The following is a 72,089-nucleotide window of genomic DNA, read 5'->3' as shown; positions in this document are numbered from 1 at the left end:
ACTTCTATAAATTACATTAATAATGCATTTGAAATGATTATGCAATACGCCTAAGCGCAATGATAATTGCCTCTTATCTAACCCTTAAACATAGCCAAATTAATTAACCGTTTGTCCTTTGAAATGTTGTCAACATAAAACACATATCAAATTTTGCTTTTTCTTATTGATTTATTGCAATAAGTTATACGAGGGATTTTTATTTAAGATTTTTTTTTATTTAACATTCACTTAATGTTTAAATTCTACACATCTATATCACAGTCGTGAAAGTTTTATATTGCTTCAATGTTCGGGCAATTACTGATTGTCGCAATGGTCATTACATTTAGTTATTGTTTGATGCTTGAAATTTAGATCATCATCTCCAAAGAGAGCATTGAACAGAACAACTTGCAGTGATGTTTACTTTCTATCTGCCCGATTTGCAATATGTATAGCTTGGTGCTTTTCCGTTGGAATTTGTGGATACTTATCATAAATACAAACACCATATTCCTTCATTTCAAACAAATTATGCATAGCTCGTATATATTAGTTAAAGTGTTGTTTTGTTTAGTACAACTGTTACCGGATATGGGTTTTATCCATTTCGGTACTTTAGTTTCTACGTATATTTTTTTTAGTTTTTTTACGAATAGACAAATGAAAGTTGATCGGGTATTTCATATTTAATTGTAAAAATATTAATACAAAATTGTTGATTATAATTGTATTCCTTTTCACCAGTCATCATTGTTTTATTTCTAAATATCAAATTGAAGCTACAAATATGTTTGTATGGCAACATTTGATCAATAAGGGGATTTAAGGGAGGTATACATAATAATAATAATACAAAAAAACCTACCTTTAATTTCCATTATTTCTTTAAAATCTCCGGTCTAATTAAATACAAAGCATCAAACTCTCCAAACACATAAACTTGAAAAATACACACGGCTTATTGATTCAAGCAATTTTATATTAATAACACTACTTAACATAACATCAGTCTATTACATTGCATTTAAATGTACATATCCTCTACAGGTTAATATAACACAATCTTTTGTTACACTACTACATTAAATTTAGACAAAGTTCTTCTGTAATGTATCTTTCTTGTTCTGTTGAAAGTTGGCAATATAGACATTATCAGGTATTTGTGCATACCTAACTAAGTTACATTTTACATGCAATATGCCGCTCATAACTAACGAAACGTATTATTTCTTTTTTTAAACATAAAATGTGTAATGACCAAGTTTCTATATGACGGCAAACTGCAATGTGTTACAGTAATTTGTTCATGCTTAAACATCCTGACAACGAATGTTTAGATTAACAGCAAATAGTGTATATAAAGAGAGATATCCCACGGGATTAGGCTAAAGTGAGCTATTGTTGAATGCAAGGAACATGTGCCTGGAAATGAAGCAGAATGCAGCTAATTATTTTGTTTAGGATTTAAAATATTTCAATTATATATTTAGGCCGTCAATAGGTATCATTCATAGAAACCGTTCCTGTCTTAAAGCATAAACATAACTCCAAAATGTATGAACGCATTTTTACTCAACAATATTTGTTTTGTAATCTTAATCTTGTAATTAATGCAGAGGTAGGATAATATTGTTCAAAAGGAAAGATATACCATGTTAAACATCATCGACTTCATGCGTGTTTATTTGGCTGGTGATCTCCCTGATTTATTTTCATATATTTGCAAAAATCGTGTTTTTGTTAACATATGAATATTATTCACGTCTTTTTTAATTTAGCAATTAAGCCCTTGATTACTCAAAACAAATATAAAAGTCCTAAATGGTGAAATGGGGAATCATTTATAGATAGATACAAATTGCCTTGCATAAGAGGAAATGCTATATTGAAAAGAGTTAAATTGCATGCAATGTCGTCCAAACGTGAATTGTACTTTTAATGAAAAAAAAACCTGCTAACCCTCCGGAGCACCTGATATCACCCCAAATGTTTGGTGGGGTTCGTGTTGCTTAGTCTTTATTTTTCTATGTTGTGTTTTCGTACTATTTTTTGCCTGTTGGTCTTTTTCTTTTTTAGCCATGACGTTTTCAGTTTATTTTCGACTTGTGAGTTTGAATGTCCCACTGGTATCGTTTGCCTCTCTTTTTCGTTGTAAACCGATTTTTTTTTTTAATTTCCCCAGAAACAAGCAATGAAGAGCTGGTGTATCTTAAATTGGCAAAAAGGTTAAAAAGTGCTTTAGTGAATTTTAATTATAACAAATTATGATTTTTGCTCACTTGTCCGAAAAGTACTCTTTCATTTAACATGTTTAAGTTCTGTTCTGAAAAATGTGCAAGGAAATAAAAATAAAAATGAAACAGAATGTTACAGAATTGACCGGAACAAAACAATTAGAAAAAAAAAGAACAGTTATAGTAAAAGTTTAATGGGCTGCAAGTATCAGATTTTACAAAATGATTTTTACTTTTCAACTGATTTTTATACTTTGTGACTATGTCGTACTGTGTTCACCATTGTCCCATGCTAGGGGGAGGGTTTGGCTCAAGCAAACATGTTTAACCCCGCCACATTCTATGTGTGCCTGTCCAGTCCCAATCCAGGCGTTTGTAATTCTTTTGTTGCTGTGTATCATATTTGTTTTTGTTTGTTGCTGTGTATTATATTTGTTTTTGTTTGTTTCTGTGTATCATATTGGTTTTTCGTTTATTGTTTTATACACAAGTCAGGTTGTTAGTTTTCTCGTTTGCACTGTTGCATTGTTTAACAATTGTCATTTCGGGGCATTTAATAGCCTACTATGCGTATGGGTTTTGCTTATTGTTAAATGCCGTACGACCTATAGTTATAAAATTCTATCTCATTGGTTTTTCGAAGACAGATGTCTCATTAGCAATCATACCACATCTTATTTATGTTGTGATCTGTATATCTACTGTTTGTACCTTATTTTTTGAAGTGTTCGTAAACTTTTCTTTAGAATATGCTGTGTCATAGCCAGATTGTCACCTTATTACTAGCAAGGAAAACCATTTGAGGCTGAGACGTCGAGGCTTCAGAGCGGCTCAAAGACGATGATGCGGATTAGGAGTGAAAGGTTCAAGGGCAAAACAGTTTTAAGCATTTAGAGTTGCAAAAAATTGAATTCTAAAAAAGTTTTGCTTGATTAATTGTTGTTTGCTCAATGTCCAGTGACAGATATTTCATGCATATTTTTGAAGAATTACAGTAATCCAACAGATACATGTAGGCTCTGCAGATTGAGTTGTTATTATAATGGTTCTCTTATGCAGAGAGAGTGACTGTCTCTCTTTACAAGGCATCAGAATGATTGTTCTATTTAGACCTGACGTGGCTGCGTATTTATACATCCCTGATGCAGTTAAACTGACAAACCAATGGGTTTTACTGCACGTCAGATTGTAGAAATCCATCCGAGTATGATTATATTTCTAGACCCCAAGTAAGCTCTTGGGGTTTATTGGGGTTTATTAAAAACAAGAACATATCAGCAAAAAAATCCAAAAAGAAGGTTCTGCAAAATGAATCGTCAAGAATAAAAAAAGGGGGGGGGGTTGAAATGCCTATTGGAAAAGAGGTTAAGATGGATAGTCGGGACAAAAAGATCCACGTATAAATAATGTACTAACTCATCAGAGAGATTTTCTCCCTAAACGAGGCATGGAGTTGAACGTCCCCCCCATATAATTTGCGATAAATTATTTTGTAAATAATACAGGGTTACTCCTACGTTTTAAATTAAACTTTTTTACTTGAAACAAATGAAAATTTGTTGATTTAAAAAATATTTTGTCATGTTTGTATTTTGTTTCATTCTGACATGTATGTCCGTTTATATTTTTTTCCGCACTTTACAAAGGTACCAGCGGTGTTTGGTGGTAAACAAAACTGATTCAGCTTGTGGAAGTCTTAACCGATTTTGACCAGTCCAAATAATTATGACTTAGCAGTTTGAGCTTTAGGTTATAGAGCAAAATTTAGGATCAAGCTGACCATCTACTCACTAAACGACGTATTTATGAACAGTTGAATAATTAATACAATAAGATCTATAATAAAGTTCATCAATATTTATGTTTTTAAGTCATTGGATACGCACGTCTTTCTTGTAGTGGAATTAAAAGGATATTTATTTGTGTCTTTAAGTGAGATTTCGGGAGAGAAAAAAAAAACTAGTATTTATGCATATATGTTAATGAATTATGTGTGTTTTTCGTTTTATAAATCTTGGATGTATAGTCGTCTCAGAAAAATGAAATGGTACAACTAGAATAAATTTCCAGGTATGTGACACTCTAGTCTAGGTTACATAACTAATAAAGGTTAGCTCGATTATAAGTTATATCTGAAACAAAATATGATTCTATATTTCAAACCATTCTACATGTTCTATTAATTCAAATAAAATTAATTCATAAAACAGTGTTTCATGCATAACCAAACATTTTTCTTTCCCTTTGCTCATAACAAAGAACAAAAATGTTATGCTTTTTAGATGAGTCTTAAATAGCAATACAAGCAAACAAAAATACTTTTCATTCTTCCCTATTATAAGAAAGGAAGCAAAAAGTTTAGAAAAAAACCCGCGTGATTAAAAACATTTCTGGATTCCGTTTTGTAATTCTTTTACAAATGAAAGGTGTAGGTATGAATTAGATATTATTCTTTTCGAACTCTCTGTATGTTTACATCGAGCTCACCGTATAATTAGCAAAAAATTCTTTTTAAAATAATTGATTAAACCAGTTTGTGTTGTTTAATTTTGATAATTTATCCCGTAAATGTTTCGTAAACTTTTCTATGTAGTCTTTTGTGAACGTGTCTTGTCTCGTCTTTTGTTTGTTGTCATGACGTCGTCAGGTTTTCCTCGACTAGTGGAAAAACATCGTATTAGTTTCAACAGATACTTCATTGTACTTGGTTTATTCAGCAGCAAACTTGGCCACAATCATCATGGGGATATCTAGTTTAAAAAATGGGTCCAAGGACCCCCCTGCCAACCAAGATGGCCGACATGGCTAAACATAGAACGTAGGGGTAAAATGCAAGTTGTGTCTATATTTGGAAAACCGTTATGTATAGAGAAAATCTGATAGAAGCAAAATGTTCAGAATGTTGAGCTCTACCAATTGACTATAAAACTGTCAGACCACTTCTTATAGGAGTTATTGCCCTTAAATGACAAATTTTTATTTTTGCCTATTATCTTGAAAGCTATAATAGATAGGGAGAAACTTTAAATTGCAAAAATTATCAGCAGGACAATTTCTACAAAAAGGTATCATGGTCGAAATCATTAGCCGACTCCTTATTAGAGTTATTGCCTTTTTGTGACGATTTTTATCATTTTTTTTGTGTTTTTGCCTTATATCTTAAAAATTATAATAGATAGATAGAAACTTGAATAATCCAAAATGATTAGCAAGACAAGATCTGCAATTAAGAGATATTGAGGAAATCTTCCGACGACTCCTTATTGGAGTTATTGCCCTTTAATGCAGATTTTTACAATTTTATTTGCGTTTTGCCTTACATGATAAAAATTATAATAGATACATAGACACTTTAAATCATAAAAATGATCAGCAAGGCAAGATCTACTAACAAGTCAAATTTTACCATTAAAGGTAATAGACTGTCCTTAAATTAGGATTTCGTTTACCCTCTTTTGTGTTTTGAGCAAAGACGAAAGGAGATAGAGAAAAAACTAGACAGATTAAATGATCAGCAATACAGGATCAACAAAACAGAGATTTTTGTCATGAATTCTATTATCGTCTACAATGGTGGATAGTGTCCTTTGTGGAATATGCAAATATACCAAGGTGAGCGACACATGCTCCTTAGAGCTCTAGTTTGTATATATATATACATTAGTATACGTCTCTGGTAATTGTAAATGAGTTGGTGATGGTTTTTGAACAACCTTTATTTTTATAACGTGTTCCTTTTCAAATTATCATTTACTGAACAGATATAATATTGTTTTCATCTTTTACTTTCCTCTGCATATAACAAATTAGAGACAGAGGCTATATTTCGCTCCTCTGTATCAGGTATTCCTGCATTGTTACAAAACAAAAAGATCTAGGTTGTACATTGTAATGCTTCCTACATCAATCAGTATAAATTCCTTTGTTCTGAGTTTATAAATCATAATACATATTGTTAAAAGGGTAATTAACCCAGGTGCTTAATCATAGGGTTAGTATTGGGCAAGGGGCATCTTGGGTGACGGTACAACGAACCAATGACTCTAAATGATTCCAATACTTTTATTACATGTTCTACGTACACACGCCTGCTCTTGTGCAGTCTGTTAAATTTTCCGATGTGCCTTTTTTCCTTTGCATCTGCCCATATAGGATACAAAGCTTTTGCGTGACAATGAAATTTCATCATACATTTCAAATATGTATAGCTAGGAGCCTTTCCGTGGCTTTTGTAAAACACACGCCGATACATCATTTCAAACAAAATAAGCATTACTCTTACATATACTAATGTGTTTTTGTTTTTTTTAGAATATATATGTTATAGGAATTGGGTTTCCCATTTCAGTGCTTTCGTTGTTATCTTTATATACAGCTAAATGAGCAATAGAACGACGAAATTTTATAAGGTATAAGTATTTATTATTAAAAAAATAAAAACAAAATTATTAATCATTAATGTTTTCCATGGATTTACAAAGTTGCTTTTATTGGAAAATTTGATCAGTAAATCAAATGAGAAATAAATAAGAACAATAGAAACAAAGGTTTTCCTTTCACTTCCATTATTTCTGTACAATCTCTGGTCTCAAAAACGGTGAAGAAATGTCCTTTGAAATAAATATACAAAATACACACAGAGTTTTGATTAAAAAAAAAAACTTAATAAAAATGTACTTATAATAAGTTCAGTCTACTGCGTCGTATATAAATCAAATTACCTGTACATGTAAATATATATATAATGTTCGTGTTTCGAAATGCTTTTTACTCGACGTCGACACAATAGACTTTAAATAAGGGAACTGTTTCAAAACATCAAATATATGACCTGTATATTAATTCAATATTGTTTTTTTATAAAAGAGAATGTGCCCTTCGGAAACATTATTATAGACAATTTTATTAGTCCGCATGGAACGAAAATTTAATATTATGAACTCCATGAGAAATAAATGGTATAGGTTCTTTAACATCTCAGAGAGCTCAGTGTCGAATCTAGTAGCAGAAAGATGCGAAAGATTTTTGTAACGATTCAATGCCAAAAAATACTATATTTTCCAACCAAAAGTGATGTACGCCCTCAAAATGCATCCATAAAAGGAGGAGAATATGTTCGGTGTATATCATATCAACTTTTGTTCAAATGATCAGGCAGCAGAGCTTACCTTAAAGTTTGCATACAGACAGTCTATTTGAAGACGTGTGTAATAAGGATGATTGCCGTTATAATCAATATTACTGATTTCTAATCATTTTAATTAAACAGTACAAAAAAAAAAAAAAACAAAAAAAAAAAAAAAAAAAAAAAACGAGTGTGTGTATATGGGTAGAATAAAAAGGTTTACAAACATTTATATCTTTAATAGCTTAAGTGTTTTAAAGTTTTAGAAACTTTAAAATTTATTTTAAACCTTTCCAATTGTGAGATTGGTTCATTGATCGATATGTGTATAACGTCACTTTTAGTACTAATGTTCTATTTCGTGGCGATCAGTTTTTATTGGTGCCGGAAGCCGCAGTACCCGGAATGAACCACCGACCTTCGGTATGAAAACTTACAATCCTAATCAATTGGAGTCGAGCGCAAAGAACCAATGTCATCATCCACGGTTTGTGACACATCATATGTGTCTGCTATACAACTTATGTTTCAAATATCAAAAAAACATATGTCAAACGAGACAGTGTGTTGCGGACATGAAAATGTAAAAAAAAAGTATGTTGACCTTGATGTCAAAGGTCAAGGTCATTTGACAGTCATGATTTTATGCGATACATGGTTATATTGTAATACACCTTTATACCAAATATCATAAGCCAGTGTCAAAAGATAAAAAAAAGTGTTCATGTTTAAATACACAGATTATCGAGAAAAATACGTGAACACTACACATATTTATTCTGTTGCCATGGTAAGGGTATAACCCAAGCATAAAAATCATCAAAGTAGTAGCACATATCTAAATCTTTACAGATTCATTTAATACATTAAAACAATAAAAAATGCCAGGTGTTTATGTTGATCTTTTTAAAAAGCATCCCAAAAATGCTAACAATGATTCTTTTAGACCAAACTGAGTCTAAAATTAAAGAGGAAGAATTCAATAATCCTTTTTTAAATGAAAATCTTAAAGTTTTAAAAATATATTACAACTCATTTGTATAATTTCTTTCACTGAGCAAGACCTGGTGAGTGATATTTTACTTATACTTTATTATTAAGAAAAAACAATGCAACGTAACCACTTCAGAATAATAATTTTCTCAGCAACATCAATTCGAAATAGAATATCTATCACATTTAAGATGTAGACATTGCAATTTAGACGAATTAGAACATCTAAAAGGTAAAAAAAAAGTATTTTTTGCGAATTTCCATTAAATGATATGATAGATACATCCCGATTTCAAAATATATCAGTTTGGGTAGTTCTTTACGGCAAAATTTAGAAATAACAAAAATAATTCTGTTTTATGAGTGGTATAGATCTAAGAATATGGCAAAATCAATTGATTTTGGGCAGGTCATCACAGCTAAAAATATATATCACTGTCTCAAAATAAATTCCTTTGACGTGTTACAGTTTCGTATATACTCGACGCTTGGGTTGACAATGTAGACTTTAAATGTAGTTAAAGTATCAAAAAACAAAAAGATTTAAAGATTTACATTACATGGGGTATGTTGTTCTACATCTCGTTAAACTAATTAATTAAATCTTGTGTAAATACTGACCCTTCGGAAACATTATTACTGAAAAATATTCCATTACATATATTCCGTAATATCAATTCCATGCACAATATTTCTTCAATTTGGAACACTGAAATTCTTTGCCCAACCTTATCAATCAAATCAATATATATACTTGCTATTTTTCAGGCATGCGGATGGATACGCAGGCGAACGGGATAGGTACACTTTGTGTGTAATAGACATCCCGTCAGGTTTTCACAAATAGATTTTAGACTTTGAAAATGCATGTATTTAAATAAAACATGTAAATACATAAAACACATCTTTTTTTTATTCGTTTCGGATATTAATTGTAGACATTTGTTAGGTTGAAACTTCGTGATCTTTGGCAAATATGTACATATGACCAATATGATACCCGATGACCCAGCGAGCCCCTATTAAACTTTGCAAATGATCTAAATTATACAAATCTGTTTTAAACCTACTCGGGAATGTATCTTCATTGTTTGTTTCCATTCACAACATCTGTTATAGTAAACAAGAAAACATGATCATGATGATAATATGTGAATTTGATCTCTGCTATCAACCATATTTTCATTGAATTTGAATTTGTACTTTTTCATATAAACTTTCAAGTATTGAGGAAGGTACAAACATTACATTTCATACATGTTGGTATGCAAATTCATCCCTAGAGTAATGGTCCTTTTATAGATATCCTCGATTATCAGTAGAGACGTGACTGCAGTTAGAACCTGGAAGATTTACTGTTTCACTTACTCAATATTACAATAATGCAATAAGAGACTGCAGTAGTCTTTCTTTTTTAATAATCTGAATTGTGTTCAAAACAGTCATTTTAAATGTATTAACATGTTTAAGCCGAAGCGTTTACACGGTCATATTTGAATGAATTTAAAGTTTTTTTAACGTATTCAAATGATAATTGTTTGTTTCACAACTTGTTTGCTGAAAGTCATGATAAACCGTGTGGTTGAATTTTATGAAGATTTGTAGAGAACTTTGTAGACATCAAACGAGGGAAAAAAATTTCCAGCAGCATATAAAATATTTTTTTGCTGCTACTGTAATAAAAACTGTGGAACTTCGTTGAAAATGCTTTTATTGCAAATATATACAAACAAGCAAAACATGTTTTATATTTTAAACCTGATATTTGTGGTATTTCATGAAATTGACAACATTTCAAAGTACTGATATATTTGTTCATACATTGTACCTTAATTTGGCATCATAATGTTCATTCTAAAACTCAATTGTCTCAAGACTGCAGATTTTGTTCTTAAGTCTGATGATATACACGTTTGTTATCCTCTTTAAATGTTACCCATTGCCAACGTTTTTTTTCTTTCTGTGAAATAATAGTTATTTGCAAAGATATTTTTGATAAATAATTCACGTTTCTCTACCAGTGAAATTTTACGTGTCTAAAAACAACTTTTAACACTCAATTTAATTAAAAAAGAGCAACCATGTGTATGTGACTAATTGTAGTCATTCGGCTGGCTATTTTATGATGTTGAACAAAAAATTAATAAGATTTAAATATATTAACAGTAGAATTAGCCACGTAAATTTTCTTTTTCATCAATATGACCAAGCATGTACTTCTTCGTTCAAGACATTTGTTTATAAAAAAGCTATCATAGAAAGTCGTCTTAAATACCTAAGAAAGTATGAATACGGATATAATTTCACAGTCTCAGTGAAAGCTTTTTTGGCTGATACATTGTCTCCCATTAACTGTAAAGCAGTACCCAAACAGTAGTACGATATTGATTTAAGACCTGTATCGCCAATAAAATAGTCTTCGGCAATTGTCAAATGGAGATCTCGGCAGGAATTTCGACATTTTCGCACGTTGTTCAGATGGTAATAACATAGGAAAGACAAAAAATGTTCGAAAACTACAGGCGGTATTATAACACAGTCTATGTCAATAAGCAGTTCTATAGGAATAAATGTACCAGTTTTAAAATTGACAGGATCTGCCAGTACAAATTTAAGGGAACGCACCACTCCTTGTTTTCTAACTGCATGCCATTTGAGTAGACGACGGACAGAGCTGCTCCGCGGAATAGTTTGTCAGGTGTACACTTCGAGAGTGCATACAAAATAATTATGAGAGAATTCCTGTATTGTTTTGCTTTGTAAAAAAAAGAAGCAATCTTCAACCACTCCGATACCGTATCATGGTTTATGCTCATTAGTAGATAACTCATACAAGTGTTGTATTGTTTATATCGATTCTTATTACTTAGTGCACTGGTCAGGGGGATGGACTCACATGTATTGTAGCACACCAATGACACGAAATATGCATGAAGATATTTCAATTTCTTGGAATTATAAGCCATAATGTAATATACAGCTTTACTGAAGTAGTTCTGTTTACCCTGCACAGAATCAACACCTACAAATATGTTTGACCTTAACAGTTTATTTATGTCTTTAAAATACATGTAACTGTCATTATTTTGAATGTTGCATGACAAAACCGAAACATGTGATATTTGTCTTGAAAAGAAAATGCATTGCCATCCATAGCCAAATAAAACACGGAGTGTATCAATTAAATTATCCCAATCATGTCCTTCAATCTGATTTTCAAACAAATTATTTCCTGGAATGAAATATTGCGGACAAACTTGATACTGCACACAATAAATCAGCCGACGGAAACATCTCATAAAACAAGGTATCAAATTGTCAGGTGTCCATACAGAAAGTTGTAATTCTTCTGATATCCAGAACATTATTGTCTTCAGGTAATAAGAACACAATAAATCTTTACATCTACTATCAGTATTTATTAAATCTTTTAAAAGAATTTTCATGAGCGCATAACACAGTAACTGCGTATGACTAAATGTATAAAGTAGAAGTTTTTCTCCAACTGAGAATGACATTCTCCATTCTAGTTCCTCGTGTGGTGACCCTTTAAAACCAATTGGTACAAAAAGCACACCATGATTAATGATCATCTGCTTTGTATTTTGAGTTGGCCATGAATTAGTTGACCTCATAGTCCATTGTGACGCAGACGTGACCCAATATTTACTATGAAGGCAATGAGCATTGTCAAAAGCACCTTCTATGTCGGATACACAAGGTCCATGTACAACGGGCATAGTCTCGTCTAAAAACCTGTTCTTGAATAAGGTATTTGACAAATAATTGTCCCCTCTGAATTGTTCACAAATTTTACGCACGAAGGCATGACGACTGCTGATAAGACGTAACATAACATAACCTAGTTTTGAATCCTCTGTCAACAGTGAAACATGCGTTTTTGTAGAATCGAAAACAATAGATGTTATATCATCATGAACCTCGACATATTTCATTACAAACATAATATCTAGATCACTACCAATCATCTGCAGTCCTTCACCAAAACTCCCGCTGGTAATGATCACTTTTCTGTCGTCACTCGATAAATTATCAGAAACTGTATTCATTAATCTTAATGTATTTACGTGATTTTCAGATCCAACTATGTTTTTGCATAGATATTGGTAAAGGGATATTGAAATATCTGAAACAATAAAGGTTCAACATCATTAAATGTAAATTTAAAAGGCATATCACAGTGAATTATATATCATGTTTAAGTGCACTCGAAAACATATGCCCTGTCTGAATGCAAATGATGATTATTATAAGGTACCTTTTTGGTAAAAAAATAACAGGTCAGGAAAAATGTGTATAGATGGATGCTTATCAAATACATCGTGTAACTGTTAATGTGTCACTGGAAAATTAACGTAAAAGCCAGGGATATCGTTACAACACACTTAACTTGACCTTTATTAATTTCTTTCAAATTACAAATATTCTGTTATATTTGTAACCGTTCTATTGCGGTAACATATCTTTAAAAAGGTATCATTTACAGTTATCACTACACATAGACACACATACCTCATTACAAATTCATAGTGAATGTATGCTTCTAAAAATAGAATTGCATCCTAAAATTATACGGAAAAGACGCAGATTATCATTCCTGTACACTCAAAAAGACTTCGTCTGTTGTGATATAATAACCATTTTCAATCCCTACGAGAGGGTTATACCTCCCGACACCAAAGCCGATTTATTTCAGATATAGTGAGAGGAGGGGATAAGGCGTCTGCGCAATGCTAGATGGTTTTGTCGTTTCAGTGAGAAGTAAACACACAAGTTCCAGTCTTACTCCACGAGGAGAATCAAATCTACTATAACATTGTTCGGTTGATTTTCTAGGCACTTGATCATCACTTTTTATCATGTTTATTTTTTTAAACTAAATCTGTACGAGTTACTCTGATTGATTTTAGTGAACCTTTCACTTTACAACTGGTTCTGATTTGTAAACTGTATACGTATATCACTCCACTGTTCCAGCTTATAGTGATATTGAAGGAGAAAACATATGTTGAACCCAACAACACTTTGTTGTGCCTCTTTCAAAACAGGATACTCTAGTCAAGTCTAGTGGTTGTCGTTTGTTGCTGTCTGTCATTTATGTTCTTCAACTTCTCAATTGTTTTGACTTTTAACCTTTTGATCCGAGCGTCACTGATGAGTCTTATGTAGACAAAAGACGCGTCTCACGTAACATTTTTTTATCTGCTATATTTGATTAACTTTTGTAATATAACTATAGTTGTAAAAAAGGTAATGTACATACGTATTAAGATAGAATTATGAAAATCTGAATATCTAAGTATCTTGTAAGGTTTGTTGGTTGTAGGTGCATATTTATGCTTGCAATACACATATTGTATAGAATATCAAATACACACACATGAGATACACCAACGCTTGTGTGATTGATCAATTGAGATATTGATTGTTGTTTAACGCCACTTTCAGCACTATTTGCTGTATCATGGCTGTCAGTTTTTAGTAATTGATTGTTTGCATTTACGCGTATTCTGCTGAATGAACATACATGTAAACAATTCATATGTTTCCATAAAGGATTACTTTTGCGAGGAGTACTAATAAAATCATAAAAGTTCCATCTCAAATGCTGACAATTCAAATTGAATGCACTACAGATATGATAAATAAAATGCGAAAAATGTACAATTGTATACCATAAAACTGCATAAGAAGATTATTTATTGGACACAGTTTAAAAAAAAAATCTAACTTTAAGATATTTCGATTCAAAATAGGGCGATATTCAGCTTCTTAAAAGTACATAGCCTGTATATTAAAAAAAAAGTTTTGTTTGTCTTTAAAAGTACATATGTTATCGGAAATGGGATTCACCCAATTCGGTACTTTCTTTTCTATTTCTTTATATATATAGTTGTCTTATCAAAAGACAAACCAAAGTTGATAAAATGATTAGTCATGTTAGTATATATAAGTAAAATGAAATTAGAAAAAAAACTTTGATTATAATTCATGTTATTATTTTCCTTTTCAGGATTCATCATTGTTTTATTCATCATAGATATTAAATTAAAACTACAGATTTGCTGTTATCGAACACAAATTGACCAGTAGACCAAGTGAGTAATACATAATAACAACACAATGTTTACATCTTATTTCCATTTTTTTTTACAAATTCTGGTCCCAGCAACAGAGCAGAAAAAAATGCCTGTTGAAATATACACTGATCATTCTTTCAAGCAACTTTGATTAACAAAAAATACTTAAATCACTTCAGCCTGTACCTGACATTTAAATTTAAATTACATGAACAGGGAAATATAAAGAGCATTATTACACAAAACATTAGATTTGGTATGAACAATAACAAAAAGAAGCAGTACCAGAATGATACAAAATATCGGATATGAAATAACTCTCAACAAGCTCAAAGAATCTAAACTGTTGATATGAAACCAAGCCGTCCTGTATAGAAATAAAGACAGCTCTGCTTATGAATACATTTCATACTGAAAGTAATACAAAGTACTGTAGAGCACGAATTTCTCTGCAAGAACCCGTACATAATGTACTACATGTACATATGAAAAACATTCAGTCTTGCTTTACCCTATTCATTAAATAATTCTTAAAGACGATCTGAGCAATTACTGTTTATTTTGATTTTCATGGCATTTTTAATTCATTTTTTTAGTAATTGCAATTGATAAAAAATATGCGAAAGTACACGTGAAGTTATTACAATTTTATGGAATGTTGCATACTAATTATGCGATATAAAATTTATATGCGAGTTTTTAGTTTTTGCAGATGCCTTTAGCCTTTTAGTTTTTCTATGTTCGTAACAGTAGAATAATAAGACACATTTCTGAATCAGAACATATCGTATAGAAATGAACTTTTGGTGCACTAACATTTGCGAATTGACTATTGGCATTATCAATAAAAACTGATTGAATCTTACCTTCCATGTTAGTATTTTACAATGAATGTTTATATTGTGCAGAATTTTACAGAATCACTTTGAATCCAAAAGTTAAAATAGCTGTGAGGTCTTGAATAGTTCGAAAAAAGAATATCAAACTCACAATTACATCCTTCACTGACTTTGCCTATTCAGCCGTTGAAGTTTTATTTGACAACATATACTTTATATTATTCTTTTTATACCCGTTCGAATTTACAAAACAATGGTATATACTTCCGTATAACAGATAATTGAATCATGAGCATTGAACATCTTTTTGTATCTGAAGCTGATTTACGATATCAGGATAACATTTAAAAAAAAACCTGATTTCTATTTCCTGGACATTTTTTGTCATTGAAGTATTATTTTTGTCAGTTCTGCTATATTTGAATATAAGCAATTTTCATATCAATTCCTTGACATTCAATTATTAATCATAATTTTATTTTGTAAACAAAATATAAAGTTTCGTACCTATAACTGCTGAAAAAAGGAATATCACATATTGGGAAATTATGTCAAGTTTTTCTGTTTTTATTTGTCATAAATGCTGTTTTCGCAGTTCTTCCATCCAAATATAATGTATTGATATGTAATCATATTCAAGAGAACAATAGTATTGCGTCGTTATTTTATTTGTTAAAAAGTAAAATGGAGTATATGCAAATTATTTCAAGTTGTTCAATTTAGAAAGTGTATTCTATGATACGATGGCATAAGTAATCAATTGAAATGTTTTATTCAAAACCCTGCTTCTGGTCAAATTAACATGATTACCTAACATTATGTCTGATACAAAGTGTGGCACCCATCATTCATGAAACGTTTTGAAAAAGCATAGTTGTATACTTTGTTATCATAATCAAAATAGCCCTGTGTCTGAAAAAACAATAGATCAATAGATCACAGATCTGCCATCAACACCGAACCAAATAAATGATAGAAAAAAACATTAAGAAATAGCAGAATATATTCATTGCTCAAGTTCGTTTCTAGACCTAGACATATGAACATATGAAGGAGTAAAACATATAATTAAATAAATGACAGATAAGACATTAAGAAATAGCAGAATACAGTCATTGCTCAAGTTCGTTTCTAGACCTAGACAGATGCACATATGAAGGAGTAAAACATATAATTAAATAAATGACAGATAAGACATTAAGAAATAGCAGAATACAGTCATTGCTCAAGTTCGTTTCTAGACCTAGACACATGAACATATGAAGGAGTAAAACATATAATTAAATAAATGACAGATAAGACATTAAGAAATAGCAGAATACATTCATTGACCAAGTTCGTTTCTAGACCTAGACAGATGCACATATGAAGGAGTAAAAGACATTAAGAAATAGCAGAATAAATTCATTGACAAAGTTTGATACTAGACCAAGACACATGAACATACGAAGGAGTAAAAGACGTTTTTTAGTATTCAAATTTTGACCTCGATAATTGAAATGAAAAAAAAAAAAAAAATAGAAACAGAGCGAACAGATCACTATAGAAAAATAATTTACTTTGTACTATAAGATGAACATGTATTGAAACAAAAGTAGATGCACCAGAATGATACATAATATAGGATATTAAAACACTTTCGACACGAATACACATTTACGTTAAAGATAAAGCATATTTAAGGTGTGTCTTGATCGAATGAAAGTGTTAAAGATAGAAGAGCTTACAATAACATCCAATTGGCAAAACACGCGTGTACCAATGTTTTAATAATCTGTAGTTTGCTATCTAATTAGAGAAAATAATGACGTAATGCATGTTATAATGTATTGCCTTGAAGCACGTTTCATTGAAACGTGGTATCGTCCAGGTTGTTTCTTCAAAACAAGGACCCGGTGTTCTGAAAGAAAATACCTCCATCTAGGTATATGATTTATCTCAACTCTGACTGACTTAGAAAAAATTTTTTTATTCGGGAACGTTTTTTGTTAAAATAGCAAAGTTCGACAAAGGGTGTCTAGTACAGTTTTCATTGACATTGCTTTTCTCGTCGTTGACTTCTTATTGGACAACAAGGTATATATTTCCTTATAAAGAATATTTTAATCATGAGCTACAACCATCTTTTTGTATCTGAAGCTGGTTTAATTTACAAGGCAACAATTTAAAAAAAAACTAATTTGCAATTCCTGGAATCATTATCATATTTGAAAAGAAAATATATAGCTTCGTACCTAATGTTGCCGAAAAAAGACTATGAAGTTTTGGGAAATTTTGTCAAGCATTTCATTTTTGGTGTGTCATAAATGTGTTTTTTCAGTTCTTCCGTTCAAATATTGATTACAAATTCTATTTAAGGAGACAATATTATTGGGTCATATTTATCACAAACATAATAGAGCACATGTATTGGTAAGCTATTTCAAGTTGTTCTTTATCGGTTGTGGTTCCTTTACATGATGTCGGAGTGTGACAAACATCATTAATAAACATGTACATCAATATTCCATGCTCTCTTCGTGCCTGTTTCTAACTTATTGCATCTATATTTACCTTCCACCTTATAAAATAATCAAATGACCAAATATTCATATTTTCCAGAGAATAACAGCCACGTTTTATAATGGGGTGGGGAGGGGTATAATATTTAATCCTATGCTGGGTTAGAACAAAATGTTGAAAAAATAGTCTGCTTTTCCTCGAAAAATGTCATTGAAAACCAAAAAGAAATGAACATAGCATCTCCCTTTCATAAACTAAGTTGATACAAATAATTGCTTACACAGTGACTTGTATGATTTTTACACCGTAACAATAAGGGTGTGTCTTGCTTCTTGCAGTTACGGTACTTTTGTTTTGCAATTTGGAAATGATTTTTAAAGTTTATATCCAGATTATTAGTGAGTTTTATTTCACATTATAAATGCACCGTATTGCTTATTAAAACCTGAACACATCAGCAGAGAATATACTACATTAGTGTGGTCGGTAAAATATGATGTTAATACTACACATCTTTGTAGAAAATAATATCTGTTGGCAGTATATGAGGCAGACAATGCGCAAGTTAATATGTTTCTTGTCGTATAACACACCTCAGCGGTTTACCAATATTGAACAAAATTGCAATAAGATTTTACAGTATAAAAGTGAATAACTTATCAGTTATAGTGACGCCGTTAATTTTAGTATTCATATACATGATCAAACACGTGAATCTTCTTGATTAAGATGATTTTTTTTTAAAAGGAAGCTATCATAGTTAGTTTTTTTAATCGCCTAATCAACAATGGTAACGAAGATAATAATTTCACAGTCTCAGTGAAAGCTTGTTTGGCTGATACATTGTCTCACATTAACTGTAAAGCAGTACAAGACAACAGTAAGATGATGATCTAACAATTACATCCACCTCAATGAAGTAATCTTCGTCTATTGTCAATCGAAGATCTTGGATGGAATTTCGAAATTCTCGCACGTTTTTCAGATGGTAATTACATAGGAAAGACAAAAAATGGTCGTAAACTACCGGCGGTATTGCAATAACAGTTCTTTTGATTAGCAGTTCCATTGGAATAAATGTCGAAGTTTTAAAAATGACATAATCTACCAGTACTTTTTTAAACGAATGAACCACTCGTTGCTTTTGTATAAAGTGCCATTTGACTATAAGACGTTGCATGACTGACATCTCTGCTCCTCGGAATAGTTTTTCAGGTGTACACTTCGATGATGCATATGAAATAATTATGAAGGATTTCTTATATTGTTTTGCCTTGTACAAAATTAAAGCAAGCATCAACCACCCCGATACAGTATCATGGTTGATGTTCATTAGAAGATAACTCAGACACGCGTTGTATTCTTTATATTGATTCTTATTACTAATTGTACTGCTCAGATATACGGACTCATAATTGCTGTGCTCGGATATATGGACTGACAATTTTTGCTGCACACCGCTGATATGAAGTATGCATGAATGTATTTCTATTTCTTTGTGTTAAAGTCCAAAATGTTATGTATAGCTCTACTGCAGTTACTGTGTGTACCACTCACAGAACTAATGCGTAAAAATATTTTTGACATTAACAATTTGTTTAAATCGTCAAAATACAAGAAACTGTAATCATTTTTAATATTGCATGACAAAACCGAAACATGAGATATTTGTTCAGAGAATAACATGCATTGTCATCCATAGCTAAAGAGCATACGAAGTGTATTAATCAAGTTATTCTTATTCAGTCTTTCTTTCTTATCCTCAAACAATATATTTTTTGGAATGAAATCATGCGGACAAACTGAATACTCCACGCAATAAATCATCCGACGGCAACATATTATAAAATTTTCTGGTGTCCATACGGAGGGTTGTATTTCTTCTGATATCCAGAAAACTATTGTCTTCAGGTAATAAGAATATATTAAATCTTAACATCTACTGTGAGTATTTATTACACCCTTTGAAAGTGTTTTCATGAGCGCATATCAAAGTAGTTAAAACGTATAAATAACTGAGAATGACAATCGCCATTCCAATTCCTCGTGTGGCGACCCTTTAAAACCAATTGGTACTAAAAGCACACCGTGTTCGATGACCGTCTGCTTTACATTTTCATAAGTCCGTCAGATATTTGACCTCATGGTCAAGTGTGATGCCGACGTGACCCAATATTTACTATGAAAGTAAAGAGTACAGTCAAGATCACAACTTATGTTGCATATGAGCATAGCACTATGAAACATTGAACATGTTTAAGTGCAGTCTATAACGTCAGGTCTGTCTCCAAATGAGAATTGTATATCATTAGTTAAAGAAAAAAATATTGAAATATGTCAGGATAAAGTTTATCTATGAGTTTGATTCTCCATCTGGTATCTTTGGCCCCTCTTTTATATACATACAGATTTTGAAAATACACGTAACAGGTTATACTACGGATTATAAATGTGTCGAGTTGTGTGATTGGATAACAACACAAAGATGTCAGTATATACTCAGGAAACTGCCGGGGTATATACGACGTTTTTATCCCCAAGTGGAACCTAAAAAACGTCATCATTACACTGGTTACTAGGTGACGTAGTCTTAAGCTATACAGAACAATAAAGAAAGTCAGAGGCTCACAGAGGGAAAATAATGACGTGCATCCGTCAATAATACATTTTTAATACAAAATCACGCAAATTACACTTCAAATACTTAAATTTAATGTTTTAAAGTGTTATTATAAATTATTGCATACACGATAAAATATTTTCACAGCAAATTAAAAAATCCTTCACTTACGCGGAATACATCAGGTTTGGTTTTCAATATATATGTTGTACAAAAAAAGCTACACACACATACAAAGACAAAACATGAAATCTAAAAACGTTATTGAAAACATTTTCTTAACAGAAAAAAAAAAATGTCAAGATAAAAAAGGTGCATCTAAATGGATACTCGAAATATTAAGAAACAATAAACATGTAATGAATATACATGCTGCATTGTGAATGTTTATCAAATACCTGGCCCTGGAAAAACATTAACATAGGGGTAATCCGTAATATATGTGTAATTCAGGTCTCAGACAGGGTATATACTGTGAAAATTCCAGCTTAGGGCTTATATCCCCTTCGCCTTCGGCTCAAGGGATATAAACTCTAAGCCGGGAATGTCACAGTTTATACCCTGTCTGAGACCTTAATAACATATAATGTATGCCAGGTGATATTTTAAGCGAGGGATATTGTTACAACACACGAAATTAGACCTTTATTCAATTATTTCGCAAATCAAAATATTCTGATATAAATTTGGTGGTAAGTGGTTAACTGTGTTTTAAAACTGGATATATCGCCCATTTTGTTTTGCAGTAACTTGGTAAAAGAACTCTAAATTTAGAGATACGATTCATTAACAGTTAAAAAGCCTTTGAATCATCGTACTTTTAAGGGTTACAGTTTGAGTTTATAATGATACATTAAAAACTGCTTTTAATCAGTTTATTTAATTACTTATTCATTATTCCTATCTAGTTATGATCAATTGTGAATTCTTAGTCCTGGGGTAAAATATAATGCTTTGTCTTTTACGACGCAATACTTTTGTCAGACTATTCATCAATGTGAAGTCTACATCCTTAGTTTAAATTAATCTTATTGAATTTTAATCTGAAAATATATTGCTAGCATATCAGTTAAACATTCGACACAACTATATGACTGCTCCAGGTTATTAGGAAGATGAACGACAAAACATATGTCTATGCAGATAGACGAATGATTCGAAAGGGACATTCAAACTTATAAGTCGAAAATAAACTGACCACATCAAGGCAAAACATGAAAAGGGACAAAAGACAAATAACAGTAAACAAAACACTACAGACTGAGCAACACGAAATCCATCAAAATGCGGGATGATGTACATATACTGAGCCAGGATACTGTAGTCCGCCCATACATGTAGTTTATTGTTGTGTGTGTTTGTCGGTCATTTGGGCTCTTTGATGTGTTAACAAATTCGTTTAGTCCAAGCTCCACTTATGAGTCTAGCATTGACGGAACAGGAATCTGACGTACCAAATGATAAGCCTGTTCTCCATTCTTTTTCTTTGGAAGGTAAATAAGGAGATTTACGGATCTTTAAAACGTGATTATATAAGTTTGAATATTCAATTGTCTTGTAATGCAAGTAAGGTTTCTTATATTTCAAGTGCATACGCATCAAATATACTAATGCTTTTTTGAATGATTAATTGATACATTGGATGTTGTTTAACGTCCCTTTCAGCACTACTGTCTTTTTCGTTTACATAATTTTTATCATATAATTTGGACCGTTACAAACTATAGATTAAAAATAAAAAAAATTGTAAGTTATAAAAGAACTCAATTTGATATCAAAATTAGGAAATTGGTACCGTTAATGTTATTATCCACAAAACACGTAAATCGTGTTGTTTTAGATCGGTTTAGTTTTCACACAAAGAAGCTTTCTTATACCTAATGAATAATTAAAGGATGCAGTGTTAACCATTTTACAGTCACAGTTTCAGTGAAAACTTGTTTGGCTTATCTCCCATTAATTGTAAAGCAGTACCAAGACAGTAGTAAGCTGGTGATTGAAGATATGAATTCTGACCTATGACATAATCTTCAGCTATTGTCAACTGAAGATCTTGAAGGGAATTTCGACCATCACTCTGATTGTTCTTGTGGTAATGACACACGAAAAACAAAACATGTGCATACACTACATGTGGTATTATACAAATTTCCATTCTATAAACAGTTCCATAGGAATACATGAAGAAGTTTCAAACATGACATTACCTGCCAGTAAAAAATTGAACGAACTCAACAATTCTTGTTTTTGTTCTATGCTCTTTGACGTAAAGACGTTGCCTGACCGACGATTCTGTGAAAAGCAATATGTTGTCTTGCGTACATTTTGATAGTACATGCAAAATAAAGATGAGAGATTTTTCAATGTAATAGCGATGTAGCAAAAATATCTTGTTTAATCTGGCGCACATTTGTATGTCAAAATGCCAACAATCTAGTGACGTCATATCATTTGTTGACGTAAGAAACATATGGTGGCCGCTTTAAGATTTTGCTCAAGGTTTTTAAACAATAAATTTATATTTGGTCCTACAGACCCCGATGAAACTGATAACTTTTTCCTTGATAAAATAATTTTGATATTACCTATCATGACCATGATTATATATTTTTTCGTTTATTTTCCGATTCTTTTTTACTGGACCGGATGTCCTTTTGTTAGATAACTGGTCGATACTATGCAGACAGTGAGTTAAAAAATTATGCATATTTTAGGATCGTATGTTTTAATGTTACAACACTTGCTATATAATAACCCTAAGCAGCGCAAGGACACATTATGTGGACCCTCTGTGTATAACCACTACTTAGGGAATATTTATTTTACTTTTCATGTAATATATACTATCAACAATCAACTGTATACGCAAATGAGAAAAACTAAATAAATGCATTAGGTGTATTCATGACCGTGCACATGTGGTCTGAAAACAGTGCATACTTTATAATTTGTTTGTGCTTTTGAAAATACAAACGAAAAATAATAATGACTTGCTAATGACTTTGCTCCAAAAATAATTCGAACAGAGTGCATGGTATAATTGAAACAGTTCCCAGTTTGAATAACTGTTTTTTGTCCATATTTTCCAATTCAGGCGGTAAAATAAAGTGTGCATATTACTTAATAGATTGCACATATAATTTACAATATATTGTGATGATATAAAAATTGGTGGATAAATAATCGCATTAATCTGATGATTTGAAATACTATCTTATTGATAACAAGAAACTCAATCCTATACTACAATCGAAATAATTTTTGGACTTACGATGGGCGTGATATTAATAACTGGGTACTTTATGCCAAGACAATAATACATATATTATATATACAATGTATATGTTTATACCATATTTTTGTGCTGTTCAGTTTCGTTTGTATGTCGGTCACTGGTCTGATTTGATTTGTGTAGTGTTCATGTTATACGACAAGATGTCTACTTTAAAACTCATTTAATTGAAACATTTTTTAACGAAAATAACAACTGAAATCACAAAACCTAAAACTGGATTTCCACGAATAAAACGCTTGCCACTGAAATTTTTGTTCTTAAGCATAAATTGAAATGTGTAATCAGACATTAAGTTTGAGAATTTTAAAGGAGAAAATGTACTGTGATAAAGGATATTACAAGTAAGGTGGCAGTGTGCATTATTGGACCATCTTTGCGTTCAGTCTGCAGTGTGAAATTCAAATGTCGGTTATAATGTTTTTGTTTCGAAAATGAAGGAATAATAACATTATTATGGTTTACCAAATTCATTAATAGATTAACATAGTGTCCAGGTATTGGATGAACTACTACAATTACACCCTTGACAATTACACGGAAATCGTGTCATTGCTACTTGGTTCATTGCGGGTAAAACTTATACTATATCCATTTATCAATCGGAATGCAAAACAACTATATCTTAGATCAAAAATAAAATCGTTGTTCTCACTGAATGCACATCAAAGGAATTCTTCATGTTCTTTACGTCAAAATATATGTTAAACATTGTTAACATTAAAAACCAAAGGTTTGATTTAAAGTCGAACAAAATAACAAGTGTGACATTCCTATACTTTAGAATATTTGTATACATTTCAAAACTACTAAAATATATGTAAACACAGATATGTCCCGTCAAAAAAAAAGAAGAAAACAAACGCAAAACCAGATAATATATAAAACAATTATATTACGTTTAATAAACGGGAATTGAATATACATGCACAGGTCATGTTAAATGTTGTCTGGTTATATGTATAACATATGTATATGTATTGACATGTTCGCTTTAAAGTAAATCATGTAATTCTCATTTAGATGTGCAATGAATTGAAAAAAACCGACATTGGAACAACTTAACAATTTTGTTTTCGAATAATATCATTGTTTTAAAGAATGTGTTTATTTGGCATTGAACTAGCTTAACATTTGAAATATAATTTGTCGAATCAACATTAAATCGTGCATGTTGTGCCTGTCCAGAAGGAATTATTTGCGTCAAGATATGTCGTTTGTTAAAATGAAATACAAAATATTTGATCTAAAATCACACAGTCGATTAAAATACCAAGTGTGACGCTCGAATTATTTAGAATATTTCTTATTAAATTTAATTAAGTCTGGTAATATTTTACGGTATTGACAAGTTCGTTTCATAGAAAATCATATAAATCACATTTAAATGTGACATGAATTAGGAAAACGGGTAGAGGAACAACATGAAAATATACTAAATTAGTTTTTTTTCTAAATCACTCACTGAGTAAGAATTTCTAACGAAAATGTGTTGACAGTTGATAGATGTCTTACCTTTATTACATATTTGATATGAAATTTGGACGAGGTTAACTTCATATCTATGAATGTACATACAACTACATAATAGAGTCAAAACATACAGTAGGCATGTGATGTATTGATTAGCGAAGTCCATGAATTGTTTTTCTGAATAAGCTGGTTTTTTTTAGATTTTGTTCATTATGTATAACAAGTTACATGTATAATGCTCATGATAATGAAGGTTTAAAGACTACCGAATTGTTTGGGGACATACTCTATATATAACGTCTTTATTACAACCACAATCTGTGATTGCTTGTTTGCCTATCTGGCAACAATGTTGATTTCTTTTTTAGTAATTTTCAAGCATTCGGTTTCACATTTGTACAGATGAATGGTATATCTAGTTTTAGAGTGAGAAATTCGTTTACAAATTGTCAAATTTGCTAATGTTTTGCCTATTGTTATTCTAAATGTGATTTGTTCTAGTTCTTTAGCATAATTTGAAAATTGTAATCAAAAACTTAATATGAATAAGAAGATATGAAATGAGTGCCATTGAAACAACTCTACATTCAAGTTACAATGTATAAAAAGTTAATTGGCTTGGTATTCATGTTATTAGATATAAAATTTACTTTGAAGTCAACAATTTGAAACTTTTTAAACGAAACATTTCAACTTAAAACACTACACTTAAAATTGGAAATCAATTGATAAAACGCTTCAACTGATATTTTCTTTTCTTTTGCACAAAATGAAAAGTGTAATTAAAAAAAAAACCGATTGGTTATTTTTTTTTTGGCGAGGAAGTGCTAAGATAGTACAACTGAGGTTGCAATACGCATTTTTGTCCAGTTTATTGCCTTCAGTTTGTAGTGTGACATTTAAATGTCGTTAATAATTCTATTATTGAAAATGAAGGTTTATGAGGAAGTGAAACGTAAATCAAAACGAGGAAGTAACATTACGTGTGGTCGTATAATTAAGTTATCGCAATGTTCGTGTACAACTATATCTGATGTATATATTAAGTATTTTTCAAGAATTTAATTACCAGTAACCAAAATCTTATAAAATAGCTAATTAGTTAGTATAACATAATCTTTTAGCAAGTCTGTTTTGCGTTGAAACTCAAAATTGTATTTTCTCTGCTACGAAACTTAAACATATTTGTATTCCTATAATTTCTAAGTTATACTGTTTTACTAGAACTCATTATGTTCTGAAGTTGTGATGTGCTGAATATATATTTTGATACAATAGATGCGTATTGACATTCAAATCAAATATGTTCATTTTTTTTTCTTACGTTAAATTTTTGTGTATCGGTATATATATAAACTAATCATAGATACCAGGATTAAAATATTGTGTTCACGCCAGACGTGCGTTTTGTCTACAAAAGACTCCGCAGCGATGTTAAGGCAATTTCGATAAGATTTTGTCAGGGGCAGATAACCCCGTAAGGACCTCATTATGTATTCATATATTCATTAATGGCGAAAAATCCGTAAGCAGCGTCTATCGATGAAACTGTATGAAATCAAATTACATACATGCCTGTCAACTATAAACGGGTATTCATATGATGTAATTTGTGTATCAAAACACAAATATTGTATGTTTGTGCTTTAATTATTATGGCAAACAGTTGCAATAGCTGTTTTTCTTGACGAGATTGTCGGCTTTTGAACCCCGCCTCCTTTTGCAGATTAACCAATCAGTGAACGATCGCCGTCAAATAGATGTTTGTAGTTTGCAGAATGGAAAGAACCTTGCAGCGAAAATTATTTTCACTTCTACGTGAAAATCTAACCAGAAAAGTAAGTGTAAGCCACCAAATATGTATTATTTATGAAACATACGTTGCTTGTTTTGTTAATCATTCGCTTCAGAAAGCGAAAAAACTGTAAACTATTAGATCAAAACGAGTTCAGTGTTGGCAAGCATGATATACACGTGGTCAAAACGAAACTAGACTGCAACAAATATCTGAAATTTGAATAATTTATCGAACCCCGTCAATAAATGAACAGAATATCGAATGAAACAAATTCGCTGCATTATACCAAGAGCCCATTCTCAACATTTACCCTTAAATTCGTTTCTAACTTTCGTTTCGCAGGTATCCTGCCATTCCTGGTTGGGTACGTTTGCAGTGGCGGATCCAGAACTTTTCATAAGGGGGGCCCGCTGACTGACCTAAGGGGGGCCCGCTCCAGTCATGCTTTAGAGTGATTCCCTATATAATCAACCAAATTTTTCCAACAGAAGGGAGGGTCTATGCCCCCCCCCCCCCCCTCCCGCTGGATCCGCCTATGATTTGCTCCACCGTTCACTTCTCTCCGGAACCCACGTTGCTGGACTAGAGCCATGATCTCTACCTTCAAAGCATCGAGCTCTTAATTTGGTGCACAGGGCTCACAAACTTGCATAAAGGAACCCTAAACACGTAATCTGGAGCTCGACCACATATGGTGTTACTCCCCCCCTCCAACCTCTACTCTCACCATTAAACCAGTGTGAAGTCCATATTATATTATTTATTGCGTATTGCTGTTGGTATTTGTCAATTTTGAATTTTACAAGGTGGTAAAGCGTCAATTTTATGCAACGTTTTCTTTTTTATTTCACTCGTTTTCGTGTTTAACGTTTTACCTCTCTATGTCTCGTGTTTGGTTTGATGTGTGTGCTTTGTGTTTCCCCTTATTTATATTCCATGTTTCCTGTGGTATTCTTAATGTTTTTGTGCTTGTCAAAAAAGTTTTGCAATTCTATTGAATATTTATGGTTCATGAACATGATGTATGTAATAAAGACCTTCAAATTGCTATAAATAATAATTTTTGAAATCAAATGCAATTTAAGGACGTTTAAAGGTGACAGCAACGTCTTTATGTCCATTAAAATGACTGCAGACGGCTGAGAATGCCGAGTAACAACTTCTAGTACTTTTCCTTAATATTTGAGATGTTGTTTCTCATGTTTTTTTTTCCTTATAAATTCAATTTTTATTTTCCGTGCTATGTTTTTGACATTTTTTTTAGTGTTTCCGTGGTCCTCCCCCTATTTAACCATTCTCCTTAGAATTTATAGCATTAAAGCAAAAATTAAAATCTGGGTAATTTTTGTTACATATCCTAAACCATGGGTCTTTCTCTGGAAAATGCCTGCACCTTGAATAAATTATCTTGGAAGCAGTATTTTTTATAAATCATTACCAAGTCAGAAATATGACCAATTGGAAGTTTATATACTTGCTGGTTGAATAGAACAATTTTTAACACAAATAATATTATAATTTCTTGAAAGGCTTTGTTTATGATTAACTGGGACGCCTTCCTCATATTCCTATGACCGTCATTTAATTAGGAAGGAATCGTCATTATTAGGAAGGAATCGCAGCAAAAAATTAAAGAAGCAATAATATTAGACTAATTAATATGTAGTTTGCTCATCATGACTTCCCACATTGACATATTCTTTTTATATATATAATAATTATCAGTATTTAAATTAAATAGAACACTGCATGCACTTTCTTTCTAAAAATAAAGTATTACATCAAATATCAACTGTGTCCCTGTTGGCAGGAATTAAATCCATTACTCAAAGCTATATCCCCGGTAAACAGAAGGGACCCATCTATAAATTTTCTTTGGGAGACCACTAGTCCAAGAGGCAGAAAAAAGTCCCGCTTGTAATAAAGTCGCTTATTCTGTGACAACAGACCAGTGTGTGAATGCACGAAAGTACGCAAATCACATTATCAATTTATAAATGGAGAAGGCCACAGCTCTTAAGGAACCAATAGATTAAGGGGGGGGGGGGGGGGGGTCTCATATTCTTATTGCTCTGAATGTTAGTCTACCACAAGCCGCTGAGACAAAAAAATTACAACACATACAAGTGTTATGGACCAACAAGCGTAACAGTTAAAACAAACCAGACACCATGAACACAAATTAAACAAAAATTGATAATCATAAATTAAATATCAGCTATCACACATACTTGAAAGAAACATATTTTTATTTGGAGCTCATTGCTGGTGAATCATTCAGACAATATCTATTAACAGCTTTCACCAATCTTCATGAAACTTTGGTGAATTGTTTAAATTTATTGACAAAAGTTTTCTTTCCATTTCTATTAGGTATTTTTTATATCTGGTTTTTGAGTGTTCATAATTCATTATTCATAATAAAGGGTCGAAATTATCGCGTTTTCGGACAATGACTCAAAAACGCTTAAACAAATTTTCATGAAACTTTGCTGAAATGTAACGTAAGCTCCCTGAAGATTTTTTTATATATTTTAATTTAGATTTTACTTATTCCAGTTATGGGATTTTGTTCATAAAATTTATTCATGAATTGTGCCACTGTACGAAAGTTTTTTTTTTATCTTTATACCCCCACTTTTAGTCTTTCAAAAAGTGGGGGTACAAATGTACTGTTTTACTTCTGTCTGTACATCCTAAAGTCAGTCGGTCCGTCCGTCCCATGAATATTTTATGTCGCATCTTTCTCAGGAACATTACAGGGATTTCTGAAATTTCAGGTTTTAGAGTTTATATGAGTCAGCTAAACCGTGTCATGCTTTTTCAGATTCATCACTCAACAACTTCCTGTTAATCTTATAATTTAAGGGTATGGGGGTATAATAAGTGAGCAGTAAATCACAGATTCACTTGTTTTTATACGCCCCTTTACGGGACATATTATGGTATACCTTTGTTTGTCAGTCTGTCTGTCCGTCCGTCCGTCCTTCGTCAACATGTCGGACATTAACTCAAAAACGCTTTAACCAATTTGCATAAAACTTTGGTGAATTGTTTATATTTATTGACGTGAGCTCTCATTCGTTTTTTATAAATTTTAGATTTTACGTTTCCGAGTTATGGGGTTTTATTCATTAAAAAAAGGGGGGTTTCCAGTTTTCGGATAATAACTCAAGAATGCTTTCACCAACTTGCAAGAAGTTGTGGTGAATTGTTAATATCTATTGACATGAGCTCCCTTTTGATTATTATAAATTTTAGATTTTATGTTTCCGAGTTACAGGGTTTTATTCATAAATTAATGGGGGATTTTCCAGTTTTCGGACAAAAACTCAAAAATGCTTTCAGCAGTTCTTATGAAACTTTGGTGAATTGTTTATATCTATTGATGTAAGCTCCCTTTAGAGTTTTATAAATTTTACATTTTACATTTCTGAGTAATGGGATTTTATTCATTAAAAAAAGGGAGATTTCCCAGTTTTCGGAAAATAACTCAAAAATGCTGTCAGCAGTTCTCATGAAACTTTGGTGAATTGTTTATATCTATTGATGTAAGCTCCCTTTTGAGTTTCAAAAATTTCTAATATGACATTGAGAATTAATTGAACTTCATTTGTTTATAGTCTCACAACAGAAAAGTATTGCACATCAGCACAGTGTATTGAACAACAGCAAGAAATCTTTAATTATTCATACAACCAATTTTAAGTTCTTTGACTACATTTATTCAGAAACCTATGATATGTCAAATATTTAATTACAATCCAAATTCAGACCTGTATCAAGCTTGAATATTGTGTCCATTTTTGCCCCAACTGTTCAGGGTTGGACCTCTTTGGGCGTATCCAGCTGCGCTCAGCGAAACATTTTATTTAGATTTTTTTGGGCGGGAGGGGGGGGGGGGGGGGAGGGCTGGCTAATTGAGCAGTGCTCTCATCATTATCATAAAAATTAATTTAGCCATAAAGACGAGCTAAAATGACAACATGCGTATCGTGTTCATGGCACAGCTCTTTATTTGCATAGGATGAAGCAATTCCAGAAATCTGAGAAAAAATAGGCATTATATCTACATGTGTATGAATAAAATTCTGATATCAAATAAGGGTTGTGTGGCAGACGTAATTTCTTTATTTTAGAAATTATATGAATCATTATCAACATGTTTATGCTCCTTATTTTAAAAAAAGTATCTATTTGTTATTAAATAATTACTTTCTCTTTTTTTTTTTTTTAGCTCACCTTCAATTACAAGATACAGTATGCCATTCCAGCTTTAATAAATATAAAGTAATGGTTTGAATTTGGAGAGCTTTATTATTATAGACAGGTAAATTGTTTTATCCTGCAATTAGCTAACTATTGTACAATGAGACAACTCTACTCAAGAGTCCAAATGACGCAGAAATTAACAATTTTAGGTCACCTTATGGCCTTCAACAATGAGCAAAGCCCATAGTCCGCTGTATAAGTCCCTGAGGTGACATATGTAAAACATTTCAAAGGAGAAAACTGATGGCCTAATTGATGTAAAAAAAGAAATGAATGAAAAAACAAATATGTAACACAGCAACAAACGACAACCGCTGAATTATAGGCACATACATACAGAATGTGGCGGGGTTAAACATGTTAGCGAGCCTGGCTTTCTTCCTGTTTTATAATTTGTGCAAATAAATTTCTGTTTTCTTGCATTGTAAGAATATAGTTTGATGTAAATTCAGAAATTATTGCCATATTTTTATAAGGCAACTTTGAATATCGCAATTATAAGAACTCACATTCTGAAATCTATACCTATAATTTATAAGTAACTGTACAAGTATGTAGATTTTTCTGAAATCACAATTATTAATCTCACATTTTTGTCCATTTTTCAAAAACTGCATTAATAAATGTACCAATAATCATGACAGTTTTTTAATTTATCTGTACCAGCAATAAAATTTATTTACACAGACATCATGGACATGACAGATATCAATACAATAATATACTGAACTTGCTAGCTAAAATTGCTTAGCTGTGGATTACTGATATTGATATTTAAGTATTCCTGTCATCATGGTCATGATGGTCATAATTTACATTTGGAAAAGGAGATACAAAACAATTTAGTTAAACATCATACATAAATTTAAATTTTTAGTTAGCATTTTAACAGTAAATTCTTAAAGAAGTATGTTTGCATTAACTTTTGATTATCTTTCGCATGTTGAAAATATCATTTAATATATATTATATTTGCATTTTCATATTTCAGGGATGATGACCTGCAGTGAGATAGCAGTAGAAAGTTACTTATAAATCATCATGGCCATTATGGAAGATCTGATTGAAATTTGTTTAGAAAGCCACCAAATATGTCCATGAAAAGTAGAAAAAAGACAGCAATTCTACATAATGTACTAAGCAGAAGCATTGACTGTTTCAATACCAAATGAATAGGAATTTATTGTCTTGATGCTGAGAGACAGAGGAATATAAACTGGACAATTTAGCTTCTTTTTCATCATCATTGAAGTTAATGTTTACCATCTTAAAGAGCTTTTACCTCAGTTAAAATGAATTCTAAATATAGGCAGTTTGGAGATTTGTGAATTTTCTTACAATTGGAGTTTCAAAAAAGGATTTCATTTAAAAAAAAATGTATTTCACGGATGTAATTTTTCGTCTCTTTCATGAAATATTTGAAAAATCTGCAATATCTAACCAAGTGAGAGATCTACAGATCATTTGCAGATAGACATATATATGATATTCAGTTGAACTGTAAAGAAGGAAATATTCATTTATAAGACTTATATGAGTGTTTTGTTATTTTAATGGCGAGTACAGGGAAAAGATAAAGTAATTTGATTCAAACATTAATCCTTTCTACAGATATACACAAGATATACATGTAGGCATACAATTCACTGATGCACCACACATGGAGTTACATGTAATTTTAGAACTAAGAATATGACACACATGTATGATTGCATATGAAACAACTCTCCATCAGAGAACAAATAGTCATATATTGTCCACCAGAGAACAAGAAAATCATATTTTATCATGATTTATATTTCAATTTAATAGCATAACACAGAATACAGGTATACAAAAAGTTCAAAAGCATAAAAAAGTGTTTTAATTGCAGTTGTTGGTCATATTGATGTTGGCCTTCAATACTGAGCAAGACCTCTGTAACCGCCACAGAATGTTTGAACAAGACAATTATAATTGGTATTTTCTTTGCTTGCATTTATATCATGTAGCTGCCATTTTGTACATATGTACATGTACATGTTTATCTAGTTTGTCTATACTTGGAAATCAGAAAATTTTGCAATGTTTTCATTTCTTGTCTAAATTGTAGAAGGTCCAGTCACAACAACAATTAAAATTGGTTATACCATTGTATACGTTTGGCAAAAAAAATATAAATTTATTTAAATGATGGTATTATTTGTATCCAGCATTTTCTGAAACTGCAATAATTAATCTCACATTTTTTGTCCTGGCATTGTTCAATAATTATAGTTTAATATCTTGGGAATAAATTTACTCGAAAATTTCTGAGTCTTTTTGAAGGATATATAAACTTGGAAACTTGTGATGGAATATTTTCACAGTATAAGAGATTCTTATATCTAGCAGGTTTAGCAAAAGATGTTGAGTATACATGTACGGCAATGAGACAGCATCCCCAACACAGACAGAAATTGCTTTCTTCTTGTTTGGAATTTGATATAATAAGATGATGTGGTATAATTGCTAATGAAGTTTTGATTAACAATTAAGTCATTTTACTTTTTGTGATTGGGTCAGGTAAAGATTAACCACTGATTATACCCTTGTCAATGATATTTGGTAGGCATTAATTTTTTTAAGCATTTACATATCATTTTAATTTCCATGCTGACTATTTTGTCCTGTCCCCTATAGCTATGTCATGATTCATTCCCCTGAAACTTTTGGATTGTGTATATATATATTGTTTGTGGTATACCATCTTTTCCGCAAGTTTATTGTTTTCTGTTTAGTGTTAAATCTATAATTAAGATCCATTTATTACATCGGTGATTCGTTTATTTGGCAATCGCCAATGGCAGTCAGCAGGGTTTAAGAACATCAGTTGTTTGACCTGTCAGTTAAATGCATTTTGTTGAAGTATACTTTTTCACTTTTTTGATCTTTTGGAAAATGTTGTTTGTGTTGTATTTAGACCCTTCTACCAAGAAATTTGTTTTGCATGCACACGTATAAAAAAAAGATTTCTGTATATTTATATATACTGGTACATAGAATTTCTTTTATTCTGACAGAAAAGAAATACCATTCAGTTGCCTCCAATCTCAGTAGGTGATGGGAAATAAGTTTCTGATTTTAAGATGAACCTTAAAATATTATGGCACTTGATAATGAAAAAAACAATTGATTGTGCTGAATGTCACGTAAGCACTTTTGGCTATTTCTTGGCTGTCCATTTGTATTGGTGGACACTTTGGTAGGCAGGAATTTAATATGAAATGAACGGCAGAAAAAAATAGGTCACTATTTCCAACTTCATGGTACAATTGTATACTATAAGGTTGAGAAATTAAGATGATATATATGACAAGGTTGCTGATTAAATCATAGGTACATGTACATGTATCTGAAACTAATCGGTTGTGGATTTTTTCACAGATGCGATTAAAATTAGTTGTACTATATGCATCCAATATTTGTCAAACTAGTTATCGCTTTATGATACATTGTATAGGGTAATCATAAATCCTGAGAGCTCAAGGTACTTTTTTTTAGTATGGGGTACTCAATGCCACACTTCTAAATCCTTACCCCAAAAAGGAAGTTTGTGCAAATATTAAAACTTACTCATAGGAAAACGTAATTGTATCCCCCATGTTAATGCTGGTGTGTGCTTTTGAATATTCCAAACAATATTAAATAAGTAAAAGGAGGGTAGAATAATTTTACCAAGTAACTGTAAGAATGTTAGAATAAGTGAAATATTGCTCCAGATGGGATGAAAGGAATATTGTGTTCAGCAAAATGCAAGAAATCACTGGGGACATAAACTGGCCTGGCAACTGATGAAATTTCATATTCATTTAGAGACAAAAAAAAAATCACCCTGCCCCCACCAGAATTAATTCAAAAAGACCTCCCAATCATGATTTACAAATTGATACCAGTCGCACTTGAGATGCAGGAGATATTCAACTAGTAAAATCTGAATATCTATATATGCAGGTAGGAGTTCATATTTATAAATTAAACATCAATGATAAAGAGCAAACAAAAAAAGACATGAATTTAGGTATATTTAAGTTCTTTGTAAAAATGCAACTTTTTTCAGTAAAATGTTAATGTTTCCCAATATAAAAGCACAAGAAGAGACCTAGTATGCTATTAATTTATATAATGAACTTGCACTTGCAAAATGAAAACTGCACTAGGACCTTAGATGCGGATTCCGGATTTGGACAAAAAAGGGGGAGGCTGCGTGTCCCAACACTAATCGAAGTTTGGAGTGTGACAAATAAAAAGTGTATATTTCAACTATAAATTGGTTGATACACAAGGGGTCAGAGCCCACCTGAATCCGCCTCTGCCATTTGCGGTAATATACACACGAGGTGGAGAGGTGGATATGCAAATTAATAACAGAAGATGTAAACATTCTATTTTATGAAAATCCAGCCTGTCACAATTAAAATTCACTGAAAAAAAACCGTATTCTGAATTGGAACCTTCAATTAATTAAGCAAGCAACAAGAGAATATTTGTTTATTCGCTCCAACATGACTTTGTTAAAGAATTATATGAAACGCTTCACGGTGAGTACAAAAAATACACTTAGTTTTTCCGTCAGCCGATCCGACTACTGCAGGATCTTTCAAACGTTTTTCTCTCTCATTTCAAGGCGATAATGCTACTTCATGTTAAATTAATAGAAAAGGGCAGGCGCAAGAGCTTTACCAACCCATTCAATTCTGGAATTGGTAGAAAGGCCACATTTCAAATTTTTCAAAAAGTGCTGTGCCTAGTTATAAAGCGTTCGTTTAAAAGAAATTTCACAACCCGAAGTGCCAAAAAGTCAATAAATCGAAAAAAAATCTCCAGGTTTTATTGTTTTATATTTAAATAACCTCTATTAAAAACTAGGCACAACACTTTTCCAGTAAAATAATTTATCCTTATTACAGGGAGCCCAAAACCAGGGCGATCCGATTTCATCTTGCACCTGCCCTTTTGTCTTTTTTGGGAAATGTCCTTACTTTCAGTTTGAAGTCACGTGACACTAGTGTATTTATATTTTTCTATAAATAAAAGTTTGGAATGTAATTCAGAATAGACCCTTTTTCCTCTATTTACGCTTTTAACGTGCATTTTGGCCTTTAGGCAGAGAAAACTTACTTTGAGTTCAATATGATTTTTCCTGTGTATAATAATGGGAAATTTCTTGAAACGCCCTTAACGTCGCTGCGTCACCAGTGACGCTCAAATCCAAAAAATTTAAAGGCCAAATAAAGTACAAAGTTGAAGAGCATTTGGGACCAAAAAGTCCTAAAAGTTTTGCCAAATACAGCTAAGGTAATCTATTCCTGAGGTAGAAAAGCCTTAGTATTTCAAAAATTCAAAGTGTTCTAAACAGTTAATTTATAATTTTGACTATATCAATGATAATTCATGTCAACACAGAAGTGCTGACTATTGGGCTGGTGATACCCTCGGGGAATAAAAACTCCACCAGCAGTGGCATTGACCCAGTGGTTGCAAATAAACTCATCATAGATACCAGGATAGAAATTTTGTGTTCACGCCATACGAGCGTCTTGTTTTTTCCCTTTATGCCACGTAGATGACAAATAAATACTTGATTTAAGCCACAATTACGATCCAGTAAAACAACATATACAATCCATATATAACACATAATACCCAGTAAATCATATATATGTTAACCGGTATATATAGTATAACAAAATGACAATTTAAAATGTTATTGCCACTAAAGGTTGTTCGGATTAGTGGATTTAGCAATGCACAGTCCTCATAAATAAAGCATCCTTTGTTTTTCTTATTTTCATACGAATTGGAGTTCCATCAGACACTTGTCAAAAACAAGAAGATCAAAGAAGCTTGGTCATTTAATTTCACATTCAGATATATTGATGATGTTCTTTCCATTAACAATCCAAACTTTTCTGATTGGGTTCCATTAATATATCCTCCAGAAATAGAAATTAAAGAAAGAACGGACACGGCTTCCTCCGCCTCGTTTTTAGACTTCTACCTCAAATTTGACATACACGGTCACTCAGTACCAAAATCTATGACAAACGAGACAATGTTTATTTTGAAATTATCAATTTCACCCACCTTAGTAGCAATATACCAACTTCACCTGCATATGGGATATACATTTCCCAACTTATTCGGTATTCAAGAGCTTGCAGCTCTTAAAATATTTTTGATATTATCACACCGTCCGATTCAGATTGTACTTAGTACCCATATCCCGATTTCTATAGGTACAATCGGTAAATAATGTATACATTAAAATGAATAAGTACATACTTTTGAATGTTTAAAAAAGTTGTTCAAAAGAAGCTATCATTGAAAATATGTTTAATGACCTAATCAAGTGCGGATATCCGGATACTAATTTCAGGGTCTCTGTGAAAGCTTGTTTGGCTGAATGATTGTCTCCTATTAACCGCAAAGCAGTACCAAGGCAGTAGTATGGTTTTGACCTAGAATATGCATCCTTTAAAATGAAACAGTTGTCAGCTATTGTCAATTGAAAATCCCGAATGGACTTTCGACATTCTCGATCACTGTTCAGATGGTAATGACATAGAAAAGACAAAATATGTGCGTAAACTGCAGGCAATATTGCCAAACAATGTCTTTCAATTTGAAACTCATTATGAAATGTCAAATTTCAAAATAGATATGATCTACCAGTACAAATTTTAACGAACGCACTACTCCTTGCTTTTGTTCAAAGTGCAATTGACTATAAGACGTTGCATGACTGGCAATTATGTTCAGCGGAATAGCTTTTCAGGCGTACACTTCGACAATGCATACAAAACTATTATGAGCGATTTCCAATATAGAATTGCTTTGTAGAAAAAAGAGGCAAGCATCAACCAACCAGCAACAGTATAATGGTTGATGTTCATCAGTAGATAACTCATACAATTGTTGTTTTGTTTATATTGGTTCTTATTAATAATGGTACTGCTCAGATAAAGGGACTGCCAATGTTTACTGGACACCACCACTGACATTTAGTATGCATGAATGCACTTTATTCTTTAGAAACACAAGCTAATGTGTTATGAACAGCTCTACTAAAATTATTGTTTTTATCACTTAAAGTAAAATCACGACAAAATATTTATGAAATGACAAATTTGTTAATATCTTCATTATATAAGATACTTTGATCGTTTTGAACGTTGTATGACCAACCCGAAACATATGATATTTGATTAGAGAATAAAATACATTGCCATTCATAGCTAAAAAGAACACGGAGTGTTACAATCAAATTATCCCTTTTCAGTCCTTCTATCTTATCCTCAAACAAATTATTTTCTAGAATGAAATAATGCGGACACACTGAATACTGCACACAATAAATCAGCCGGCGGAAATATCTCATAAACCAAGGTATCAAATTGTCAGGTGTCCATACAGAGGGTTGTAATTCTTCTGATGTCCAGAAAATTATTGTCTTGAGGTGACAAGAACACAATAAATCCTTACATCTACTATCAGTATTTATTACATCCTTAAGAAGAATTTTCATCAACGCGTAACACAATAATTGAGTATGACTAAACGTATAGATAAGATTATTTTCAACTGAGAATGACATTCGCTCTTTCAATTCATCATGTGGTGACCCTTTAGAACCAATTGGTACAACAAGCATCCCGTGATTGATGATCATCTGCTTTGTATTTTCATTTGGCCACGAATTATTAGACCTCATAATCCATGATAATGCCGATGTGACCCAATATTTGCTATTATTTGTTATGTCAATTACACCTTCTTTGTCGGAAATACAGGGTCCATGTACAAAGGGATCAATCTTGATTTAAAAAGATTTTTTAAATAAGGCATTTGACAAATAATCATCCCCTCTGAAATTTTCACACATTTGTCTCATTAGAACAACAGTACACCAAACACAAACATAGAAATCTGAAAACTGGGTAACCCAAACCTCATTAAAAAAACGTGGGTGATATAAGTTGCTCAAGAAAAGTAGGCATATCCTACTCCATGTGTGGCATCTGTGTTGTTCATGCATGTACAAACCCAGTGATCAGTCTAATTCGGTCGGTCTCACTCAAGAAAAATAGGACGGAAATGTGGTAACGACAATTCGAAACTATACGGCGACATCTATAAAACAGACATTCCATAACGCTCAAACAACTCGTGATGGCGTCCGTAAAATGTTCGAAGGAAAGACAACAATTTCACTACTTGGAAGAGCTGGTTATATATCTTTCGTGTAATCTTTGTTAACATTATGGCCTGTCATTAAATATCAGTTATCTTATATGATCAAAATTAAACACACATGATATATCATTCCATTATTATAAAAGGTCCACAATTTAAATTCAATATGTTTTGTGATAGTGTGAAATGGGATTCCTCAAATGGTTAATTGGAAAAAATCACTCTTCTCGTAAAGACTAACCTGATGTTTCAAGCAAAACTGAACTTAATACAGAAAAATCAAAAGATAGAACCGATCCATATCGTATTGTCCTTCTGTTAAAACTGTTATTAGATTTATAAAGGTGTACTAAGCTATGAACATTGTTTAAGTTGTTTAATCGGAAACTGCTTGATGTTGGATATAGACAATTTGAGATTTATAAACCCTAAAGCGCATATTTGAAGGTAAATCCTGAAAAAAAACCAGAATTGATTTATTAAACGTAGACAAATCCGGAATACGCGATTCGAACGCATAACATTTATAAAGTGTTATCTTTATTTTGTTTAAAAGAAAATAAACAACACGTAAGAAGTGTAAAACTAGAGCATGGTTCTTATATTTTGTTCAATATTATCTGACTGAAGATTTATCAACGTAGCAAGAATAATATTTAGTATGTCTATGCTAATCTTACTAATCTATATATCACTTTAATTCAAAATTGAAAATCTGTAAAAGCTCTCTGCATACACATTGATAGATATATCCCGTTTCAACAGCTTATAACCAACAACGTTTTATAAATAACTGTACATTCAGATAGTATTACGTGTATTTATGCTTGCGGTTTTTGAAGAATGGACAAAAAATGCGAGATTACTTTTTGAGATTTCAGTTAAATCTGCAGTCGGATATATGTATCAGATATAAGAATGCGATTTCTTATTATTGCGATAATCACCAAGTCGCATTATTCGCATTACTAATCAAAATCGCAATAATGTCTGAATTTACAGCTGTTTTTTAGTTGAATATTTTTCTTACACACGATGACTGTTCTAAAATACATTTCTTCCCAAGTGCCTAGCGGCAAATGTTTTGGACGCCATGAAGAGTATATATATATATATATATATATATCCTAACATCACTGAAGAGACATTAATTGTCGAAATCCGGATATGGTGTACAAACACCTTTGCACCTTTTGTTTGCGGTATATCATCTTTTCCGCAAGTTTATTGTTTTCTGTTTAGTATTAAACTTATAATTAAGATCCATTTATTACATCCCTGATCTGTTTATTTGGCAATAGCCAATGACAGTCAGCAGGGTTTAAGAACATTAGTTGTTCGACCTGTTAGTCAAATGCGTTTTGTTAAAATATACTTTTTTCACTTTTTTGGTCCTTTGGAAAATGTTTTTTGTGCTGTATATAAACCCCTCTAACAAGAAATTTGTTTTGCATACACACGTATAAAAATTGCGGTTTTTATCCAACGCAATCGTATGTTTGAACGTTGCTTTCAATTTAGACTTGTATATATTGTATATATATATATATATAAAAGTCTAAATTGAAAACAACGTTCAAACCTATGATTGCGTTGGATAAAAACCGCAGTTTTTATACGTGTGCATGTAAAACAAATTTCTTGGTAGAGGGGTCTAAATACAGCACAAACAACAATTTCCAAAAGACCAAAAAACAGTGAAAAAGTATATTCTAACAAAACGCATTTGACTAACAGGTCGAACAACTGATGTTCTTAAACCCTGCTGACTGCCATTGGCGATTGCCAAATAAATTGATCATCAGATCTAACGAAATGGATCTTAATGTTAGTTTTATACCAAACAGAAAACAATAAACTTGTGGAAAAGATGGTATACCGCAAACATCAGGTGCAAAAATTTGTACACCATATCCGGATTTCGACAATTAATTTCTCTTCAGTGATGTTAGGAATCGAAACGGTATTTGGAAGGCCATATAATTTACCTCAATTTAGGATAGACTTTTGAATTTTAAAGAGTCGAAATAGGATGAACGGATCATATAAACCCGAAGGAAAATATAATACAAGCCCAAACGAAAAAATATATAAAAGTCTAAATTGAAAACAACGTTGAAACCTATGATTGCGTTGGATAAAAACCGCAGTTTTTATACGTGTGCATGTAAAACAAATTTCTTGGTAGAGGGGTCTAAATACAGCACAAACAACAATTTCCAAAAGACCAAAAAAGGTGAAAAAGTCTATTTTAACAAAACGCATTTGACTAACAGGTCGAACAACTGATGTTCTTAAACCCTGCTGACTGCCATTGGTGATTGCCAAATAAATTGATCACCAGATCTAACGAAATGGATCTTAATATTGATTTAATACCAAACAGAAAACAATAAACTTGTGGAAAAGATGGTATACCACAAACATCAGGTGCAAAAATTTGTACACCATATCCGGATTTCGACAATTAATGCCTCGTCAGTGATGTTAGGAATCGAAACGGTATTTGGAAGGCCATATAATTTTCCTCAATTTAGGATAGACTCTTGAATTTTAAAGAGTCGAAATAGGATGAACGGATCATATAAACCCGAAGGAAAATATAATACAAGCCCAAACGAAAAAATATATAAAAGTCTAAATTGAAAACAACGTTGAAACCTATGATTGCGTTGGATAAAAACCGCAGTTTTTATACGTGTGCATGTAAAACAAATTTCTTGGTAGAGGGGTCTAAATACAGCACAAACAACAATTTCCAAAAGACCAAAAAAGGTGAAAAAGTCTATTTTAACAAAACGCATTTGACTAACAGGTCGAACAACTGATGTTCTTAAACCCTGCTGACTGCCATTGGTGATTGCCAAATAAATTGATCACCAGATCTAACGAAATGGATCTTAATATTGATTTAATACCAAACAGAAAACAATAAACTTGTGGAAAAGATGGTATACCACAAACATCAGGTGCAAAAATTTGTACACCATATCCGGATTTCGACAATTAATGCCTCGTCAGTGATGTTAGGAATCGAAACGGTATTTGGAAGGCAATATAATTTACCTCAATTTAGGATAGACTCTTGAATTTTAAAGAGTCGAAATAGGATGAACGGATCATATAAACCCGAAGGAAAATATAATACAAGGCCAAACGAAAAAATATATAAAAGTCTAAATTGAAAACAACGTTCAAACCTATGATTGCGTTGGATAAAAACCGCAGTTTTTATACGTGTGCATGTAAAACAAATGTCTTGGTAAAGGATCTCAATACATATATATATCCTAAATTGAGGTAAATTATATGGCCTTCCAAATACCGTTTCGAATCCTAACATCACTGAAGTGACATTAATTGTCGAAATCCGGATATGGTGTACAAATATTTGCACCTCATGTTTGCGGTATACCATCTTTTCCGCAAGTTTATTGTTTTCTGTTTGGTAATAATTTAATAATAAGATCTGTTTTGTTACATCTTGTGATCCGTTTATTTGGCAATCGCCAATGGCAGTCAGCAGGGTTTAAGAACATCAGTTGTTCGACCTGCTAGTCAAATGCGTTTTGTTAAAATATACTTTTTCACTTTTTTGGTCTTTTGGAAATTGTTGTTTGTGCTGTATTTAGACCCCTCTACCAAGAAATTTGTTTTGCATGCACACGTATAAAAATTGCGGTTTTTATCCAACGCAATCATAGGTGTGAACGTTGTTTTCAATTTAGACTTGTTTATATTTTTTCGTTTGGGCTTGTATTATATTTGCCTTCGGGTTTATATGATCCGTTCATCCTATTTTGACTCTTTCAAAATTCAAGAGTCTATCCTAAATTGAGGTAAATTATATGGCCTTCCAAATACCGTTTCGATTCCTAACATCACTGAAGAGACATTAATTGTCGAAATCTGGATATGGTGTACAAATTTTTGCACCTCATGTTTGCGGTATACCATCTTTTCCGCAAGTTTATTGTTTTCTGTTTGGTAATAATTTAATAATAAGATCTGTTTTGTTACATCTAGTGATCCGTTTATTTGGCAATCGCCAATGGCAGTCAGCAGGGTTTAAGAACATCAGTTGTTCGACCTGCTAGTCAAATGCGTTTTGTTAAAATATACTTTTTCACTCATTTGGTCTTTTGGAAAATGTTGTTTGTGCTGTATTTAGACCCCTCTACCAAGAAATTTGATTTGCATGCACACGTATAAAAATTGCGGTTTTTATCCAACGCAATGATAGGTTTGAACGTTGTTTTCAATTTAGACTTGTTTATATATATATATATATATACGTATCAAACGACACAAAAGTCCAAAAGATAGCAAAACGTCATTATTGGGCATGTAAACCAACAGACATCAATTTGTTAATGTCGAAGTGCAATGTAAAAGATACATACAAATCAATTGAAAAACGACTTAACTTTGTACGATTGGAATGACTGACAACTTAAAAAAACGTGCAAACACTCTTATAATATAAAATGTCGGATACTTAAACATTTCCAAGTATCTCAACTATTCATATGGAACCAAGCCGTCTTTGCTAATGATATAGGCCTCTTATGTTATTAGAACATGTGTTACTGCAAGAAATTAGAAAAAAACAACTATATCAACTAACAATTAACTTGTGCTGAAAAATATGAACGTTGGCGTTTGACGCGGAAAGACAAATAATATGTAATAGATAAAAGACACTTGTTTATAACAAAAAAATGAAAGGTAATGTGGAGAAAAACCGAATACATCGCCAATCTTGGTACATAACTAGGCTTTACAGATGAAAAAAAGATATCCCTTTCAAAAAGACAACCTCTCTTTTCAGTGAGTTAAGAGTTTAGAAAACAAAAAAGAGAATATCTTGATTAAAAGAAGATAACCTGACTTATTTAGGTATTGTCGCCCATTTTGACAACAACGAAACACGTAATGCACAATACATCTTTAAAATGCATACTTCAAAGTACATACTTTTAATTCACAGTAGGCAAACATTTTCATAAATCATATATTTTCTATGAATCTCGATAAATAGATGAACTGTTGTTATTTAACCGTACGTCTTTATTCTAATTTATTGTCACTTTAATTGGTATTATCAAAATTTGAGGGAAGAGCTCCACATAGGTACTGTATTTCTTTTTGTGTATTAAGGGTCTTCCTGTATGTGCTTGGGAAGATTACTAAATATCTTAACAACGCATACATTTAATGCTACAAGCAATCACATTTTCCATAGCAAACAACACGCTGTTTTGTTTTATTATACGATTCCAGTTCAAAAACATATAACTGTAAATTCCAAAATTTTACGTGCTTTTATAATGGTGATTGTTAAAAAAAAAAAACAATGCGCGAAATTAGTTATTACAATTCTAAAATTGCTGAATACAAATAATGCTATCAAAATGTGATATGCTGTCTTTTTTTATTAATTCCAATACCTATAATGTGGCACTTTTGGGAATAAAAAAAAAATAGAAAATTTTGAATTTTCAGTATGGAACTAGTACATTTATTAGTACTATCATTTACCAATTAAATATTGAAGTTAACTTTACGAACAGGCTTAATCGTACCTTCTATTTTATTTCGACAACATTGTAATTAGGTCGTTAACAATACATGTACTTATTGTGCATAATTCAGAGTCTAAAGAATTACTTTAACATGTTTAAGCCAACAAGTTGAAATCAATGTAAGGTCTCGGAAAGTTCGAAAAAGGATATTTAATTCACAATTATACCTTTCATTTAAATTGCCTTTCTGGCCGTTGACTTCTAATTTGACAATACACTCGTGATATTATTCTATTTATACCCGCTCGAATGTATTAAAAGGGTTTATACTTCCTTATGGAAATTAATTTAATTAACAGAAACATTAACGTGTATGTAACTTTTGTGGATTTAGTTTACAAAGACAATATTTAGAAGAAAAAAAAAGAAGAAAAAAAAAACGATTGCTATGTCCGGGATCTTGTTTTTTGTCAGAGAAGTTGTACTTTATTTTCATCTTTTATATTTGAACATTGGATATTAATAAAAACCCTTACCTGCAATTATTGTTTAAAAATACATAGAAGAGGAAAACATTATGTATTCGTCCTTATTATTGCCAAAAAGGAATATGAAATTATGAGAAATTATATCAAGCATTTTATTTAGATTTGTTATAAATGTTTTTTATTTTTAATTTAAAAAAATAAACATTAAACCTTTAAAATAAATTCTCTTCCATTTAATTATTAATCCTAATTATATTCAAGAGGAATATTTACTGCGTCGTCAGTTTTGAATTTTCAATACATTTTCTTAACTAGCATCTAATCAAAAGAAAATAATAATCTTTTTCATTGAAATAGCTGTGAATAAACCTTAGTTAGGTTCGAATTGTTTATTTTTAACAAGTCCGATAAGATAATGTTCGGTATAAATGTTACTTTAGTGACTTACTTTCTTGAACATTAAGAAGACATAACTACAATTCGATAATCATTGTTTTTGTAAATAATATATTTAGGGTTCTACAACATTTGTACAAATTAGAGGATTTAAAGAACTGTTCGCCTCAATAACTATTAGTAGTCAACATCAAATTGGTTAAGAATTGTTATAGACAAATATGATTAAATTCATGTCAGTATTACAAGGACTAAATCTGGACACGCCAGAAGATCAATGTAGACAAACATGTGGAGACAAATCTTTAATGAAAACTTGTTATTATAGAATGAACTTTCAATTACATAAATATTGTTTATGTTGTTTGGAATTGAAATTTTTGTTGCTTTTTTCAATGTATAAGCCAAGGAAAATCAATGTTATATGCCGCTGCTTATACTTTTTGTTATTTCATGGACATACAATATTAATTAACATACAATTGTTCATAGTTCCATACTGGTATAACTAAAGACATACTAACAGAGCATTAACATTTGCTTCCGGTCTTGAACTATATAATTAATTATAAAACCTGAATTGATTTGACCTATGATACAAAGAGAAATTGAGACCTATATGGACAATGATAATATATTACAAACACACAATTTTAGGAACTTGCAAACGGTATTGATTGTTTTATTAGACATCATTGTTTAACATAAATACGATCATATTTGTACTTATTGTTCCGTAATCATTAAAAGAGAGATCGGGGTTAAAACAAGCCGTGATATTTTGACTTATTTATTCTAACTGATAACAACTGTTACGTAACACGTCATATACCAGATTGTGTTCTATGATTATTACTGCGTAATTTGAGTTATGCATACTTGCCTCACAGATAATTAAGGCAACATTGGTTTACCGATGCTAAGAACCAGTGAACTATTATGAATACAATCCAAAGTAACGAATAAAAAGTGAGGGAATACCATAGACTACGACATGAACAAAACTGCTAGCATCAACAGGAGTACCCTCTCAAGCTTTACATTTCACACATATTTTAAAAAGGACATTGAAATGAATCGAGAAAAAACATGCTAACCATAGTTGGTCTTATCTTTTGATCTATGAGAAACTTAATTTTGACTTGTCAAGTGTGTGTTGTTATTTTATATTATGTATTTAGTAAGCAGTGTGCTTTCTGTTTGATTAAAATGATTGCCAATCTTTTCGTGTTTTGTTATATCAAATCTAAAGAAAGCTTCTGATCAAACCCCACAAATTGACTAAGAAGACATAAAAGGCTGTGAATAATATTTTTATCGGAATAAAATTAATTTTGTCATCATTTATTTAAAAATATTATTGCTAAACAGATTCTAACATTTGACATTGCAGCATTCTGTAAGTATCTATCAACTGTCAGAAAAACATTAGTTCAGTGGTTGTCGTTTGTTTCTGTATTTCATATTTGTTTTTCCTAAATTGTTTTTACTTAAATCAGACCATCAGTTTTCTCATTTGAATTGTTTTGAATGTGTCATGTCGTGTTCTTTTATAGCTTGCTATGCAGTTACAATTATTCTCGTAGTTCAAAGCCGTACGGTGACCTACAGTTGTCAACTTCTACATCATTTGGTCTTTTGTAGAAATGTTGTATTATTAGCAATGTTTCCGCATCTTCTAATGTTTCCTTTGAAATGACAAAAAAAAAATTAGCCCATCACACTTTGCCGTGTTATTTATACAGTACAAAATAAATAAATAAAAATAAACGATTAAACATCAATTTTATATGAATAAATGAAAACATTGTGTATCATGTATATTGACACATTGGTGTGATTACTTTAACACACTCAACAACAATAGTTCTATACAAAAAGTCAATATGAAAGACTACAGTTTATGAATCCTGTGCCAATACATTTTGTTTTTATTCATGAATAACCGCACTGTCAAAGTCGTGAAAAAAAAACACAATTCTTTTCGAACCGTGCAAGACTAATAATCAAACGGCATACACTTGAAATTTTATTTTATAACAGACTCTTTTGTGGATAATGCTAGACAATTTTCAAAACCTGAAAAATTGGCATTGAAACTCTTAACTATTGCAGATGCGTAGATGTCTAAAACAATTAAATTAAAAGTATAAATTGGTATATTATCTGATGAAAATGTTAACAACACCTGTCCTGCTTCTATGAAAATAAGTTATTGTCACGGTTAGAGAACCCAACATTATTGTGTACTTGTTATCAAATAACACATGCATTGCTTGATAAAGGAATTACATAATGTGTTGACAATTCATTTGGAAAAACAAAATGTTAGGTATCACCTTTTATACACGTTAAAACATGATTTATCTACTCGACGTTTTGCTAAGATGCAGCTTTTAGTAACTTGCGAGTTCTCATATATCAGTACTTTGTTTCTTTTTTCATGTTTGTGCTTTGTAGCGAAATTTCAATTCTGTCGTTTCATTTTATTGTAAACAGTTCTATTCCAAAATCAACTTCGAAGTTTAAAATGATTTTAAACCAAATATTAAAAACAATAAACAAAAATCTTCGTTGGCTAATATACACAAAATGTTCATCACATTGGCTATTGCATTCAAATATTTCGATCTATGGAACTGCTCACACAACAATTCATTTACGTTTACATATACAAAAAAAAGACTAAAAGTGGAATAAGGTTGCTAAATAGTGCAATCTAAACGTTATTTCTAAAGAGCAGTTTAATAGAGAATACAAATTTCTATTGCGCACAACTGTCTGAGAAATGAGTGACGCATCCTTAATAATTCGGATTCACTTATTAGCATACCAAAGTGCTACCCAAAGACAAAGGCGAAAAAATACCAAGACTCCACCCTGCATTTGAAAAGTAAAATGGTCGATTGTAGGATAACAACTCTAAAGTTGGACCGGTCGTGTCGCTAATGTTAAGTATAGAAGAGGCCTTCCTATCTGTTTTTATGATTTATAGTATGAAATGATATAGAGAGAACATTAAACACATCATAGATATATAATAAATTTTGGAACCTTCAAGATGTAGAGTTAAGAACATTCTTTAGAATATATTACATAATTGAGTACATTATTTCGTTCGACTAATAATGCTTACTAATTTAAACTCAACATTACTTCATGAAGTGTTTTGGTATTTCAAACTGTATGATTTAGGAATATGATACTATGAGACTCATCGTATATACAAATTATTGAAGAACGCATAAAATCAAAAATATAATATTGATTAAACTTTTGTATGTTGACCATGTTGACGCTATATTTGTTCATTTCTGTTTGTTCCGTAACAATATAATGGGCATATGCTGTTCATTCCAGAACTAGATTTTCTTACCATATAAGTCTTTTTCTGAAGTTGGACGATATACACGTTTGGTATCCGTTAAAAATGTTACTATTGATAAGGTTATTTTTGTCCGTGAGTTTTCAGATATTTTTTAACATAAATCAAGTTTTTCTTTAAAAGTGAAATTTTATTAGTATATGGAAACTTTTATCAAACAATACGATTTAATAAAAAAATTAATTGTAAATTACAAGTTAATAAATAACCAGTGAAGTTGGCACCGTTAATGTTATTTCCCATTAACCGAATGAATCTAGATTTATCTTATTCTTTAACACAAATGTATTTTTACACTAAAAGTACCAGAGAAAGTCTTTTCAATTGCTTAAGAATGTATGGAAATGGATATAATTTCACAATTTCGACGAATATTTGTTTGGCTGATACGGTGTCCCCCATTAATTGCAAAGCAGTACCAAGACAGTAGTGAGATAATAATTCAGGACTCTTCTCCTCTCCAACAAAATAGTTTTCGGCTATTGTCAGTTGAAGTTTTCGGAGGGAATTTCGACATTCTCGCACATCTTCCAGGTGGTAATAACACAGGAAAGACAAAACATGTGCGTAAACTACAGGAGGTATTATAACATCTATTCCTTCAATGAGCAGTTCTACAGGAATAAATGTTGAAGTTTTAAAAATGACATAATCTACCAGTACAAATCTTAAAGAACGAACTACTCCTTGCTTTCGAACTGCATGCCATTTGACTAGACGTCGTTGCATGACAGACAATTCTGCTCCGAGAAATAGTTTTTCAGGTGTACACTTTGATAGAGCATACAAAATAATGTTGAGAGACTTCCTATATTGGTTTGCCTTGTAGAAAAACGAGGCAAGCATCAACCACCCAGATACAGTATTATGGTTGATGTTCATTAGTAGATAACTCAGACAAGTGTTGTTTTGTTTATATAGGTTCTTATTACTTATTGCACTGGTCAGGTATATGGACTCACATGTATTGTAGCACACCGATGACACGAAATATGCATGAAGGTATTTCAATTTCTTGGTGTTATAAGCCATACTGTAATGTACAGCTTTTCTGAAGTAATTGTGTGCACCTCTCACAGAATAAACACGTACAAATATGTTTGACTTTAACAGTTTGTTAATATCTTCATAATACAAGTAACTGGGATCATTTTGAATGTTGCACGACAAAACCGAAATATGTGATATTTGTCTAGAAAAGAAAATGCATTGCCATCCATAGCTCAATAAAACACGGAGTGTAACAATCAGATTATTCCAATCGTGTCCTTCTATCTTATTTTCAAACAAATTATTTTCTGGAATGAAATAATGCGGACAAACTTGATACTCCACACAATAAATCAGCCGACGGAAACATCTCATGAAACAATGTATCAAATTGTCTGGTTTCCATAGAGAGGGCTGTGATTCTTCTGATAGCCAAAAGATCGTTGTCTTCAGGATATAAGAACACAATAAATCTTTACATTTACTATCAGTATTTATTACATCCTTTAAAATAATTTTCATGAGCGCATAACAAAGTAATTGTGTATGACTAAACGTATAAATAAGAAGTTTTTCTCCAACTGAGAATGACATTCGCCATTCCAACTCCTCGTGTGGTGACCCTTTAGAACCAATTGGTACAAAAAGCACCCCATGATTGATGATCAGCTGCTTTGTTTTTTCATTTGGCCATGAATTATTTGACCTTATAGTCCATTGTGACGCAGACGTGACCCAATATTTACTATGAAGGCAAAGAGCATAGTCAAAATAACCTTTTCTGTCGGATACACAAGGTCCATGTACAACCGGAGTAAGCTCGCCTAAAAAAAAATTCTTGAATAAGATATTTGACAGATAACTTTTCGATCTGAATTGTTCACAACTTTTACGCACGTAGGCATGAGGACTGCTGGTAAGACGTAACATAACATAACCTGGTTTTGTATCTTCTGTCATCAGTGAAAAATACGTTGTTTTAGAATTGAAAACAATAGATGTTATGTTATCGTGAACCTCGATGGGTTTTATTACAAACATAATATCTAAATCACTACCAATCATCTGCAGTCCTTCACCAAAACTCCCGCTGATAATGCTCACTTTTATGTTGTCACTCGATAAATTATCAGAAACTGTATTCATTAATCTTAATGTTTTAATGTGATTTTCAGATCCGACTATGATTTTGCATAGATATTGGTAAAGAGATATTGACACATCTGAAACAATAAAGTATGAACATCATTAATGTAATTAAAAAGGCATATCAAGGTGACAAATATATCATGTTTAATTTCACCCGAAAACATATGTCCTGTCTGCATGCAAATGAAAAATATTATGAGGTATTTTTTTTGTAAAAACAAAAAACAAAAATGGTCAGGAAAAAATGTGTATAGATATAAGAAGATGTGGTATGAGTGCCAATGAGACAACTCTCCATCCAAGTCAAAATTTATAAAAGTAAACCATTATAGGTAAAGTACGGTCTTCAACACAGAGCCTTGGCTCACACCGAACAGCAAGCTATAAAGGGCCCCAAAAAATACTAGTGTCAAACCATTCAACGGGAAAACCAACGGTCCAATCTATATAAAAAACGAGAAACGAGAAACACTTATGAACCACATCAACAAACGACAACTACTGAACATCAGATTCCTGACTTAGGACAGGTGCAAACAATTGCAGCGGGTTTAAACGTTTTAATGGTACCAAACCTTCACCCTTATCTGAAACAATAGTGTAACATCACAACATAGAAAGACACACTATAAAATATCAATTGAAATGGCTTAACTCAATCAAAAGACATATTAACACCAGTAAACATACACTGAACAAATAAATTTAAGCTATGATACAATGTAAATACAAAATAATAAAACTAAAGGAAGAATAATTCATTAAAGTAACATGTTATACCGCTGTGAAATGTTAAACAATTTAAGAAAAAACAATATGCTTGAACAAAAATATCAGCCATTTTCAATTACTTTAAACACAGGTAAATGAAAATAATTTTGTTGTTAGGCATACGTGTTCAGTTCAAACGAAGAAAGCATGCTTAATACAACGTGTAACTGATAATGTGTCACTGGACAATTTTGAAGCCGGGGATATCGTTACAACACACTTAACTTTACCTTTTTTTTTTATTTCTTTCAAAAATACAAATATTCTGTTATAATTTTAGCCGTTCTATTTATATATAAATGTATAATATACAGTTTTCACTACACATAGCCACACATATCTGATTGTAAATTCATAGTGATTGTATGCTTCTAACAAAATTGCATCCTGTAATTAAACTGACCAAAATTTGATTTAAAAGGGCCCTCTTATCACAATTCACACAAAAATATTCGTGTATTGTCATGAGAGGACCCTTTTAAATACCTACGGGAAGGTATCACTCCCCAACACGAAAGCTGATTTATTTCGGCTATAGTAAGAGGATGGGATAAGACGTATGCGCAATGCTAGGTGGTTTTGTCGTCGAAGTGAGAAGAGAGAAGTGCAGATTCGAGTCTCACGAAGTAAAGAATCAAATGTACTCTCACATTGTTAAGTTGATTTTCTAGGCACTTTATCAACATTGTTTATCATGTTTATTCTTTAAAACTAAATCTCTACGAGTTACTATGATTGATTTTAGTTTGAGAAAACAGTGTTTATTTCGAGGATGCAAGTTTGCTTCGGACTTGTTTTTATTTACTGAGAGAACTCTATGATAGGTATTAATTTTTTGTCTGTTGACATTTTATTAGTTGTATTTGTGCTAAGTACACATTTCTGACGAGTAAACCCTGACTTTTGCATTTTGTTCTGATTTGTAAACGGTAGACGTATGTCACATCACATCCCAAAAAATTGTTTTGTACCTTTTTCCAAGACAGGATATTGTAGTCAAGTCTAGTGGTTGTCGTCTATTGCTGTCTGTCATTTATGTTCTTCTTTTTCTTAATTATTTGGTCTTTAACGTTTTTGATTCGAGCACCACTGATGTAGACAAATCGCTCGTATGACGTATCAAACATCAGCCTGCTATCTTTGATTAACTTTTGGAATTCAAAGCTATTTGTAAAGAAGGAAATTTACAGATGTATTAAGACAGGATTGTAATTGTCTTGTCCCCCGGTTTAGAAAGTATTAAACGGGTTAACTTGCAGTGATTCTAAGTTCTTGCATGATCGTGCATTTTTATCTGCACATTGCACTGTGTATATCTACATGCCGTTCCATTGGTTTTGGGAATCACGTGCCGAATCATCTTGTCATAAGTTGAAACCAAATAATACTTCTTTTCAACCACCTTATTAATAGCTGAAAAATTTTCTAACGTTTCGTTTCTCTTTACTTCATACACGTATGTTATCGGAAATGGGTTATTCCCATTCGGTACTTTCGTTTCTCTTTATATATATATATATATATATATATAGCAAATTTACCATAAGACAAACAAAAGTTGATAGGGCAATAAGTATTAATAATTAAAAAAACGAAATATGAAATGATTGAGCATTACTAAATTCCATTTCGCGCTTCGTTGTTGACTATTTATCTTAAGTATTAAATCGGAACTACAAATTTACTTAAATTGAATAAGTTGATCACTGGTCAAAAGAATAATAGATAATACAAATAGACACAAATGTTTACCTTTCATTTCCATTACTCTACACAATCCTGTGTCTCAAAATCGAAAAGTAAATGTCATTTGTAAAGAAAATCAAATATTCACACAGATTATTGATCCACACAATCTGTGTTTAAAATTTGTGTTCATCAAGACTGCAGTGTATTGTGTGACATTTAAATTTAATTTACCTGTTCAGGTTAATATCAAGAACATTTTAGTTCAAATCTTTTGTAACACTACTACTTAAATGCTCTTGGAAATACACTTTTGGTTAAACATCAAGCATACTATGTAAAAAGAAATCTTAAGACACTCTGCTAAACTGAGCAATTGTTGAATGAATGTAATATGTGCATACCACTGAATCATGATGCAGCTAGTTCATTTGCTATACATTTTAAAACATTGGAAATATGATTTAAGACTTTTTCTTTGCGTATTTTTGTCTATCAAAATGTATAGGCTCATAAATATGTAAAAAACATTTTGTCTATCAGCATACATATATTTCCTGTATAGCCCTTTCCAGAAACTCAGTTTTGGAATCAATAATTTTACGCTAGAATTAGAATTTGCAGCAATTTACTTCCGTTGGCAAAATAACTGATTGGCTGCAATAAATATCAGTCAAGAGGAATTATTACCAGCATTTGATATCTGTCAATTTCAAGAGGACGTTTTGTTGATTTAAATTTGGAAATTGTTTATGATCAGTATGCTTCCAATATACATGTATTCTAATTCGGTACATATAGAAATGTGACATGAATTCGAAAAAACAAATCGTTAGGGGGACAATTTTAATATATACTATATTATTGTCTTTAAATGTATCACTGGCTAGCATTTTTTTTAAAGAAGGTGTTTATTTGACTTACATTTAATAAATATTTTTAATGAACAAAATACTGTGGTGCATGCTGTGCCTGTCAGAATTATCCTATACGAGAAAGAGCTTGAAGGATATAACTCAGAAGGAAGATCTACAGTTATTAAAAAATCATAAATAGTCTGTCAATTGTTCGTCGAACAGAGTAAACTTTTGTCACTAGTAAATCAATATTGCATATTCTCGCTTGTTTCTTCAATATTTTTTTTATAATTTAAGTCAAATTATTCAAATCAATTGTTAAATTGTAATATTAATCCGTTTCTGCGTTGGGAAAAATTGTTAATCTATTGCACTTCTATACAATGGTCCATGTAGACAAAGTTTGCATTATATTTTTAATTTTTACAAAATGATAACTTGTAAACAATATTTGTATATATATATTGTAGGACACGTTTGGCATTTTTGCTCATCATCATTATACGCTGCACAAGGTTATTTCTGATTTAACGTATCAAATTTGAATATGCCGGAAGAATTGTGTAAGAAAAACGTTGCCCTTTTACGTTGTGTAGTTTCTCATTCATATAAAAAATACAAAAATGATATGTGCGGTATAATGCACTTAATGCCCCACAATGATCTTAAGTTAAAGACCTATCATTTACGGTAAGGAAAATTTATAATCGTGAAATATCGTTATCATACAATGATACGTAAACAAATGGAGAAAATGGATGTACTTAGAAGGAAATACAAATCATCTGTCAAGGAAAATCATTATACCATACAGATACAGAAATCTCAAATCAGAGCAGTTGAACGCCACTTACAAAACGGAGTGATTCTGAGGCGCTGTAATGAGTTAATAGTGGCTAACTTTACTACCCGTCGTGTTTTTCCCGTTGACATAACATATTATTCACTGTATATCGTTTGAATTGAAAAAAAAAGGTTTATATTTCCATTAAGATATCACTTAAATAATGAGAAATCAAATATCCTTTTGTATTTTGAACTAAATTAGTTAAGAACGATATCATTTAACACAGCTTATTTCTATATCAGGGAACATTTTCCTTAAGTAAGTTTTATATTTTTCTCTAATTCTTTAGATATTTGAATATTAGATTTTTACAAATAACTTCCCTTACACTCAATTGTATATGTGTACGTAAAGGAAAAATAAAAATACGTAGTCCTAGCTTTTTTTTAAAAGAGAAATATGAAATTTGGGGAAATGCTGACAATCTTTTGATTCAAATGATATATTCCTGAATAAAATGACTTTGAGTGTTAAAAAACTATTAAAAAAATTATTGTGCAATGCACAAATTCAACTTTGCAACTGGTTATTTTTACATGTATTCGTTTCAGTCAGGCTTTTTTTTTCGCGTGCAACAGTCCGTTTTACTTTGAGTGCACATCAAGTTTGTTTCGAGTAAATTTGCATGCGATTAAACCGAATAACTCTTATTTCGCAAGTTCTGAGTTTAATTCATGATTGCTTAACTTTGTTTTGTATTAATATACAAGTGTTTAGAACAAACGAAGTAGAATTTGCTTCCATGTTTCATAAAATTAGGCCCGTTATATCATCTGGTTTTTAAAACACTTCATCTGAGTATTTTGCCCAAAAGAACATGCAAACAGTTTTTAAACACGATAAATAAAACCTGTTTTTCGTTCAAAAAAAATAAGAAGGTTTCAATGTAGTGTTTATACAAAATATAGCATAAAAACAGAACTCCAAGGTAAATTCAGAAAGAAGTAGTCCATAAAAACTGACAAAATCCAACTTCATCAACCAACGGAACGTGTGAAAGAACAATTGTAATATGCCTGGCTTCGTACAGGCGATTTTCAAAGAAATGATGGATTAAACCAACTTGTATACCTTGTTAAACTTCAAAATTGTTTGACAGATGTTTATAGTTCAGCGATATCGAAAAAAGTAGGTGAGCAACTCAAACAGTCATAAAATGTTAATGTGACAATAATTGGGTGCCAACTGCCAAAAACTGTGTTAACATAGAACACAATTGTCTAAAAATTTCAAACAAACATACAAATAACTTAGACGCCAACACAGAAGTAGTTATATTGTAAAGTAAACTTGACAAAGACGCCAACAAAAATGTTTTTGTAGTTGCTCGGAAATTGACAAAGATGCCGAAAAAAATGTGTGTAGTTGGTAGAACATTCAGTATACAACTTAAGAAAATATAAAAACAAAGGTAAACAATATGGAAAAAACCGAATCGCGCTTCAGAAAAATGAAATAGTTTGCACGATATTAGGAAACAAAACATTGAAAAAATGTATTTCTTTTTCAAAACATTTTGAAATTGTTTGTTCCTCGAAATTCCCCCAAATTCATTAAAAAGTGGCCATTTTACGACAATAATACAGTTACTGTAGTATTCTAATCTTTTTTCAAAGTGATAAAAAACTTATGGAAATGTGTTGATTTGCAAATAATGTCGAATTCTCACACAAATATATTTTAGGAAATCAAAATGAAACAGAAGTGAGAGAACAATACAGCCCTAAAACCTTTTAAAAATATATGTACACGTAATTATGATTCATATCCTAATCAATTGTTCATTTTATTTGTTATATCGTATTTGAGGGCAGAGATCCATGTATGTATTTGTACATTTGTGTTATAAGGGTCATCAGTTATGTGTTTAGAAGGAACATACATAGCTCAAACAATTATTACTCCAAGCAAACTCATTTCATTTATAAGACCACAACGCAAACACTTTTTTTGTAATATACGATACAAGTGCATTGAAATAGTGTGTAAATTCAGAAAATTTGCTTTCTTTTTTATAATTGCGAGTATTAAATAAAAAAAGCGAGGATTATATGAAATGCTGCAGATAAATAATGCTATCATAAGATGAAATAGGAGTTTTTATTTTTTCCAAACTCGATACTTACGCAATTATAGCAAAAATGAAAATATCGGCAACTTTTTGGAATTAACAGTATTTAACTATAATAATAGCATAATACACACAACATTTACGAAATTACATGCAAACAAATATATATATATATAAACTGGTTTAATCTCACCTTCCATGTTGTTTCACCACCGATAACCTAGATCTTTTACAATGCAGTTATACCTTTTTGGTAGAATTTTATTGATAAAGAATTGCTTTGAAACGAAAAGTTTAAATTGATGTAAGGTGTCAGAGAGTTGAAACAAGACATCGAATAATGCGTTTAATTAACATTGCTTTTCTACCAGTTGACTTAATATCTGAAAACATAAACATCATAATAGTCTATTTATACCCCTTCGAATTTAGAAGAGGTGGTTTATACTTCCCTATAAAAATAAATTGATTCATAAGAAACAATAGTCTGTTTCATGATGTTTGTATCGTAAGCAGATTCAATTTACAAGGACAGTATTTAAAAAAAACACTGCTTTCTATTTCGGGAGATAATTCTGTCATAAAAGTTTTATTTTATTTATTCTATATTTGAAAATTGGAAATTTTAAAATACATTTCCTTACATTCAATTATTTATTTAATACCTCATTTAAGAGGAAAACATTTTAGCGTTGTTCTAATTATTGCTTAAAAGGATTAGGAATGTATTGGACATTATGTCCAGGTTTTCATTTTAGATTTAAGAAAAAAAGATTAAAATTACATTTAATAAAAGAAAAATGTTCCATTAAGTTATTGATTTATAATTGTATGAAAGAGGAAAATATTATTGCGTCGTCAGTTTTATTGTTAAAAAAAGAAAGATGGTATATTGGAAAATTATTTCAAACTGTTCTTTTTAGAGAGTGTTTTTCGGGATATGATGGCGTAACGTATCAATTGAAAAGTTTTTATTCAAAACCTGCTTCTGGTCAATTCAACTGTGTACCAAACATTAGGTCTGATACAAAGTGTGACAACATTCATTCATAAAACATGTTGAAAAGGCGTACAAAAAAAAAGACCAACAAACGCAAACAACCTTGTGTGCGTTCTAATGCTTACATTCAGTTTTCGTGATTAAGTCAATTTCTCAAAAACTACCTCCAATAGGTGGATGCCATTTACTACATACATGTGGAAAGAAATTAAACATTTTCCAAGAGTATATGGATAATTCTTATTTCTACTGTAAAAAAAAAGTGAAAGAAACTCTACACATTCCTCAATGTAAAGCATACAAGACAACATAAAATCTAAGTTTCTTTATTCCATTCTGGTCTGCAAAGTACTAATAGACCCCGGCTTATTGTACTTAATAGAACAAAACAGAACACCATTATTCACATTGCTCGTTGACAAAGGTTTAGGATATTAAAGAACCTCCCTGGCTGTAAGTCTGTCTGCTTATCTGTCTATCCTATGTCAGCGTTCATACATCGTGAGGTTGATTGTTATGAAGCTCTACAGAGAACTTTGTAGACGTCAAACTAAGATTTTTTTTGTTGAGGTCCATGAGCATATGAGACGTTTTTACTGCTACTGCTACTGCATTTTAATAATATGAGACATCGTTGAAAAATGTTTTTTTATTGCAGGTATATACATACATGTTTTATATTTTCTATATGATATTTATGTCATTTCATGAAAATAAGTAATCCTTAGACAACTCAAACATCAGAGATCAAAAAGAGAAACAAGGGGGTATCGAAGATAATATAATAAAAAAAAACAACACTTTTGAATATAAACCACTATATTTTATAATGTAAAAACATTTCGTTCAATTCATGTAATTTTCAGTACTTCTTTGAATGCAACATTATTTCGAATAGAGTTGAAATATTTCATCATGCATAATTATGATGGATAGACAGTTAGAATCATCGGATATACAAATTATTAAGTCGTGTTAATTCTAGATTTATTTATTCGCTAATTTAAAAAGAAAGCAAATAAAACGAAATTTAATATTTTTGAAACATAATTTATGATGCCTCTTTCGTTATTCATCTTTCTGTTACGTCCCGCTAAGTACTGGTATCGTTGTTAATAGCTTAATATGACATATGCTGTTTATTCTTATACTCAATTGTCTCACGATAGAAGCGTTTTTCCAAAGTCTGAAGACAAACTCGTTAGTTATCAGCTTAGAATGTTAACTATTGTCAGCGCAATTTTACCGTACAATTATAGATATTACGAAGATAGTTAAAATCATAATCCAGGTTTTTCACTAACAATGATATTTTACTTGTCCGTAACAAATTTTAACATTTCATTTTATTTAAAAGAAAATCACTTTGTAAGTATATAATCAATCATAGGCATTCGTTTGGCGGTTTTTCAGTATGGAACAAAAGTTCAATAAGACTGTAAATCATCGAAGTACATATTAATTTAAAAGTAAAATTGATACCGATAAATCGCATTTTTCAATATACATGCATTTTTCGCAACGAATCTATTGAAGATAATCTTTTTAATCGCTTAATCAAGAATGGAATCGGATTTAATAGTTTCACAGTCTCAATGAAAGCTTGTTTGGCTGATTCATTGTCTCCCAGTAGCTGTAAAGCCGTACCTAAACAGTAGTAAGCTAATGATTTGGACCAATTATCCTTTCCTATGAAATATTTTTCGGCTATTGTCAATTGAAGATCTCGGAGGGAATTTCGACATTCTCGCACATTGTTCAGGTGGTAATGACACAGAAAAGATACAAAATGTGCGTACACTACAGGCGGTATTTCAATACCGCTTCCTTCTATTAACAGTTCCATAGGAATAAATATAGAAGTTTTGAAAATGACGTTATCTATAAGTGCGTATTTTAACAAACGCACCACTTCTTGTTTTTGTACTAGATGCGAATTGACTAGAAGACGGTGCGTGACAGACAATTCTGTTCCACAAAATAGTTTTTCAAGTGTACACTTCGATAATGCATACAAAATAATGTTGAGAGATTTCTTATATTGGTTAGCCTTGTAGAAAAACGAAGCAAGCATCAACCACCCAGAGACAGTATCGTGGTTGATGTTCATTAGTAGATAACTCAGACACGTGTTGTATTGTTTATATTGATTCTTATTACTGATAATACTCCCCATATATATGGACTCACATGTATTGTAGCAAACCCCTGACATGAAATATGCATGTAGGTATTTCAATTTCTTGGAGTTATAAGCCATAATGTAATGTACAGCTCTACTGAAGTTATTGTGTTTGCTACTCACAGAGGCAACACGCAACAATATGTTTGACTTCAACAATTTATTCATATCTTTATAAAACAGGACACTTTGATCTGTTTGGACTTTGCATGATAAAATCGAAACATGTGATATTTGTTTAGAGAATAAGATGCATCGCCATCCGTAGCTAAATAGCACACGAAGTGTATTATTCAAGATTTCACTATCCAATCCATCTATCTTGTTCTCAAACAAATTATTTTCTGGAATGAAATAATGCGGACAAACTGAAAACTGCACGCAATAGATAAGCCGACGGAAACATCTCATAAAACACGGTATCAAATTGTCAGGTGTCCATACAGATGGTTGTAATTCTTCTGATACCCAAAAAAGTATTGTCTTTAGGTAATAAGAACACAATAAATCTTTACATTTACTATCAGTATTTATTACATCCTTTAAAAGAATTTTCATGAGCGCGTAACAAAGTAATGGTGTATGACTAAACGTATAAATAAGAAGTTTTTCTCCAACTGAGAATGACATTCGCCATTTCAATTCCTCGTGTGGTGACCCTTTCATACCAATTGGTACACATAACAATCCATTGTTGATGACCATCTGCTTTATATTTTCATTTGGCCATGAATTATGTGACCTCATGGTCCATCGGGATGCGAGCTTGGTCCAAGACTTACTATGAAGACAGAGAGCAATGTCAACATCACCGTCCTTGTCGGAGACACAAGGTCCATGTACAACTTCAGTACACTCGTTTAAAATTAAGTTTTTGAATAAGACATTTGACAGATAATTGTCCCTTCTGAATTGTTCGCAAATGTTTGGAATTACGGAATAAGGACTACGCATAAGACGTAACATTGCGAAACCTGGTTTGGTATCTTCTGTCATCAGTGAGAAATGCGTTTTTAATGGATTGAATACAATAGATGTTATGTTATCGTGCACCTCGATGAATTTTAACACAAACATAATATCTATATCACTACCACTCATCTGCAGTCCTTCACCAAAACTACCACTGGTAATAGGCACTCTTTGGTCGTCATAGGATACATTATCAGAAACTGTATTCATTAATCTTATGGTTTTTACGTGCTTTTCTGTTCCGACTACGTGTTTGCACATATAATGGTAAAGGGATAATGACACATCTGAAATGATTAATTTTTAACATTATCAAGTTGTTCATCAAATGTGATCCATAGAAAATTTCTAAGTGCAGCCTGAAATGAATATTATGTGTAAAATTGATTGGTGTGTATTATTATTTCAGGTATTTTTGGGGACAAAAATACGTCAGGAAAAAGTTTATAGACATGGACAATTTGAAAATAAAAAGTGCAACTTATAATGTATGACTGGTAAAACATATGATGCTAGGGATATCATACGAATAAACATTAATATTAAATTCTTTCATAACTACAAATATGTAGTTACAATTTGGGCGATACCTGTTTAATTCTATTCATAAACTGGATATCGCAGCCTTTTACACTGATTTGTGTATAGTGCTTTTACATTTAAGATACCATCCATGAACAGTTATTGGTCTTTTAAAAGTCGTATTGTCAAGGGTTATAGTTGTGTTTGCAGTCACTAGTAGCAAGATTACAGTCTGAAACGATCATTTTGGTCTGATCAAGTCTTAATCGACTGAATTTACCGCTAGGAAAAAAACGTTAAGACTTTTTTCAGACTTTCAGACGCTGTTCCGATTAGTCGTGTTCAGTCTGTTCATTTATGTCAAGATAAACAAGACAGATTGTTCTAGCGTTCGATTAAGACTTGATCAGACAACGTTCAGATCAAATCAGACCAAAGATAAAAATTCTGTTTAGTTTTTGTAAGATTGTGTTCAGTCGTGTTAAGATTTTAAATATTTTAAATAAAACGGGCGACACTTTCTCTGTGTTTATCAGGGGTTGCTCACCCTTTATGAATTAAATCGGAAAAGCTTGGAGGATATTCTGTTGTGGTCTGTTAATGTAATACTGTATATCTATTTCATTAAATAACGTATTTTAACTTAAAATTCATTGGCTTTCTTTTTCGATAGATTGGATATATAAGAAAAGATTAATTGTTGTAACCGGAAAATGTTTAAGTCATAAAAACTTTGCAGTGGTGCTTTCTGACATACATTAATCCTGTATTTATTCATTCCGCCTGCTAATATATAATGTTTAGTAATATATCTCAAAATGTTCTTAAACAAATGTTTGTCTGTAATGTAAAAGAATTGTTCTTAGCCATATTAATTTTGTCAAGAAAAGTATATATTTTGAGTATCTGATTTACTTTATTTTAAAAAAATGTTGACAGATGACTGATGCTTGGTGAAAGTTATTTACATTTCAATAAACGGATTATCTGAGCAGTCAACCGAAACGGATTGTCACAAACTATCTAAATAATTACCCATGCAACGCTGTGGCTTTTTATCCATGGAAGTAAAATGAATATATTTCCATGTTTTATCATATATAAGGATTAACCAGGTAACATTATTACATTTACAAATAAAACATTTATTTATTTGTTTTCAAAATAACCGCAACAAGAATACAAGCATATTTTAAGAATTTAGTTAACAGTTTATATTTACCATTAGTACCTATAAAGACCGATTTTGATACTTCTCTGATATTTTTCCCATCAAGATTTTTTTTTTAACTGGAACTAATAAAAGAATAAATCATATTATAGAAAAATATAAAACAGCATAAGTTAAGAAACGATTGATAAAAAAGAAATGTACAAAACTATAAATCTAGTGTACAGTTTATATTTATGTTTCGTATCAGATTTTTTTATATAGCACCAGTGTTACCATTTGATATTTCGGAAATGACCAAAAAGCTATAAAATAACGTAACGAAATGACTTATAGATAAGAACGTTGGTTTTCCTGTTTGAATTGTTTTACACTAGTCATGTTGGGGTCCTTTATAGCTTGCTGTTCGGTGTGAGCCAAGGCTCCATGTTGAAGGCCGTACTTTAGACCTATAATTGTTTTATACTTTTTGACTGGGATGGAGAGTTGTCAACCAGACTTCGTTTGGATGTGACAAGTCTTGAAAACTAATACAGTTGAAATATTGTGGGAGGAGCGAAAAAGTTAAAGACTGAAAAGTGAAACTTTTTTTCTGTTAACTATGTACTATAAATAAATTAAGGTACATTTTTCAACGATTAATCTTCCTCTGCGTATATTCATGGCTTGAGGGAAAGAAGAGCAAGTGATCTATACTCAATAACCGTTTCATTTATGAATTCTTATAAACTGATTTAAAAGTAATCAAACAGAACTCAAGCTATCACTAGTAACGGGTTTTACTACTGAAACGGTCATTTTAAACTGAACAACTCTTTAATGCCTGAATTTACCGCAAGGAAAAATGTCAAGATCTTTTTCAGTTGTTCAGTACATGTTCAATACACTAACTAATGCGATCGATTAAGTACCAGTCAGTACTGGTTCAGGTAATTAAGAAAAAACGCCTAGCGTTAAATCTAGTACTGACAAGTACATTTTAGTATACTTCAGTTCATCGATAGAATCGTCGTCCAGTACTTTTCAGTGTGTCAAAATAATATGAGGATAGCTTCCCTTTGATTAGCAGAAGAATCGAAATAAAAAAAAAAAAAAGCGAAAAAAAAAATTGAATAAATAAATATAAATATAAAGAGACATGATCGGCAACGGGACTGTAGATACACGGTTTTGTAAACATGCGTTTCATTTTCATAAATTGGTAATTTATAACATAGATAATAACTGTTAAAATATTTGTATGAAAATAGCAATAACCAAATAACATTCTAATAATTATTCTTTAATGGTTATGCAAATATATAATATTGATGACTGTAAACTGAGACTACAGCTGTAAATCGATTTCCGTAAAGATTAGAATGATGAAAAATCCCGATAGCTTTCGAAAATATAAACGCTATGATTTCGCGCCGTTTGTATGGTCTTTTGGTAGTTTCTTGCTGTGTCCGACTGAATTAACGTAAGTATATATTTTGAAAACATTTTGACAGTTTCGATTGATATACTTTCCTTACTTTACACAAGGATTTGCTATACAAATCATTGCTTTACAAGAGTGTTTGTTTGATTTGTGAACTAGTTGAATCAATGAATGATCTTTATCTGTTTATATCGACGACTTTCACAAGAAAGGGGGTTTGGTTATAATACATCTGTTCATTGAAATTCCTGTTCTTCGACATTTAAAACAAAATAATCTAAAACGAGCAGCTGATCAATATCAAGCATTAATAGTATAAAATTTAAACTTAACATCAAAATAAACATGGACAGCAGGGGCGGATCCAGCCATTTCTAAAAGGGGGTTCCATACCCAGGATAAAGGGGGTTCCAACCTTATGTCCCCATTCAAAAGCATTGTTTCTATTCGGGGATGATGTCAAAATGGCCGCACGCAGAGAAGTGATACTCTAAATTAAAAATCGATGGTGATCTCTTATCTAGCAGAATTAAACTTTCATATTTATGAATTTGTGCTTTTTTATACATAATCAACATAATATCAATTTTTCTTTTTTTTGCGAAGTATCCCTTTAAATGTCCCATTTAAAATTTTTAAGATCATTGACCACATTTATTTTGTGTCAGAAACCTATATTATGTCAAACATTTGATCACAATCCAAATTCAGACAGTATCCAGCTTGAATATTGTGTCCAAACTTGCCCCCACTGTTCAGGGTTCGACCTCTACGGTCGTATCAGGCTGCACTCAGCGAAGCATTTTATTTAATTTTCATTTATTGTCTAATTGAAATGCAGTATGAAATAACTGTGTTCTAGGGCCATGCTTGAATGCTTTCTTCTACCTTAATAAAAGTTGTTGTAATTGTGATTTTCTCCTTGGAATATAATTTTAGAGTACTAGTACTTACAATATTTGTTACACAAAACATATATAAACTAAAGAAACAAGTCCATACTTAATATCATATATATGTTTTTTTGTAGATGATTCCCAGCTAGAAAAATGAAGCAGTCTACAAATGATAAATGTGCACTTATGATTTGTAGGAAATATAGACGGATGTCAATTGTGGATGAATTCATAACTTTGTGTATATTATTTATTGTTTTTGGAAAAATGAATAGCTCAAACAGCATTGTACAGTACCATGAAGTAATGTTGGGATTAAACTGGACAAGAAGCAAATAGTACATTGAATAAATAGCACACTAATAATTTGTTAGAAAGATCTTACAACTGGATGGCTGTTTAATCCTTGGATAATTATTCATTTGAAATAGCAATTTGGAATTATAAGTATTCAAAGTCTTTCCTGAATTTTCTGGATATGTTGCAATGTTTACCGCCAATTGACTGCTTACTGTGCTTAAAGTCTAAATGTGTACCGATACATGCATGTATTTCTGATAATCTTAATTACAAATGCACTGTTTATAACCAAACTGGCATTTTATTCTGGTCAAACAATACTTCAAAGTATCATTTTATTTATATGACCATTGATCACAGCTATGTTTGCTATTAAACAAAATTCAGACAACAATAAATATTCAATTACATGTACATGTAATTATATTCATGATATTGTAGTCTTGTATAATATAAATTAAGGAGATGTGGTATGATTGCCAGTGAGATAACTATCAACCAGAGACCAACTATGATGTTGCAACAAACAACTGCTAAAAATGTGCCTACTAAATTTAAGTAAGGGTGATTTTAAGTTAGTTTCTTATTCTAGACTTAAAATTAGTATTTGCTACTCCTCAGTATACATGACGAAGCATGTAGCATTCAAAAAAAGAGTTGAATGTCTTTCAGCAAACTATTTCTTTTTTGAGGTAACATGCTTAAAATCTAGTTAAACCTAGATCGGTCTACTACAAATTAAAGCAGGTTTCTTACATACATGTATAAAAATGGTGTCCATAATATGCATAGTGTTTGCCATTGATGTAAAGCCACCTTCATTCATTGGAACAGAAAAAAAAACCATGTGAATACCAGTGTTAATAGAGGTCACCAGCTGGGGTCGAAGTCACATTATAAAAAAAAGTTCAGTTAAGGCTATGATACAATACCAGTAATGCATAGATGGTAATAGTATGTCCCAATATTTGACCGGATTGAAGAAGTCCACAACTATCTTGTAGTCTGGATGGGGGCTCCTTAAATATGTTAATTTTTGTATTCTTTAAATTTGTAGATCATTTTTCCTCATCTTTGAAAAAAGTGTTAATTCAGTTTAAATTCTTTTGAAAATCATTTTACTATTAGATTTTATTTTATTAGTTATACAAGTGTATGATTTCTTTATTCTGTGCATCATTCATTTCTGTAATCAGTATTGTAATTTTTATTTACAGCCGTTATTCTTTATACTTTGGCTCCCCATTTTTCTCTATTCTTATTATCCATTATTCTAGATTGATTTAACCCCATCCAGACCTACATTACTGCGGAGTCTTATATTTTTAGCAAATTCCCTTCAGGAAAAATTGTATTCTTGTGGATATTTAATTTAGTGGGTTTGCCAAGTCTAAATATAATTCTTTAGAAAATGTGTACTTCGTTGAACATTTAATTTTGTGCTTTATCTATTACCATGAAATCCAATATTTGGTATCCCAAACACTAATGAATCCAAAGTAGCAGACATCTACCCATCAACCAAAAATTAACAAATGTCTTAAGGTCAACATATACTTATAAAAAAGTTTTTTGGAAATTTTAACTAGAGAATAAAAATAAATTAGATGTATAGTTGCCAATGAGACAAAAACCCACCAGAGACTAGATGACCTAGAAGTTACCAACATACAACTATATATAGTTCACCGTACGGCATACAGCAGTGAGTAAAACCAAGAATGTATATATAAATCCTTGGCAAAACCCAAACAGCATATTTTCTCCAAAGAAAATTTGGTCACGAAGATTGAACCTCCCCGACTGTAATTTTGTAAAATAACCTATTTAATCTCGATTATGATTCATTACATGCACTTGGTCCTATAATATAAGACTTCGGAGTTTCATATCATTTACATTCAACGTTTTTTATCGGATATTGTTTTTTAACTATCAATGTTGAAACCCATTTTTGTTTTACTATCAATGTTGAAACCCGTTTCAACATTGATAGTAAAAAAAAATTATCCGATAAAAAACGTTGAATGTAAATGATATGAAACTCCGAAGTCTTATATTATAGGACTATACATGCACTGTGTTTCTTATTTGAGTCTCGTAGAGATTCACACGATACATAGACCTTTCAATTTGCATTTGTAGTGAATAAAATTTCAGTTTTCAACTGATTTTACCGGTTCATGTAACCACGTTCCTTCTTGCTCTTTTACCGAAGACGAACACCTAAAAATACAATTGTATGTACCACCAAACGTTTACAAATGGTTTATGGTGTTTAAGCATTTATGCATGTATCTTTAATCATGTAAAAATATGTTGTTAATATCTGTTTCCTTGTCAACCATGTAAACAGAAACCACTTATAACTACAACAAACACATTTTCGGGAGACGGATTTATAAAAGTTTTTCCAAACTTGTTTCCGAATCCCATATTTGAATTTCATGTACCATTGTACTCCTTAATTGTTATAATTTTTCATTAATAAATACTGTTCAAACTTAACACATTTAATTTGCCGCAAACTTAATATTCACTACAGTTATGCAATCGGATGCCAAAAGCAAAACAAATGAAATCAGTGAACAGGATTTAAATTATGTTTTGTAAATAATTTGTGAAAGGAAACCCAATAAATACAAGACAAGACAAAGACAAAATATTTTATTTCCTCAGACACAAACGTGAACAAGAGGTCAAAACATGATAAAGTATACACATAAATCGACAGCAGAGTAATGTTTAATACCGGTAGCACGTGATTTGCATGACATTGAGATATATACATTATATGTTTCCCTATTAAGTTTAAAGGATTACATTTGTACAGATATCTTCCTATTTATTCAGTGATTGTGAGTACCTAAATATATATATATAATGTATAAAAATTGTATCTACAACACATAAGTAATCTTTCTAAGAAAAGTACATACTTTCCTATACACCTTTATGTTGCACAATGAAAGTAAACCGATTAATTTCTGCCTTGAAGGATATTGTAAGTAATAATTAGGTACGAGATTTTGTCTAAGAAGTGACACACTAGGATGTGCACAAACACACATATAATGATATTCGTCGCCAATATTTTGATTACATAGATAACATATCCTATTTTCTTTTAAAATCTTTTTCCATCCATACAAGAAACGGGCTATGATTACCCGCAAAGAGTAACAATATGAAATAAATAACCAAATATATGTGACAATTTAATAAATTCCAAACAAGGTAAAATTGTCCGTTCGCTGTTACATGTAACAGGATGAATAATATATCGGTATAAGCCAGTTCGGCATTTCTATGGGTTGCACGTCAGTATGACAGCAACCGAACGCCAAAAGACATCTTGAGAGCAGCATGGAGTATTCCAACAAAAGACCGGAGTATATAGACATGATAGAATACCGGTATAGCAAGCTCTAAATCGTCCAAAGTTTATAAAAAAATGAAAACAACATGTTAATAATTTAATGTGTATTAATGTGACTGTCATTATCAAATTGTGAATAAGTCAAACAAAAACAATAAAAAATCTGAGACAATGGTCAGTTTCTTTCTTTGAAACAGGTTTACGTCTATCAAAATCACTCACAAGAGTTTTTGTGTCGGACATATATTTGTATCCATCCAAGCACGGTATATTAAAAATAAGGAGACGTGGTACGATTGCCAATGAGACACCTATCCACCTAAGTTCATCGGAAGTGGATGTAAACAATTATAGGCAACCACGCGGCCTCTAACTATGAGAAAAACCCATATAATAGGCCCCGAAATGAAAAATATGAATAAATAAATTGAGAAAAACAATTTATCAAACACAAATATGACGGTCATGAACCAACAACAACCACCGAACTACAGGCGGGGTTAAACGTGTTTGAAGGTACCAAACAGCCTCCCCCCCTTTTTTTTTACCTAGGGCAGTGGTGTAACAGTACAGCATAAGAACGAAATATAAAAATCAGTCAAAAAAGTCTTAACTCATCAGATCAATACAAAGTAGAAAAACATCTAACAAAAACACAGACTCGACGTGGCATGCTATTTATATATCCCCCACAAAGTCAGATCTGTACTCAGCAGTTAATGACAGCTAATTCAAAGCCAATAATAATAAAAAAAAAACAATGTATATAGGATGATCACGCGTGTTAAAATCCTGGACAAGTCTACCTTTTTATTCTAACAAATTACTTATTTGTTTGTGTGTGTTAAAGAGGGGATTCCTTTATTTGATACACTTGATTTTTTATCAACAGGATAAAATGGCCTGAGACATTACACCTGATGCAACGGCGGGGTAAAGCCAGTGCTTGGACACATACAAACCTTTGCAAGAACACTTTTGAGGGGTCCTAAAATGATATGTTGCAGGGCACTCACTTCCCACATAATACTTTGGCGGATGACGGTTAAAATATTTGCTCTTCATCACGGTTGACTTACTTTGCAAACCTCATTTTTATTGTTCTTGATCACTGAAATATTTGTCACTGGATATTAGAAAAAAAGATCACAATGATCGAATTCGTTCCAGTCAATTTTAGATATGAATATTGTGGATGGTTAAAAGTAAATTCTATCGATTGAAGAAAAATAGTAGACAAAAAGGTATATGTTAACAAAGAATACAAAATATATACCATTACAAACCGAACCACAGACTGTGAAAAAAAGTGACGCGTCATAAAATCGTAAAATCGACATAACAGGTTATATCTCTTTGATACTATATAAGCTAGATTAAGATTTCTGATTTTTTTTTCGTACCAAGCTAATTTCAAATGATTTATTTTTTGTCGTGATTTTTTTATATATAAATTTAAGATTAAAATGAATGGCAAATACTTTCCATCTGACTAGTTCTTTTTCTTTCTCCCGGATCATTTTTTTTCAGAAAAAAAAACATAACCCCCTTTAATTGTCTGTCCCTATGAACAAATTACACGAGGAGCTATATGAGCAAATTGGACCTTTTTCATATTTGAATGATTAAATTTGTTAAAAATATTATAAATACATGTACATGTATATCTTAAGACTAATAAAGTTGAATAACGACAACTAGCAACCTAAAATACAAATGGATATTAACCAGTAAAATGCCCAGGACTCTTTAAAGTTATCGTATATGCACACAGGATGGATATATCTTTTCGTTGCACGCTGTTTATTTTAGTAGTAAATTTTGGTAGATTTTGAAAACGAACTTCGAGAGATATTTATTATATTTATAAAATAATGAGGGCACGTGTCACTGATTACACAACTACTCAGCCGTGAATTATCCAATCAACAAAATTGATTGGATTATCCTTATTGTTTATAGATATTATGTTATTAGAATTAAAATTGAATTATACATGTTATACGATGTTTTTAAGTTGTTTCGGAATTGTTTAATGTTACATGTATTAAATTTACTTTATGCGCAGTGCATTTTTACGATTATGAAGTAAAAAAAAAAAAAAAACCCACTCAATGCATTTTAATACAGTTTCTCTTATGATCGTGACCTGTTATGTATTTCTTGCATGAAGACATATTTCTTGTATCACACTGCACGGAGTGTGATACAAAAAACTTTAATTTTGATTATTAGAAAAATACCTAAATATGATAAACGACAGAAACTGAGAGGAAAGCGGAGATACATTAATATTTCAGAATTTATTTAAATTCATTCAAGGCTTGTAATACTGGACAAGAACAATTTTAATAAGAAATTAATTCTTACTATATGAGATTTGATCATATGAAAATCGAATTTTGATAAGTACAGTAAGTTCAAGAAATGTTTTACTGGACAAGAATGAGATTTAATGACGAAATATTTTTTAGATAAAATTTGCATATGTAAGCTGTCTATTAATAATGTTCAACACTATCAGGGGTTACAAGAAAGGAGTAGGCCCGGTAAGACCCCACTTTGACCCCAAAATATAGCATTTTTACAAATTTGTTAAAATTTAAGCTTTTAGCTATTTATTGGAAAGCA

General features: G+C 31.5%; 2 protein-coding genes across 2 annotated transcripts; both read right to left on the bottom strand.

Annotated features, from left to right (window-relative positions):
• Positions 1–10,895: 10,895 nt before the first annotated feature.
• LOC127715970 (uncharacterized) lies at positions 10,896–12,407 on the bottom strand. Its single transcript, XM_052222071.1, has one exon. The coding sequence runs from the start codon at positions 12,405–12,407 to the stop codon at positions 10,896–10,898; it is 1,512 nt and encodes a 503-aa protein (XP_052078031.1).
• A 37,052-nt stretch (positions 12,408–49,459) lies between these two features.
• On the bottom strand, positions 49,460–51,399 carry LOC127715968 (uncharacterized). The gene has a single exon (XM_052222070.1). The coding sequence runs from the start codon at positions 51,376–51,378 to the stop codon at positions 49,534–49,536; it is 1,845 nt and encodes a 614-aa protein (XP_052078030.1). The 5' UTR covers positions 51,379–51,399; the 3' UTR covers positions 49,460–49,533.
• Positions 51,400–72,089: the final 20,690 nt, after the last annotated feature.

This window comes from Mytilus californianus, unplaced genomic scaffold, assembly GCF_021869535.1.
Source record: "Mytilus californianus isolate M0D057914Y unplaced genomic scaffold, xbMytCali1.0.p SCAF_9, whole genome shotgun sequence".
Taxonomy (NCBI): Eukaryota; Metazoa; Mollusca; class Bivalvia; order Mytilida; family Mytilidae; genus Mytilus; species Mytilus californianus.
Note: the sequence above shows the minus strand (reverse complement) of the source record. Positions and strands in the feature narration are given on the sequence as shown.

Bases quoted from the DNA above. Each gene is read 5' to 3' on its own strand.
- LOC127715970 (XM_052222071.1), bottom strand. From the start codon at position 12,407: ATGAATACAGTTTCTGATAATTTATCGAGTGACGACAGAAAAGTGATC.
- LOC127715968 (XM_052222070.1), bottom strand. From the start codon at position 51,378: ATGAATACAGTTTCTGATAATTTATCGAGTGACAACATAAAAGTGAGC.